Source organism: Pogoniulus pusillus, chromosome 27 (genome assembly GCF_015220805.1).
Source record: "Pogoniulus pusillus isolate bPogPus1 chromosome 27, bPogPus1.pri, whole genome shotgun sequence".
Classification (NCBI taxonomy): Eukaryota; Metazoa; Chordata; class Aves; order Piciformes; family Lybiidae; genus Pogoniulus; species Pogoniulus pusillus.
Genome location: NC_087290.1, coordinates 12,398,187 through 12,468,663, shown reverse-complemented (window position 1 = coordinate 12,468,663; position 70,477 = coordinate 12,398,187). Strand labels below are relative to the sequence as shown.

At 51.5% G+C, this 70,477-nt stretch overlaps 1 protein-coding gene across 1 annotated transcript; it reads left to right on the top strand.

Moving 5' to 3' along the window:
- Positions 1-34,534: 34,534 nt before the first annotated feature.
- On the top strand, positions 34,535-61,607 carry WSCD1 (WSC domain containing 1). Its single transcript, XM_064166709.1, has 9 exons — positions 34,535-35,588; positions 43,402-44,057; positions 48,803-48,917; positions 49,620-49,804; positions 52,881-53,002; positions 55,555-55,699; positions 56,865-57,029; positions 57,677-57,877; positions 59,892-61,607. Exons 2-9 carry the CDS (start codon positions 43,631-43,633, stop codon positions 60,242-60,244), a joined length of 1,713 nt encoding a protein of 570 aa, XP_064022779.1. The 5' UTR covers positions 34,535-35,588; positions 43,402-43,630; the 3' UTR covers positions 60,245-61,607.
- The last annotated feature ends 8,870 nt before the right edge of the window (positions 61,608-70,477 follow it).

Genomic DNA, 70,477 nt, shown 5'->3' with positions numbered 1-70,477 from the left:
AGCTTCAGTGTGCGGCATCAAGGCAGGAGCTGGTGCTGGAGCCGCTGGTGCAGCTCTCACAGGACCCCCAGCTGCTGGTGCTCACAAGGGTAAGAGCCCTTGGGGAGCCCCCCCCAGACCTCTCATGGATGAGGAGGGGCTGGCATGCTCCTGAGCTGCAGGTCACTTCAGCTGGGAGCACGGCAGTGGCTTTGCTGAGGGCTCTGTGCCCAGCTCAGCTGCTGCCTGAGCAGCAGTGGAGGTGACTGGAGCATACTGGTGCTGCCATGGCTGTGCAGGCTGGCACTTCTCCACTTGCTGGGAGCTGCCCTTGCCAGCAGAAAGCAAAAGGCAAAACCCACAGATGAAAGGATACCTCCCAGAGGAAGTGGATTTAATTCCCACTCCTGCTTTAATGCCAGTTCCAGAGTTTTAAGCCGTGAGATGAAATGGTTTTAAAAATGAAATAAACTGCTGTAAGTTTTCTCCTTCTCCAAACCAGACCTCACCAGCCCCAGCAGGGTTTGGAACTGAGCAGCAGCACTCAGCCAGAGCAGGTACCACAGCAAGTAACCACCTGAGGGTGGCAGTGGGCTTGGAGTGACTGCCCAGGACCTTGTGCCTGCAGTGACCAAACACAGATGGTGTGTTTGAGGGAAAAAGGGGATCAGACCCAGCAGCTGAGAGCTGCGAGCTCCAGGTGTGCCAAAGCCATGGAGACACTAAATGACAGCAAACAGGGAAACCTCCGGGGAGTGAAAAGGTAATTAAGCAGAGCTTAATGAGAGCTGCTCAGAGGGAGAACATCCCTGAGAAGGCTCTGTGGGAAAAAGGTTTCCAGGTTCTCACTCTATTGGGGCTTTGTATGTACTGTGGGACCACCTGTTTGACCTGGGAGATGACCCCGGGCACCTCTGCCAACATGAGTGCATGGTGTGAACAACACCCAAAGTCGTCTGAGATCACACCAGGACACAGCATTCTGCCTTCAGTGAAGAGCTGCACATAAAGCTGTGCACCTTCCTGATGGCCCCAGGGAGAGAAAAGAGCCTGACACAACTTCATGTGTCTGCAGTGGCAATAAATCAGTGAAAGCCACCAACACCTGCTGATCCAGAATCACAGACTCATAGAATCAGTCAGCGTTGGAAGGGACCACAAAGATCAGCCAGTTCCAACCCCACTGCCATGCCCAGGGACACCTCACACTAGAGCAGGCTGTCCACAGCCTCATCCAGCCTGGCCTTAAACACCTCCAGGGATGAGGCTTCCACCACCTCCCTGGGCAACCCCTTCCAGGCTCTCACCACCCTCATGCTGAAGAACTTCTTCCTAACATCCAGTCTGAATCTCTCCATTTCTGTCTTTGTTCCATTCCCCCCAGTCCTATCACTCCCTGACAGCTTGAAGAGTCCCTCCCCAGTTTTCTTGTAGCCCCCTTAAGATATTGAAAGATCACAATAAGGTCACCTTGGAGCCTTCCTCTCTCCAGACTGAACAGCCCCAACTGCCTCAGTCTCTCCTCACAGCATAGAACCATAGAATTACAGAATCAACCAGGTTGGAAGAGACCTCCAAGACCACCCAGTCCAACTCATCACCCAAGGTCCAGCATGGTGTGGTGAGCATGGGCAGGCTGCCCAGCAGTTAGAAGGGTTCCCATTCTGCAGCAGCAAAGCTCAGGTGGATGAGCAGAGCAGCAGGAAGAGAAGGGAGCAGCACCCCTGGGTCTGCATAAGTGAGTGGCCGCAGCCACGGTGCAGCCATATGTGAAAGGAGGAAGGAGCAGCCTGGGTCGCTGCTGGCAGCCAGGGCATTAGGTGAGCTAATTAAAGAGGCAAGAAGGAAATTACAGGCAGGGGAAAATGAGGTCTGGAAACTGAAAAACACATCCTGCTGACTGTGGCAGTCCTGCCAGGCACCACTCCACTGACGTGCTCAAGGCTTCATCCAGTCTGGCCTTCAATGCTTCCAGGCAGGGGACATCCACAGCCTCCCTGGGCAACCTGTCTCAGTGTCTCCCCACTCTCAAGAATTTCTTCTTCATCTCCAGTCTAAATCTCCCCTCCTTAAGGTTAAAGCCATTGCCCCTCATCCTATCACTACAAGCCCTTGTAAAACATCCTTATACACCCCTGCAGGATCACACAGGGCTAGAGGCAGAGCTGGTCCTGATGGGGAAAGCACAGTAAGGCAGAGAATCACTGGTCAGCCCCGGGGAACAAGGCAGGAGCAATCTGAGCATGTTCCTGAGTTGGGGATCTTATTTTTTTCCCTACTTCACATCCCCATGCAACTCCCCAGATGAGAACATAGAATCATAGAATGGTTTAGGTTGGAAGGGACCTCAAAGCTCATCCAGTTCCACCCCCCTGCCATAGGCAGGGACACCTCCCACTAGTACAGGTTCACTCAAGGCCTCATTCAACCTAGTCTTGAACACCTCGAGGGAGTAAGCATCCACAATGTCTCTGGGTAACCCTCACTGCAAAGCACAACCAGAGCCCAAGCCAACACACTGCTAACACCCACCCATGTGCAGGGCTCTGGGGGTTTTCCTTTTGTCTCCTCTATTTGCTGGTGTGTTTGGGAGGCAGCCTGTAAGGATGTTCTGGCCAGCTGGGAAATCCCAGAGGATATGTCCCTTCCTTTGTCTCGCTGGCAACCATAAGGAAAATGATACTGGACAACCTCTTTTCCTCTCTCCCTCTGCACAGGCTGGCTCCAGTCCCCCTTTCCCAACCTCTGCCTGCATGCCCTACCCAGAGAGAATCTGACCTGCTCTGAGCTCCTCAGGGTAATGCTTAGTGAGAAACCACCACAGTGGAAATATCTTGCATAGGCTTCCCTCTTTTAAATGTACTTAGCTGTTGGTATTTTTAATCACAGAGCTATTGAAATAAGTAATTTGCCTCTCTTCTCCTTAACAGCTCCTTTTTCACACGAGGTTTTCCTCCATTTTCAGCTGCTCTGGTTGCAGTCCAGTTTGCTCTGTGGGGATGAGGAGTTACTTAGCAACTGGAATTAAAGTTCGATTATTGTATTAATATTGATGCTATCGTTGCAGGAATCAGGATCCTGGTGGGAGGAATCATTCCCCTTGCTTTCAAATATTGATTTTGGGAAGATGCCAAAGCTCTAGCAGGTGGGGCCAAGCTCCTGCTGCCACAGCAGCTCCAGGAGCCCTGCCAGGGCAAGATGGGTACCTGAAACAGCCAAGGGAAGCCACAGAATCACAGAAACATGCAGGCTGGCAAAGCCCCTCAGGAGCACCGAGTCCAACCTAGAACCCTACTCTGCAAGATTCACCTTAAACCATCTCCCCAAGCACCACATCCAAACCACCCTTAAACACATCCAGGGTGGGTGACTCCACCACCTCATTCCAGTGCCTGACCACTCTCTCCATGAAGAACTTTTTCCTCATGTCCAATCCAAACCTCCCCAGCCTCAGCTTGAGGCCATTCCCCCTTGTTCTGGGCTAGAGTTTTAGTGCAGCCACTCTCAGCTCTGTGCAAGATTCATAGCAGCACCTGAAGGAGTTGATCTTCTCCTCGTGTAGCAGAATATTGGATGACAGAGACCTACCAAGCTGTCACCTGTGTACATCACTGCAGCTCACAGGGTAAAGGCTTCACCTTCCAACCTCATCAATGTTTTCACAGATAAATGTAGGTAATTAAGTCCCAGTTTGCTCTCTCTCCACCTTCCTGCTCCTTTGCTGTCACACACTCCAGTTAAAATGTTTCAGATCATTTTCTCTACCCTTACAACAGTTTCACAAACGGGTTCATTTAACTAAAATAGAAAAGAAAACTCCCAACCAACCAAGCTCCTTCTGTAGCAGCTTCCCACTGCTACTGAGCATTGCTAAGCTCTTTCGTGGAGCTTCCTGGGCTTCACTGAGACCAGTTCTGGAGACACAAGCTCCCAGCGTGTACCAGGCAATGAGAATGTGATTTTGGTGTTACTGCTGAGCTTCAGCCCAGGCAAATGGGCTGGGCTGGACTGTGGCCATGCCAGGCCACAGAATCACAGAATGCTAGAGCTTGGAAGGGACCTCCAGAGGTCATTGAGTGCAACTGCCCTGCCACAGCAGAGCCACCCAGCACAGGTCGCACAGGAGTGCATCCATGAGGGTTTGGAAAGTCTCCAGGGAAGCAGACTCCACAACATCTCTGAGCAGCCTGCTCCAGGGCTCCAGCACCTTCCCTATAAAGAAGTGTCTCCTTGTGTTGAAGTGGAACCTCCTGGGTTCCAGCTTGTGCCCACTATTCTTTCTCCTATCACTGGGCACCACCAAACAGAGCCTGGCATCTTCATCTTGACACCTGCCCCTCAGATATTGATAGGCATTGATCAGATCCCCCCTCAGCCTTGCCTTCTCCAGACTGAACACCCCAAGCCTCACAGCACCAGCAGCTTTTGTTCCAACTTAGTTTTAAATTCTACCAGAGAAGCTCTCTCCTTTTTAACCTAGCACACCTTGGCAGAAGAATTCTCTACTTCCTCACCTAAAACTCGTGTGTGTGTGTGTGTGTCCCCTTGCTCCTCACAGCAAGCTGGGTGAGTGCACCTCCTCTGGAGGCCTTTAGACATAAGAGCTGGATGGAATTCCTAGAGTAGGTCAGAAACAGCAAGGAGACACAAATGCAGAGCTCTGTGGAGGCTCAGAACACTCACCACATCAAACCCCCAGAATGGGTTATCCAAATAGCACCCTGTGAAGATGTCTGTAGGGGCTGTGTTTTGACACATCTTTAAGAGCATAAACTTCACTCTTGTTAACGTTTTGGGGTGGGTTTTTTTTTTGCTAAGACTTGTAATGAGGAAAGACAATTCTGATGTCCTGCCATTAACAAGTCTATTATAAAAAGGTCACCTTCCCCTAAGAGTGTTTTACTGCCAGGGGAGCAGAAGAGCTCTGAATGTGGAATGACTTTTATCTGATGCCTGCCCCATGCTCTTCTCCCAGAAAGAAAGCTTCAGATGTTGATCATTTACATGTGAGTGTTGAAGTGTGTGGCAGCAAAAAAACCCTCAAAACCAAACTGGTTCAGAGAAATTAATTATAAAGCAGCTACAGAAGAGGCATGAAAATTAACTTCTGATCTCAGAGGTGCTAAGAAGCACCACAGGACCAAATTGCCTCCAGGACGCTGCTCTGCATCCCTTAGCTGAGTGGAGATTCACCTTCCCCATCAGAGAATCACAGCATGGCAGGGCTTGGAAGGGGTCTCCAGAGATCATCCAGTCCAACTCCCTGCCAGAGCAGCATCACCCAGGGCAGGTCACACAGGAACACATCCAGGTGGGTTTGGAATGTCTCCAGAGAAGGAGACTCCACAGTCCCTCTGGGCTGCCTGCTCCAGGGCTCTGCCACCCTCGCAGTGACAAAGTTTTTCCTTCTGTTCCCATGGCACCTCCTCTGCTCCAGCTTGCACCCCCTGCCCCTTGTCCTGTCCTTGGCCACCCCTGGGCAGAGCCTGGCTGCGTCCTCCCCACACTGCTCTGCACATCTTCAGCACAGCAATGAGAGCAGCCCTCAGGCTCCTCTGCTCCCAGCTCAAAGCCCCAGCTCCCCCAGCCTGGCCTTACAGGAGATGTTCCACCGCCTGCAGCAGCTTGGGGGCACTGGGGCTGGACTCTCTCAAGCAGTTCCATGAAATCCCCTGGCAAGAACAGGTTTTTTATTTGCATTTTGGTTTGGTGCAGAAATTCCACCACTCACAGCTGGATGTCAGGAGGAAGTTCTTCACAGAGAGTGATTGGCACTGGAATGGGCTGCCCAGGGAGGTGGTGGAGTTGCTGTCCCTGGAGGTGTTCAAGAAAGGACTGGATGGGGCACTCAGTGCCAGGGTCTGGTTGACTGGATAGGGCTGGGTGCTAGGTTGGACTGCATGAGCTTGGAGGTCTCTTCTAACCTGCTTGAATCTAGGATTCTATTTAGCAGCACATAAATGCTTAGGAGGTGCACAGAGAGGATCTGTACTTATCTTAGTGACAACAGGGACTCAGATTAACAGCTCAGACCAACAACCCCAGGCAAAACCAGAGCTACCTGAAGGAAGCTACCTGAGGGGTGGTTGTGGCCAGGAGGAGGTTGCTCTCTTCTCTCAGGTGGCCAGCACCAGAACAAGAGGACACAGCCTCAGGCTGCACCAGGGGAAATTTAGGCTGGAGGTGAGGAGAAAGTTCTTCCCTGAGAGAGTCATTGGACACTGGAATGGGCTGCCCGGGGAGGTGGTGGAGTCGCCGTCCCTGAGGCTGTTCAAGGCAAGATTGGACGTGGCACTTGGTGCCATGGTCTGGCCTTGAGAATTGTGGTAAAGGGTTGGACTTGATGATCTGTGAGGTCTCTTCCAACCTTGATGATACTGTGATACTGTGAAACTGTCTCCAGCAGCCTACAGCCCAGGGACCACACAGCCAGGATCAGACCAACTGGAACAAAACTAGAAGTGGGTAGATTCAGATTGGATGTTTGGAAGAAGTTCTTCTCCATGAGGGTGGTGAGAGCCTGGAATAGGATGCTCAAGGAGGTGGTGGAAGCCTCATCCTGGGAAGCCTTTAAAACCAGGCTGGATGTGGCTCTGAGCAACCTGATCTAGTGTGAAGTGTCCCTGCCCATGGCAGGAGGGTTGGAGCTGGCTGATCCTTGAGGTCCCTTCCAGCCCTGACAATTCCATGACTGTGATCCCAGGACTGCAGCGGGACAAGCAAACCTGCCACACCACGGGCTGCCAGCACAGCACCACGGGGCTGGTGTCCTGGGGGACAGGAGCAGCTCTGCACAGCAGAGGCAGCTCAGCAGTGCTCCTCCTGCCCCTCGGCCAGAGCAGAGCAGCCCCTGGAAAGGCACATCCTGCGCTGGCGTCAGCCGCGAAGGTTTCCCCGGGAGAGCTGCGGGCTCCTAAAGAGCTGCACCGAGGCTTGTTTGTTGTTTTGAGTCATTAAATTACACCACACTTAATTACTCCCAATCTACCACCAGTGAAGGCTTTCCAAGCAAAGCTGCCTCTGTCAAGAAACCATTTTTGTATCTAACGACCTCCTCCCAAGAATGCTTTTGAAGGAGCAGTTAAACAGCACCAGGCTCCCTTTGCCGGGGGGGATGCTCACTGGGAAGCACCGAGAGAGGGAAAATCGGGGTTTTAAGGACAAAATGGTTTTCCAAGAGCACAAAGGCCTTGCCTTGCTGGGAAAAGCGTTTGTCTGGGGACCAGCCAGCTGCAGAATTTCATCAGTGCTGGGCCACTTCAGTCTGGAGAGGAGGAGGCTCTGAGCTGACCTTATTGTGGCCTTTCAGTATCTTAAGTGGGCTACAAGAAAGCTGGGGAGGGACTCTTTAGGCTGTCAGGCAGTGATAGGACTGGGAGGAATGGAACAAAGCTAGAAATGAGTAGATTCAGACTGGATGTTAGGAAGAAATTCTTCAGCATGAGGGTGGTGAGAGCCTGGAATGGGTTGCACCTCATCCCTGGAGGTGCTGGATGAGGCTCTGGACAGCCTGCTCTAGTGTGAGGTGTCCCTGGGCATGGTAGGGGAATGGAACTGGCTGATTCTTATGGTCCCTTCCAACCCTGACTGGTTCTGTGAGTCTGTGATTCTAACAGAGCCTGGTGCCAAGCTGCAGACTCATGGTGCCTGCCTCCACCTCCAAAGTCATGTCCTGAGTATTCAACAGACAGTGACATGGTTGCATCTGGGAGGCTTTGCCTCCTTTCCTCCCAGCACAGGGAAATATCAATGCACAATTGGTACTAGCTTAAGAACTTCTCCCCTGTACAGCTCTGTGTATTCCAGGAGGTCCCAAGCTGTGCCAAAGGCTCAGAGCCCAGCAGTGCCAGGTTATGGCATCTCCAAATAATCAGCTCTTTCAGGAAAGTTAAAAGCAGCATCCAGAAAGCAGCAGGTGTAGCTGCAGAAGGCTGTGCTTGGGTGAGCCTGAGCTTTCAGCACCACTCACCATGGGCTCCAAGCCCTCCTCACATGCCAGGGCAGCAGAGCACCAACAGAGATGCTTCTGGGGGGTGTGAGAGACTGAGAAAGGGGATGGAGGGAAATGAGGAGTCAGGCAGGACAGGCAGCAGTAGTGACCAAGCAATTTATCAAAGAGCTGGTGAGATCTGAGCTGGAAACAGGAGCTGGCTGAGTAAGGAAACCAGGGACAAAGGCAATTCACCTTGCAGTTACTGTGTGAGGATCTGAGAGCCTCCTGCAGCTCTTTCTGAGTCAGATTAGCTGAAGTTCAAATCTTGAGGTGCTTCCAAGCATGTCCTGTGTCATTTGCACCAATTACAGGGCTGCTGGCCAGCCTGCCCTCCAGTTTGGATCTTAATGTGAAACAGGAGGAGCCTTAATATCTCTGCTATCAGGAAATGGGTATTTAACCTAATTTTTCCAAATCCTAATTGCATCCTTATTCTTCCTAATACTGAGCTAATAAATGAGGCATTTCAGATTTCACCCTGGCATTTCAGCACAGCATAAAAAAAAAGCACAGAGAACAGATTAAGCAGCCAGGAGATGCATTGCTCTCTCCCAGCCCATGCCACACCAGTGCCACACTTCACAGATGGGTTCAGCAGGTGCTGCTGTGTGTGGGCAGGAGCAGCAGGGTGAGCTGATTAACCCAGGGAAACAACAGCACCTGGGGCTGCTGCTTCTGTGTCGCTGTCATAAGTCTGAGCTGCTTGCTGCTTTCCCCTTTCTGTCTCTTCAGAGGGAAGAAATCCAACAATTGTGCCCTTGTAGCCAAGAGGGCCAGTGGGATCCTGAGGTGCATTAAGAAGAGTGTGTCCAGCAGATCTAGGGAGGTTCTCCTCTCCCTCTGCTCTGTTCTGGTGAGACCTCATCTTGAGTACTGCATTCAGTTTTGGGTTCTCCAGTTTAAGAGGAACAGAGATTTGCTGGAGGAGGTCCAGTAGAAGACTACAAGGATGATTATGGGACTGGAGCACTGCCTGATGAGGAGAGGCTGAGGGGCCTGGGGCTGCTTAGTCTGGAGAGGAGAAGGCTGAGAGGGGACCTAATAAATGTTTATAACTATCTGAGGGCTGGGGGGCAGGAGCAGGGGACAGGCTCTGCTCCCTTGCTGCCTGGGATAGGACAAGGAGCAATGGATGGAAGCTGCAGCACAGGAGGTTCCAGCTCAACACAAGGGGGAACTTCTTTCCTGGAAGGGTCCCAGAGCACTGGCACAGGCTGCCCAGAGAGGTTGTGGAGTCTCCTTCTCTGGAGCCTTTCCAGGCCTGTCTGGATGTGTTCCTGTGTGCCCTGAGCTAGATTGTATGGTCCTGCTCTGGCAGGGGGGTTGGACTGGATGATCTCTTTGGGTCCCTTCCAACCCCTGACATCCTGTGAGCTTATGATCTTGTGAACTACATCTCCAGAGCAGAGCTCCCTGATGAGTGAAGTGCTGACATTCCAGGCCCTGAGCTGGGGGTGTTTATGCTGAACTATGCTCCCTCATGCCTCCATTAAAGAAGGAGCCACTGACAGATGAAAATGTTCATGGTTTCCATAAAGCTGCCTTCATTTTTCATCCTGTCCTGGATGAAACACTTTCTTACTGTCTTTGACATCAAAGAAATCATTTCTTTACGTGGTACCACCTGATCTGCTTTCCCTTCCCAACCTCCACTCCCTGAGAAAGCTGAGCACTAATTGGCATTCAGTGAACAAATTGCCATTACTTTTATTAATTATATCACACTGTTCAACACCCAAGATAAGGGAATTAGTGTTCTCTACACCAGGCAGAGCTGCCACTCCTCTCAGGAGAGAGAGGCTGAGAGAAAGAGGTAACCAAGCCCAGAAGTTGTGCTTCACCCCTGCAAGATGCCTTTTGTCAGCACTGCTGAGCTCTGAACTCATCCCACAGCCCTGGCATATGCCACATTCCTGCCAGGAGCAGTGAGCCACTTCCCCAGGCACTGCTCCTGCCCTGCCACCCTGCCATAGCAGCTGCCCCCCACCAGCTCCAGCTTGCTCTGCTGAGACCAGTGTCCCTCCAGGGTGTGAGTATGGCAGTGGCACAGAACGAAGCCATCAAGTGGCACTTGCTGGGTTCCCTTTGCCTTGGTTCTCCTCCTGTCTGTCAGGTAGGAGAAGGAGCTGTTTGCACAGCCCAGTTCCCAGCTGCAGGGTTCAGTTTCAAGTCCAGAGCTGAACAGGCTGCAGTGGTGTGAACTGTTACAATAACATTAAAAATTCAGCAGGATTCATTATCCTAAATTTAATCACTCCCTGGGAAACTCTGTCAGGCTCATTACATTGGTTCCCTTTTTGACATGGTTTAAGCTCCTCCAGAGAGCAGCTGTACAATAGCAATGATAATGATTAAATTGCTGCCTAAAGCTTCGCTGGACATCAAAAATAAGTAGACTTCCTTCACACTTCCAACCACTTTTTAAAGCAAACTATCATCATCCTAAAATATTAGAGCTTCTGACACGTCCTGCTGGAGTTAACCAAAGCCAAGCTCACAGAGAGAGAGAGCAGTGAGGGCTCTGCCAGCACAGGTCCTGAGGGGGCTGGGTCACATCAGTGATGGGAGGTCAGGCTGCAGAGACCAGCAAAACTTAGCCCTTTGACAAACACAGACTACCTGAAAGAAACTCACAGATGAAGGATTCTCAAACAGTCCAGGAGCTGAAGACAGGAGTGGTTTTCAGGCAGCCACACAGCAAAGCCCACTCCTGTTAGCACAGCCCCACTGCCTCAGAGCACCTGGCATCCCAAGTGCCACCTGGCACCCCAAGTGCCATGTCTCATGGGCATGGGCTCACTCAGTGCTCCAGAAGTGCCCAGCTCCTCTCACACTGTGAGCTCCTTCCATGGGACCAGAAATGCTGCAACCACTAAGGGGGCTTTGATCCTGCATTTCCTGGTCCTGGGGAGGAAGGAAACTGCAGGAGCTGACACAAACTGGTCCCAGAAGGACCTTCTCTGCTCTGTGAAACAACAGAAGGCTTTACAGAGCCCAGAATGTTCTCAGGAAGGCACAAAGTTGACATTTCACCCCAAAGCATTCCAATCCTCAGCCTGGAAAGCTGCAGTTTCTGCCACCACCAGGCTGCTGTCTTGCTGTGCTCTCTACCCACAGTCCCCATGGCCACCCAGCTCCACCACTCTGCTCTGCAGCAGGAGTGAGGCACACAGAGCTGGTCAGAGGGACCTGCTGAACCCAAGCAGGCACAGGAGGCTTGCTGAGCTTTCAGACCAGGGATGGCAGAACTCATTCAGGCTTTGCAAGTGCTGTGTGCTGAGGATGCCTGTGCTGAGGGCTGCCCTGCCAGGCAGTGCACAGCTGCTATGCATTTAAACAGTCTGCTTTGCAGCAGCGTGCCCGCTCCGGCTGCCTTTATGGCACTGCCACATCCTGCACGTGTGCAGCTCAAACCTCTTCCCACAAGAGTTCATAAATCCAGAGCCCAATTACTGCACACCCTGATCCCACTGCCTGGGCACCAGGTGGGAGCAGCCACCTCAGCAGGACTGCTCTGACCAGGCTCTCCCCGCAGGGACTCATGGCTGGGCACAGCAAAGGGCCAGCCCTCAGCTGGCTCCAGAGCCAAGGTGAAGGTGCAGCTTCCACTGCACAGCCAGCCTCTCAGACAGGTAAAGCCCATCAGCACCCCCAGCTTCAGTAAAGGAGCCTAAGGGCCCAGTTTTCTTCTAGTGAAAGCATCAGTAGGAAGATGTAGCTCACCTCTGTCCCTGCTCCACCTTCAGTGAGCACAGATCACCACCTGGGAGACTAAGGAATAAACTAAAAGGAGCTTTTCAGCCCTAGAGCAGGAACTCTGCAGCCACTTCAGCAAGCTTGGAGCCTTCTGGTCAGGACATAACACAGCCACATTGCCACCAGCCAACCCACCACACACAGCCCCTCTTTACCTGGTCTGGGTGATGGGGAGCCCCTTTCTAGCTACAGGATCACAGACTCACAGGATGTTGAGGGTTGGAAGGGACTCAGAGATCATTGAGTCCAACCCCCCTGCCACAGCAGGACCATACAATCTAGCTCAGGTCACACAGAACACATCCAGACAGGCCTTGAAAGGCTCCAGAGAAGGAGACTCCACAACCTCTCTGGGCAGCCTGTGCCAGTGCTCTGGGACCCTTCCAGGAAAGAAGTTCCCCCTTGTGTTGAGCTGGAACCTCCTGTGCTGCAGCTTCCATCCATTGCTCCTTGTCCTATCCCAGGGAGCAGTGAGCAGAGCCTGTCTCCCTCTTCTGCCCCCCAGCCCTCAGATAGTTATAAACATTTATTAGATCCCCTCTCAGTCTTCTCTTCTCCAGACTTCTTCCCACTGAGCTGGGAGAGCCTCGGCCATAGGACTTTGGAGGGGATTTCTGAGCCCTGGCACACAATTGCCTGGGCAGCCTCAGCAAAGTGTTTTCACAGCATTTAAAATGCAGCACCAGGGTCCTGCTCCAGATCAGGAGGAGCTTGGAGGACCTCAAAAACATCTGCATTTGCCAGCTGTACCAGTAGGCATTAAAAAAAAAAAGGCTTCCCTCTCCAAACATCCCTAATTTCTCATCTTAGCCCTTAAAGCATATCTAAAGAGATTTCCTCCTTCCAGCAAAGGGCCCCACTGAGCTCTGTAAGGTTTTTGTGTCCTCCGAGTTAAAACTCAGGGTGGAGCTTTCTGGAGGACAAACCCTGTGAGCTCACGCTCACTTTTTGGAGAGGAGGGGTTTAAAGAGAGCTATAAATAGGTGAATATCATCAGCTAAATTTGTCATTAATTCCAGCAGCTCCTTCACTCTAAGAGCAAGACCACTGGAAGAGCTTTGCTAGTTTCTGAGAGCTGTGGGTGTCCATTTACTTACTACAGTGTGTAAATCATGTCCTGGTTTTACTATGCAGCACAACAACTGGTGTAGAGAAAAAAGAGGAGGCTGAGAGGAGGCTTTAGTTTGAAAAAGAGGCTGAGGGGAGACCTCATTGCTGCCTACAGCTACCCGAAGGGACATTGTGGAGAGGCTGCTGCTGGGCTCTGCTCACAGGTAATTAGAGACAGAACAGAGCAGGATGGCCTCAAGCTGAGGCTGGGAAGGTTTAGGTTGGACATTAGGAAAAAGCTTTTCATGGAGAGAGTGGTCAGGGACTGGAATGAGCTGCCCAGGGAGGTGGTGGAGTCACCAGCCCTGGATGTATTTAAGGGTCATTTGGATGTGGAGCTTAGGGATATGGTTTAAGGTGAATCTTGTAAAGTAGGGTTCTAGGTTGGACTTGGTGACCCTAAGGGGCTTTGCCAGCCTGGATGTTTCTGTGGTTCTGAGACACTGCCCCTCAGAGCTGCAAAGAACCAGAAGGGCATTCCAGCTGAAATTCCTCTTCAGTGCTCAGGAGTTTTGTGTGAGCAGCAGCTAAACCTTGTGCTAATTTCTTCTTGACTCATCAGTATTTCCCCTGAGAATCAGTGAACTGCTCTTCAGCTGCCCTTGTAAGTCATGGGCAGAAGAGCAGAGAACCTCAGCTATGCATCTGGTCCATGCAGTGCACTTGGTCCTTTGAAGCAGGCTGAGTGCATCACTGAATAAACTGAAACTGAGCTGAAAAGTTACTTTGAATTCTTATTCCCAAGCACTGTGCTGCTTTAATTGGCTCCCCTGTGAGTACAGGGACAGTTGCCATGCTATGGGAAAGCTCTGCTTGGAATCCAGCAGTACAGAAAGCCTCCCGAGCCCAGGAACCCCACCCAAGTGCAGGATATCCTCTGAGAGGATATGGGAGAGCTGACAGCACCGGGCCAGGAGCTCCTCAGCCACCTGCCAGCCACACCAGGCTGAGGTTAGGAAGCCCTCAGAGCTCAAGCACTGAAATGAAGTTGTCTGGAAGGAAGAGCTGGACGAGCCAGGTGGCCAAGCCCCATTGCTGACTGCATTCCTCTTGGGTGCCCACCCAGCCTTAGAGAGGGCTGCATCCTGCACTCGGTGCTTTGCTCATCCAACCAGCTGCACTTAAGAAGAATTTGCCACCAAAGACTGAAATTTATCTAGATCAAAGCTCACAGACAGGACATAAACAGAGAACTCCCAGCGGAACCTCGGCTAATTGCAGCTGGAGCAAGAGCTGTAGGGAAGAGGAATGCTCCTGAATGATTTCCTTCCCTGCTGTCCTCTGCAGAGCTGCTCATCTATCTCTGCTCAGCTGCCACGGGGCTCCAGCACTGCTCACCCACAGCTAAGCTCACGAGTTTGAGGAACATCCCCAACGTGTGACCCACACCAGACCCTGCCACCTGGAGGCATTCCTGTGCTGAGTGCCCTGAGTCAGCCTGCTCTGGCAGGGGGGTTGGACTCGATGACCTCTGAAGGTCCCTTCCAACCTCCAATGTTCTGTGATTCTGTCATCTGGTGCTGATGTTCCTGTGTCCATGCCACGGGTGATGAACCAACCTGCACAGCCACACAGCAGTGACGCTGCTGCTGCTCCTGCTCCTGCAATCCCTGCCTCCAGGGCAGCTCCTTATTAGCAGGAATGTGTAACAGGGCTGCATAACTGCAACAGTGGCTCCAGGTGCCAGTGGAGGCCAGTGACAAGTGGAGTCCCTCAAGGATCAGGCCTGGGACCAGTCTTTGTTTAACATCTCTGTGGACGACAGGGACAGTGGCACACTCAGTTAGTTTGCCAAGGACAACAAACTGTGTGGTGTGGCTGACAGCTGGAGGGAAAGGATCCATCCAGAGGGAGCTCCTTGACAGGCTGGAGAGGTGTGCCCAAGCCAATCTCATGAGGTTAAACAAGACCAAGTGCAAGGTCCTGCACCTGGGTCGAGGCAATCCCTAGCACCAATATAGGCTGGGCAGTGACTGGCTGGAGAGCAGCCCTGAGGAGAGGGATTTGGGGGTGCTGGTGGGTGAGAAGCTCAATATGAGCTGTCAGAGTGCTCTGGCAGACCAGAGAGCAACCAGAGCCTGGGCTGCAGCAAGAGCAGTGTGGGCAGCAGGGCGAGGGAAGTGATCCTGCTCCTCTGCTCTGCACTGGTGAGACCCCACCTGGAATACTGCCTCCAGTTCTGGAGCCCTGGCTACAAGAGGGCTATGGATGTGCTGGAAGGTGTCCAGAGCAGGGCCACGAGGATGAGCAGAGGGCTGGAGCTGCTCTGCTGTGAGGAGAGACTAAGGGAGTTGGGACTGTTCATTCTGGAGGGGAGAAGGCTCTGAGATGACCTTATTGTGACCTTTCAGTATCTGAAGGGGGCTACAAGAAAACTGGGGAGTGACTCTTTAGGCTGTCAGGAAGTGATAGGACTGGAGGGAATGGAACAAAGCTAGAAATGGGGAGATTCAGACTGGATGTTAGGAAGAAGTTCTTCAGCATGAGGATGGTGAGACCCTGGAACAGGTTGCCCAGGCAGGTGGTAGAAGCCTCATCCCTGGAGGTGCTTAAGGCCAGGCTGGATGAGGCTCTGAACAGCCTGATCATGGCAGAGGGGGTTGGAACTGGCTGATCCTTGTGGTCCCTTCCAACCCCGACTGATTCTATGATTCTAGCACAACCTGAACTTCACCTGGCTCATTTACAGTTGCTCTGGTTTGGGTAACAGCTGCTGCTCCTCCCCTCAACCACAGGGTCAGAACTTGTGCTGCAGCTGCACAAAGGACCAGAAGGATCCTGGTCCTCAGCACCAAGATGTTCAGCGCATTTTTCTCTTTGTAAGGACAAAACACATCCCCAATCAGTGCTTCAAAAGAAGCCTGAGCCCTTGGTTCATCAACTCAAACAAATTGAAGGGCTTCTAAAGGAAAAATAAACCCTCTCAGAATGACACAATGCCCAGGGTTAAAAGTGAGGAGAGGGAGGAAAGAGGAGAAAGGAGACTGGGTAAGAATAAGGCAGCACAGAGCAGTCATGGCCTCAGTGGAGCTGCATCTGTCGGTGAAGAAGATACAGAAGGATGCTCAGGAGGGAAATGAAGACACAGGACAGTCAGATCCCAGAGCCCAACAAAATTCACTTCTTACTAAGAGATTCTCTTAGGAAATGGTTGAGCAGAAGCCATTTGCACTTTCACACCACAGTAATTTTTCATGGGGCAGACTTTCCACCTGCCTAAACACATTCTTGCTGCTCTAAGATGATCCTGTGGTACTTTCTGGGGTTAGCCCACTTTGATTCTTTATTCCCCATGCTCCTCAAACACAGAGAACAAAACCCTCTGAGTTTTAAAGGCCCCTGAACTCTGAAGTAATGTAGTCTCAAAGGAAAGGCTGCAGAGCTGCACCTTCCTTCCACCCAGCACTGTTCTGCAGGGGGTTGGCTGAATGCCTGCTCTGCTGTGCTCAGCACTTGCCCCTCACAACCTGACTTGGCTGCCCAGAGATGCCCACCCAGCCAGGCCCAGCCTGTGTGCTGGTTCTCAGAACTGGGTTTATTTGTCCCCAATCTTGGATGGAAATCAACCTTTTCTTCCTCCCTCCTTTTGGACAAAGACATCTATTTACTCCTAGCCATAGCCAAGCACTGCTCCCTCCTCCTGCTTGCAGGAGCTTAGTCTGAGGAGAGCCCATGCCAAGATGTCCTCCTGGATGCATTCACTCAGAGGCTGCAGTGGGATCCAGCAGAGCTCTGCTGCATGTATTGCACCTTGTGCTGGAGCTGAGTTTTCCAGCATCACTTGGAAGTCAGTGCAGAGAAAAAAATAATACATTTTAAAAAAGAGTCAAGTTCTCCTAAAGAAAGCAATAACTGAGCCAAATCAAGCTCCAAGCAAGCTCCATCAGGGCTGTTGCCACCCCCTATTCATCAGGAACAATGAGTGCAGGCATTGAGATTCCAGGCTGGTTTTATGAACAGAGTGCTGCCTTTTTAGTATGTCACATTTAGGCAAGAGAACAGATTCTGGCTGTAAAAAAGTACCCTTGGAACCTGCTTTTATAGTTCTTACTTGAAATATTTCTAAACAGCCCTCTCCTCACATGCATTTAAACAACTCCAGCCTCAGGAGTACAATAACCCCCAGCAAATATGCTGACTGCTCCAGAGCATAAATGTGAGTCCTACTTGCAGGTCCCAACTTAATGAGCTCACAGACAACAAAGCCCCCAGATGAAAGGGGGATCAAAGCTAATCCCCGTGGGCAATCCCACACTCACCTGCAGCCACCAACTTTTTCTCTACTGATTTTGAGGTTAGCATCCAGCACAGCACCCTGATGTGAAATGTGATTAGACAAGGAGCAATGGATGGAAGCTGCAGCACAGGAGGATCCACCTCAACACAAGGGGAACTTCTCTCCTGGAAGGGTCACAAAGCACTGGCACAGGCTGCCCAGAGAGGTTGTGGAGTCTCCTTCTCTGGAGCCTTTCCAGGCCTGTCTGGATGTGTTTCTGTGTGCCCTGAGCTAGATTGTATGGTCCTGCTGTGGCAGGGGGGGTTGGACTCGATGATGTCTTTGGGTCCCTTCCAACCCTCAACATCCTGTGAGCCTGTATCCTTCTGCCCTCAGACCTGCACTGATAGGGATCAGCCAGCCAGGGTCTGGAAGAGTTTTGGGGGGTAAACATCCCACTCTCCCCATACAGGACTGCAACAAAAGCAAATCCAAGCTCATCAATATTTAGCAAGTTCTCACACTCCATGACAGATTTGGGATGTAAAAGAATGTCAAAGACATTCCCTGTAATTTCCTTATGCAGCAAGAGCAGCCCCTTCCTAGGAGCAGCTCTGTGGCTCCATCCCCTACCTGCTTCCTGAGGATTAGTGTGGGGTTGGAGCTGCTCAGAGGGGAGAATGATACCCACATAGACATCTGCTGCCTGGAGACTCTTCAACCACCTTTCACACAGAACTAGAGTCAAACAGGTTGGAAAAGACCTCTGAGATCATCAAGTCCAACCTATCACCTAACCCTTCTGATTAACTAAGCCATGGCACTAAGTGCCTCATCCAGCCTCCTCTTAAACACCTCCAAGGATGGGGACTCCACCACCTCCTTGGGCAGCCCTTTCCAATGCCAATCACTCTTGCCGTGAAGAACTTCTTCCTAACATCCAGCCTAAACCTGCCCTGGCACAGCTTGAGCCTGTGTCCTCTTCTTCTGTTGCTGGTTGCCTGGCAGAAGAGATCAACCCCACCTGGCTACAACCTCCTTTCAGGCAGTTGTAGACAGCAATGAGGTCTGCCCTGAGCCTCCTCTTCTCCTCGGTCTCTGGGGTTGTTGGCATCTGCTGTGCAGCTGCCACCTATTCAGGGATACCTTAACCACTGCTCCAGGTATTTCCTTCAAAGAGTCCCCAGGACAGCAGAATCACAGCAACCTACAGCCCACAGCCTTGCTGTGCCCAGCAGGTTACACCACAGGCAAGCCCTGTTGGCATCCAGACCAGGCTGACTATGGGGAAGGGAAGCACCCAAGGCAGCAGCTGAGCTCTGGGCACCCAAAGCTCCCCAGAAGCAGGGTGCCTGCTCCCCTTGCCCACCCCCGCTCCAGAGCTGGGCATCTGCATCCCACACACCTCTCCTGTGAGAGCTCACAGCTTGGGAATTCACAGCTGGAGCTGCCAGGAAAGCTGTGCAGGGGACAGTGAGGGGCATAAAAAGCTCCCTTAGTGGATTTAATGCCCAGCCATAAAACGTTTCATCCATTCCAGAGGACACTATTTAAACAGATGCTATTAGTGGTTGTATTTCAAAAGTCAATGGGGCTAAATAAATCTAACATTTACTTTTACTAAAAATGTTATGAGGCCAAGCTCTATTTTTTTTTGTTCTCTTTAGGTGTTCAATTAAGCAAAAACCCCACATAGATCTGCTGCAGGATTTAAGACTGCCATGAACAGGAAAGCTTTTTTCTTGGTTTAAGCTTTCATCTCTTCATGGAAAGAACCAAATTGATGATTTTCAAATAATTTACATCCCAGAAGTAGTATTAAAAAAAAAAAAAAGTCCCAAATGGAGCTAAAAGCCTCGTAAATATCATCTGCTGCCACATTACATCAAATGCTCTGATGAACGAGCAGTGCCTAACAGGACCTGGAAGGTCTGAGTCCGGCGCCCTGCAGCCGCCGGCTCTCAGCGCTCTGCCGTCCTTGGCCGTTTCTGCTCTCCCATGAACAAAGTTTGAGCTTCTCCAGTTGCTTTTTGGTTGATTGCAGCTGTGCTTAAGTTTTGAGGAGCCTTACCCACCTGAGAAGCAACAGGAAAGATGTCATCAGCCCCGAATTTGGGGAAGGGGAGAAGAGGAGGCTCAGGGGTGACCTTATTGCTGTCTACAACTACCTGAGGGGTGGTTGTGGCCAGGAGGAGGTTGCTCTCTTCTCTCAGGTGGCCAGCACCAGAATGAGAGGACACAGCCTCAGGCTGTGCCAGGGGAAATTTAGGCTTGAGGTGAGGAGAAAGTTCTTCACTGAGAGAGTCATTGGACACTGGAATGGGCTGCCCAGGGAGGTGGTGGAGTCGCCGTCCCTGGAGCTGTTCAAGGCAGGATTGGACGTGGCACTTGGTGCCATGGTCTGGCCTTGGGCTCTGTGGTAAAGGGTTGGACTTGATGATCTGTGAGGTCTCTTCCAACCTTGGTGATACTGTGATACTGTGAATCCTGGCTGGGTTTGCAGGCTGGGTAGCCACCAGCCCACCGGGGAATGCAAATGGCTTTGATTTCTCTTTCAGCTGAGGGTGTGTAGGAGTGGGGAGGAGGCAGAGGGAGTTGGTGTTAGCTCTGCTGTTACAATGCTGGATTAAGGCAACCACCTGCCCGGCCCCTGCTTCCATCCCCGGTTTGCTTGTCAGAGCCCGCAGGCGTTTCACAGCCTCCTGTGGCCCATCTCACCGAAACGTGAAGGCACCCAAAGGCTCAGGCGGCTGCAGCCATCCAGAGCAGAGAAGCAGGAACTAAAAGCAAAGAGAGAGAACCAAACCCAGCCACAGACACTGGGCTGTGACCTCGCTGCTGGCAGAGGAGGTGAGCACAGCTCCAGCCTGTGATAGGCTCTGTTACCAATGCAAGATTTATTAGCGCCCATTGCTCTCCGGGTGGTTGCCACCAGCTCTGTTTTTCACACCCCCTTCATCATCCCAGCTTTTCAGTGTCTGCACACAGTGCCCACATTGCCCAGCTCATCCTGCCAGCTTTCTCCCCTGGCTCTCTGTGTCACTCTGCAAACAGCCAGTTCCTCTGCATGCCTTTCATCGCTAGGCTGAAAACAAGGCAGGCAATTTCCCTGCCTCGTTCTTCTTCAGCATCCTGAGCATCTCACTGCCTTGGCTGAGGGCATCAGCAAAACATGACTAATACAGGTTAAGGTTTTTCTTTCCACACCCAAGTGACCATGGTTAATATTTATGTGAGCAAAAGGTAGCTACTAAGCGTGCAGTAGGAGCAGATGTCCTGAACGCTGCTCTGGGAGAGACATTCATTGGTGTGGAAATGTGACTGGGTAGCAGTGCCAAGGGGACAGAGAGCTTCAGAGGGCTCCTTCTGTCCTGTCAAAACAAGTGAGGGGGCCTAAATGATGATGATGATTGTTATAAAGAAGAATAACCTTAGGGGTGGGAGAGGAGAAGGCTCCAAGGTGACCTTATTGTGGCCTTTAGTATCTTAAGGGGGCTACAAGAAAGCTGGGGAGGGATTTTTTAGGCTGTCAGGGAGTGATAGGACTGGGGGGAATGGAACAAAGCCAGAAATGGGTAATTTCAGACTGGGTATTGGGAAGAAGTTCTTCAGCATGAGGATGGTGAGAGCCTGGAACAGGTTGCTTAGGGAGGTGGTGGAAGCCTCATCCCTGGAGGTGTTTAAGGCCAGGCTGGATGAGGCTCTGGGCAGCCTGATCTAGTGTGAGGTGTCCCTGAGCATGACAGAGGGGTTGGAACTGGCTGATCCTTGTGATCCCTTCCAACCCTGATTCTATGATTCCATGGTACCACACAGGGATAAGTAAAGAACACTTCTGCCTCAAGAGTCATAGTCCAGCTGGGTCTGGTGGAGAACACAGAGGGTCAGTGTAGAAGGGGCTTGAGCTGAAGGAGACACAAGAGAACAGATATGGATGAAGAAAGATATACTTGGCAGGTTGTCTCCAAGGTGTTGAGCACAGTTTCTGGCATGGCTGGAGAGCAAGTGGGCAGTACCTCCTCCAGGCCTCTGCCCACCAAAGCATTAAAGCACAAGATGGTATCTGCTGGAAGGAGCTGTGCTGGGTGTTTTAAACACCCCCTTGTGAAAATCAGGATGAGTTCAGCGAGGAGATTGCAGTGGATGTCACTTCCCTCTGCCTCAGGGAAGGCTTCTGACAGAGGTTTATAAATGTGCTAGTGGTGCTTGTAAGGCAGCATTACCTTCTGAGAGAGTATTGATGCTGCTGGAATTATACCTGGCTTTAATTGTGTTATGGAACAGCTTTCTTGGTTCATGTATTGGCATTTTTTTGATGCATGGAGACTCTTTATAGATTTGTTCTTCACCACACAGTCCAAAGAAAAAAAAGAAGAAGAAAAAAAAAAAAGAAAGAAAGTATAAAAAGAAGGCAAGGAAAGTACCAAGGAAAAGCTTCTTCTCCTGCAATTTATCCTAGAAAATCTCTTCCCTCAGCCCACTTCACATCTTTGAGGTTTTCTGGCAGATTTCACAAGCAAACACATTAGCAGAGTGTCTCCTAAGAGGGAAGAGGGCAAGGAGTGGCTAGAAACAGCAGATTGTGGCCACCAACACTACATAAACCTGATGCACCAAGACTCATCCAGACAGCAAAGCCCCCAAAGGGAGGTCACCACCCTGCAGGACATTTCTCATATCTCATCCCTGAGATGGCCTCCAAAAAACCAAGACAACTCCAGGAACTAGATGCAGATCGCAGATGGTCCTAAGCCACAATGGATGTCCCTCAGGACCTGCCTTGGTGCTCACACTCAAAAGGGACAAAGCTATCTGTAAAGGGTTAACCTTCCTGGGGGTGGTCTGAACCTGACCCCTGGTGTAGTGGTTAGCCCACTCCCACTTCCTGTCTAGATCCCCTATAAAGACAGAGGAACTTTCTGCTTCTCTTTCTCTTTGCCCTCCCTGCCTGCCTGATGGCATCACCTTTGCTCCTGCCGCTCCTGTTTTTGCCACGTAGCCACCCTACCACAAGGTGGGACCCCCACCTCCTGAATTCTCCTCCAGCCATTGCCATCAGTCCAGTTGTATATACACAAATTGTACCTTGTTTCCCTTCCTTATACCTTTTTGCAACTCCCCTTACCTTAAATACCTTTTGTTTATTATAGAATCATAGAATCAATCAGGTTGGAAGAGACCTCCAAAATCATCCAGCCCCACCCATCCAACCTATCCATCCAGTCCAGCCCAGCCAAGCAAGAGCATCCAGTCCAGCCCTATCCAATCAACCAGACCATGGCACTAAGTGCCTCATCCAGGCTTTGCTTGAACACCTCCAGGGATGGCAACTCCACCACCTCCCTGGGCAGCCCATTGCAATGCCAATCACTTTCTCTGCCAACAACTTCCTCCTAACACCCAGCCTAGACCTCCCCTGGCACAACTTGAGACTGTGTCCCCTTGTTCTGTTGCTGGTTGCCTGGGAGAAGAGACCAACCCCACCTGGCTACAGCCTCCCTTCAGGTAGCTGTAGACAGCAATGAGCTCTGCCCTGAGCCTCTCCTCCAGGCTGCACACCCCTGTTGTTAAAGTTATTGTTAAAGTTTCTCTTTTAATTTCCAAATTGAAGCAAGATTATTCTTGGGGTGTTTTATCCCTTTTCACTCTATGCATCTAATTCCTTTCTTTCCAAAGGGGGAAAGAGGGGAAGGCATCCTATTAATGTATTGTTCTGTTAGGCTCTTTTGGGCTGTGGGAAGCTTCAGCTAGAAGTGATACACCACCCGAAATCAGCCTTATCTCCGCTTCCAGCAGTGCACATCCCTAGCTCCAGTGCCACACCGAGCTTGGCACTCAGCTGGTTGTGTTTGCTTTGACATTTGAGGCGAGGACATGGCCAAGAGTGTCCCCTGCACTGTCAGCCGGTCCTTCTGCAGCTGGGTGGGACAGGGGTGGGGAAATAAAAGTGCCAGTGCACACCGAGGGCTGGTAAGACACTGCCTGTTCCATTTTTAAGCAGATGGAGCTGGCACAGATTGAATGCAGCTCTTCAGATGCACTTTAGCATGATTCAGATGGCTGTAGCATGACAGGTGCAGCTGACCTCGGAGCCCAAGAGGTAGGTTGTTTAAAACACAAGAGAGGACCCAGCATTTCTTGCCAGAGCTGCTGCCTGGCAGTGATCTGGGCACTGCTGGGAAGGGGCTGATGCTCAGATGTGCAGCACAGACACTGGGACTGCTGCCACTTGATATGGCTGGCAAAGTGCATGGTCCTGTACACAGGGCATGACCTTGGGCTCTTCCACCAGCCTCTTCAGCCCACCAGTCACCTAGTGTGGTATAGAATCATAGAATCATAGAATCAATCAGTCAGGGTTGGAAGGGACCACAAGGATCATCCAGTTCCAACCCCCTCTGCCATGCCCAGGGACACCTCACACTAGAGCAGGCTGTCCACAGCCTCATCCAGCCTGGCCTTAAACACCTCCAGGGATGAGGCTTCCAACACCTCCCTGGGTAACCTGTTCCAGGGTCTCACCATCCTTATGCTGAATAACTTCTTCCCAACATCCAGTCTGAATCTACCCATTTCTAGCTTTGTTCCATTCCCCCCAGTTTTATCACTGTCTCTCCCAGCTCCCTCATAGCCCCCTTAAGATACTGAAAGGCCACAATAAGGTCACCTGGAAGCCTTCCCCTCTCCAGACTGTATGAAGAACCTGCCCTGGTTCCACCCCTGCATGGGCTTAGTCCTGCTGTATGCAAGTAGGGGTGAGACAGAACTGCCTGTGTGTCCCACACTGCAACTGCATGGCTACACCTTCACACCAAGCACTGCTGCAGCCTGCAGGCCATCAGCATGCTCACAGCCTGCTTTGGCTCTCTCTGGATTTGGCCAAGACAACCAGACCCTCTTCTGCCAGCAGCACAGGAAGGTTCTTTGCTGATGCTTTCCTCAGCTGCTGCCCTGTGACATCCTGTTCTGAACAGAAGGCTGGGCTGGAATTCAAAACAACAGCAGCAGCAGCGTTTGATGTTTTCAGAGGTAAGGAGAGAGCCATTTGGAGAGCCAAGGAACATTACAGCTGGTGGAACCATCATTAAAGCCTGAAAAACCTGCCTTGCATCAGCACACCAAGCAGAGGCCCTCACTGCTCTGATGAAGGTTCCTATTTCATCACACCACTGAACTCTGATTATTTTGCAGAGCCACTTCTCCATCCCCAGCAATTTAATGGGTGTGAGAACTTGCACCCTTGTGGGTACAATTCTGAAGGTTTCTAATTGCTAATCAAGGGACCAGGATAGAGTGATCAGCTTCTGCTATTTATTACCAGTGTTGTAAATGTAATTATGTGAAAGATGTCCTGATATTGATGCCACATAAAAACTTAAGACTGGATAGAAATTAATTAGTGACAACATTTCTGTTCTGTGGCTGTGGGAATAGCTGCAATGTGAGTGACATACGGTGGCTGCTCTGCTCCCACCACCATCAAAGCACTTGCACCGCCCAGGTGCTACACGGGCAGGGACACAAGGATTAAAGCCGAGCCCACTGACCCTGCTGCCCTTGGTCAGTGAGGCAGTGGCTCACACAGAGGTGCCCGTTAGGATGAAGGGGAGCAGATGGCAACAGTTCAGTTCGTGTCCTAAAGGGGCAGCCAGCAAACCCCAGCGAGAGCTGCGAACAGCCCCTGAGTGCTCCTTCGGCATCAGTCCCACCTCCCACCAACTCATCCTCCCTCAAGAGGGACGATGCAAAAGCCTCAGAAGAGGCAAAGTCGCTGAGCAGCAGAGGCAGGCCGAGCAGAGAGGCTGTGGGAAGCTCTTTGCAGTTCCCTTCCGCTCGGGCTGGAATTCAGAAACGAGAGCGGCTGGACCCCAAGGAGAGGAGGATGAAAGAGCTTCGCTCGCGGGCACGGGACACTGCTCCCCTTTGTGGGACCAGATGTGAGGACAGAGAGTGGAGAAGAAAAGCGAGGCTGGGGCTGAAAGAGGCTTTTTTTCCCCCCTCTTTCTATCTTTCTTTCTTTTTTTTTTCCAAAGCAAGAACCAAAGGGAAATGCCCCTGAAAGAACAACTGTGCCTTGTTAGTTTGGGAAGCTGGCTGCAAAAGGGGACGTTTTTGAAACGTGGCTGCAGTTACCAAGCAACAGCTGAGCCCCTGCTCTGCTGCTGCCAGCACCTTCAGTTCGGGGAGGGGGCAGACCCCGCAGCTCTCCCCCAGCACTGGGAAGGCCCCGGGCAGAGCAGGCTGAGGCTGTAGGGTGCTGCGCAGGAAGCAGCCACTGCTCAGTCCCTGCTCCAGACACAAGCCCGAGTGATTGGGATGGAAAAGAAATGGATGCACTACACTGAGAGGGTCTGATGAAGAAGAGAGGGAGAGGAAAGCCTGCAATAAACCCAGCAGCTGCAGCAGAAGAGCTTCAGTTTTATGTGGGTGTAACCTTGAGCGTTATTTAATGTATGTTACTAAAACTAAGGGAAGCAAAACTCCAAAGTGGAGAGTCCTCATGCACACCCAAGTGTTTAGCAGGATTTTGTACAGCTCAGGCATCTAACAATAGAAGAAGAAAACAAATCCTCCCAGGACCCACCGTTGCAAGGCTGGCTCTGGGAGCAGATGAAAGCCCACAGCTCTGGCTGGGTCCAGAGCTTCTTAGCATTTTATCCCTGTAACTCCAGACAAGGATATCATTGCACTTACCTAATCCACAAGCTGTTTTGTTACCTCCATTACTGTTCTAAATGAGAATTAGGCACAACATGTGCTTAATTTAGGCTATGAGTTGAGCTGGCAAAGCTCTAAGCTCATACCCAAGCTGTACAAAGAGCTGAGGGGTTTTATTTCCACTCATTTGGGTGAAGAGAACTGGCCCCAAATCTTCACAGCCTTGCATGGCTCCAGACATCTTCCCTCATTGTGTCCCCAAATGCTCTGAGCTGTCTGGAGCTGAGCTCTGGGTTTAAACACCTCGGCTTGAAACATTAGCAAAAGACAGAGATTAAATGTTGGACCAGACAGCTGAGGGTGCCAAGACTAGACCTGCCCATCTCCATCTGCTCTGCTCACCACGTGAAAGATCAGGACTGGGGACACAAAGCAATTGGCCACACCACCCAGCATCCTGTCACTGCTGCCCACTCCTCACACAGGCTTTGGAGGCGCAGCTAAGTGATTTGTGGCTAGAACAGAAAGGTTTGGCTGTGCTCCTCCATCTCGTGCTGTTAGCTGTCACTAATGGGACTGTTGTTATTTCTCACCCAAATATGTCTCACTCTCTTTGCATGCCACCAGCAACTGTGCAAACAGCTTTTAAAGTCTTGAAACTCACTTTTGTGCACTGCTGAGCAGCTGCTTGCTCAGATGCTACATGAGAAATGAACTGAGCACCTCCAGCTCTTTATTTTTCCTCTCACTCCTCTCCCTGTGTTGCTCTGGGACCTTGCCTTTGTCACTGGCACAGGTTGCCCAGGGAGGTTGTGGATGCTTCCTCTCTGGAGGTGTTCAAGGCCAGGCTGGATGAGGCCTTGAGTGACCTGTTCTAGTGGGAGGTGTCCCTGCCCATGGCAGGAGGTTGGAACTGGATGAGCTTTGAGGTCTCTTCCAATCTAAACCATTCTGTGATTCTTTGATCTCTGGCTCTGGATTCACTTCTGAGGGTTTGCCATGTTTGCTGTTTGTGATGCACCTGGGAGGGGGCAGCTTTTGCCATGGAAAACTGAACTGGCCAACTTGCCATGACTCAACTATTCCTCCTTTCAAAGCTGGGAAAGGTGGTGGGTGAGTGCTAACTGCCAGGCCAGCCAGCAGAGTTCTGCAAGGGATCCTCAGTCATGTGAACCTCCTCAGGGTGATCACTGTTGTGCTGCCTGTCCAGAGCTCACTGATTGTTGCTGTCAGCTCCTGGTGAGGGGTGGTTGAGCCAGCATTGGACACAACCCCCCCCACCTAACCTTCTGACAACTTCACTTTTCTCCACAGAATCTGCCAGGGAGGCTGCAGAGGTTTGAGAGTCACTGCTGCTCTTTTATGGAACAGGCAGACATTGAAGACCTTCAGTGTTTATGGCTCAGGTGACTTTCCATCCCCTCAGGTTTATTATGGTCCACTAAAACTAAAGGAGAAAACGTTGCTTGCACTCATCAAAAGGCCAAGCCTTCGAGCAGGAAACAAAAGCAGACTTAGCTGGCTGAGCCTTTAGCTGGTGTTGCTTTGGGATTGATGCAGTGCAAGGCTTTGCCATCCACATTATTTTTTTCACACAGTCTGGATGAGCAGCTCCAGTACAACACCCCTTGAAATCCAACTCCAGGGCTGAACGTGGGGCAGGCAATATCTCAGGAGCTTGGTGTGGATACATGAACCACAGCATACCAAGCTAAGACAGCAGTGACTGTGACAGCAAGATGCTGGTGAAGCTGCAGGTGTATTGCCCTTTATTCTGCTCAGCAAACAGCTGCATTTAAAAGATAATACCAGTCCAGACCATCAAAAGGCACCGCTCAGAGAAACACCACTACTTTAAGCTAAGCATCTTTGCTGAGGCTGGAAACCACTCGAACAGGAAGGACAAAGATATGAAGCTGCTTTGGCCAAGGAGTGTCCATTTCCCCTGAGCTCAGCACAAAGGGATCCCACAGCCAGACACACAAAAGCAGGAAGGAACACACAGCTGAGGTGCACCTGAAGGCACTCGAGCGGCAGGAAGCACTTGTGCCACACGGGGTGGCTGCAGACACACAGCCTTCTCCTGCTCCTGTGCCCCCACACAACTCTGTGTTTACCCACTCGTGGCCAGCATGCCCAAGGAGCCCAGCCCCACGCTCTGCCATCGCTGCTTGGCTCTGTTCCTCATGCCAGGGCATGGCCAGCACCCACTGGCACACGGGGCACTGGTGGGTCCTGCCAGGCTCGGGCATGGCCCTGATGGAGGCACCCCACAGAGCAAAGGGGGAGTGCACCCCCAGCTCCCCTGACACGTGCCCAGCACAGGAGGTTCAAGTTCTACTGAGGCAAAGGAAGGTGAGCACCAGGGGCCAACAGCAACACGTGGGCAGAACAGAGAGGACTACAGGAGCATGCTGAACAGATTCTGAGGCCCCATAGAGTGCAGAGCATTTATTCCAGCTCCCTGCAGAACACAGACCCTGAGATGCCCGCTGATTGCAGCACAGTTGTGTCTCGTGGCTGTGCTGCTCCAGACACCTCCTGCCATGACCAAGGCCATCACCCCTCAAACCACAATCGAGTCCTCTCAAGGGCTGCAGACACTCCACATGCTTCTGCACACACGCTGCAATATGCTCAACACATCCTCACCCATAGCTGCTGCTCTCTATTTGGGGCTGAATTTCTGAGTGGGGCCTTTTTAGCAGCCATTCAGAAACAATTCCTCTGCCTCCCCATCATCTCCTAACAGGCAGGTCAAATGCTACCCTCAAACGACTTGTTTTTGCAGGAAGTTGCAAGCACAAAGAGCAGCAGAGATCAGCAAAATATTTTTACTGCAAAAGTAACACTAAATTCTCCCCCAGAACTTCTGCTCCTGTGCCTGTCTGCTCGGTGCCTGCAGCCAATTCCCTCGAGTCCTCTCCTGGCTGCCTTCTCCCTCATGAACAGCACAGAAAAGCCAAGCCATCATCTGAGTTTGGGTTTTATGTCTCACCAGTTGCATCCCTTTTCCCAGGGCTGCTAACCACACCACCAGCACCTTCCCGTGGAGCAGAATGTGCAGCTGCCATCTGTGCAGTTGGCACTGCTTCAAAAAATATTGAAATATCTGTGGGACTTCTGAAAGTGTAAATGAAACATGACAAAAACCATACCACAACACAATGTATGCCTGCAGTAAGGGAACAGCAACCAGTTCACCGCGTTGGAGAGGGGTGGGGAGGGGGAAAAAGCCCTGCACAAGTGCTGCAAGGATGCTCTTCTCCCACTGCTTTGCCTGGATTCCCTCCATGACCACTTCAGAGCCAGCCTGTGCACGAGGGACCTGCTTTCCACAAACCTTTCCCATTATGGTAAGCCCCTGTGCTAGTGCCAGGTGATGGCTGCTGAAGCAGTAAGGAACTGCACAGCCCAATTCCAGGCGGTGGAAAGAATCAACCTCCACTTTAAATTACTTGGAAGCTTCCTCTCACCACTTTACCTGCTGCCACCTTAAAGGTAAGAAACAAAATCTTAACAAAACTTGACCTTTGGGCTAGCAAAACCCATCCTATTTTCCTCCTCCCTTTTCACAGCTTACTTCAGTCTTTAATAACTGGGAGTTGAGAGTAGGAACAGCTGTGGTCACAGCAATCCTCACTGATGCACCTCTCAAATCCCTCCTGAATTTGGAAATCAATTTGGCTTTCCTTTATTACATCTCTTATATTGTTGAATGTGATTTCACCTCTGCTTGCACTCTAGGAACGTGTTCAAGCTTCTCATCTATGCTGCCCTTTTTGTTCATCCCCCTTCTCAGCAGCTGCTTTTGCAAACTCTTATTACTGGTGACAGCACCTGGCCCCTCAGACCCCAAAAAGTGTCAAAGGGTATCAACTGCTTCCAAAACTACAGCCCATCTTAGCAGCAGGGGTAATGAGAAAGCAGCTGGAGGTCCCAGACCCTGATGGGCTGATCTGTGCTGCACCTTCACAGAATCATAGAATGGTTTGGGGTGGAAGGGACCTCCAAAGGTCATCCCACCCAGTCCAACCCCCCTGCAGGAATCAGGGACATCCTTCATTAGATCAGGTTGCCCAGAGCCCTGTTAAGTCTGACCTTGAATGTCTCTAGGGACGTGGCCTCAACTACCACTTCCTACCACTTTGAACGACACTCCACTGCTGTCCGAATCAGAATGGAGCAGGCTCAGCTCAGTCTCGTGCTAAAGCAGGCAGTATTGCTCTGCAGATTAGCATCACTTTAGTATCTGTCTTTTATTTTCACAGCTAAAACACATTCTGAGAGCCTCAGATTCCTCACTGGCCTACAGCCTTCCACAGATGCTCTGTGCATGACGTTGGACAAGTTGGGTGCTCTGAAATCATAGAATCATAGAATGGTTTAGATTGGAAGGGACCTCAAAGTCATCCAGTTCCCACCCTCCACCATAGGCAGGGACACCTTCCAGTAGAACAGGTTGCTCAAGGCCTCATCCAGCCTGGTCCTGAACACCTTCCTGTGCCAGTGTCTCACCACTCTCACTGGAAAGAACTTCTTCCTAACATCCAGTTGCAATCTCCCCTCTGCCAGTCTAAACCCATTACTCCTCGACCTGTCAGTAGTCCCTCCCCAGCCTTCCTGTAGCCCCCTTCAGGTACTGGAAGGCCACTACAAGGTCTCCTCTCTGCAGTTCTGGGCCTCTCCATTCAAGAGAGACGTTGAGGTACTGGAATGTGTCCAGGGAAGGATGACAAAGCTGGTGAGGGGCCTGGAGCACAGCCCTGTGAGGAGAGGCTGAGGGAGCTGGGGGTGTGCAGCCTGCAGAAGAGGAGGCTCAGGGCAGACCTCACTGCTGTCTACAGCTACCTGAAGGGAGGATGTAGCCAGGTGAGGTTGGTCTCTTCTGCCAGGCAACCAGCAACAGAACAAGGGGACACAGCCTCAAGTTGTGCCAGGGCAGGTTCAGGCTGGATGTTAGAAGGAAGTTGTTGGCAGAGAGAGTGATTGGCATTGGAATGGGCTGCCCAGGGAGGTGGTGGAGGCACCATCCCTGGAAGTGTTGAAGAAAAGACTGTCTGGTTGATTGACTAGGGCTGGGGGCTAGGTTGGACTGGATGAGCTCAGAAGTCTCTTCCAACCTGGCTGATTCTATGATTCTATTCTATTCTTCCTCAAAGCCTTCTCTTCCCCAGGCTGTAGAGCCCCAATTCTTGTAGCTTATCCTCAGAGCAGAGCTGCTGCAGCCCTCTGAGCATCTTCGTGGCCTCCTCTGAACTCTTTCCAACACTTCCATGCCCTTCTTGTGTTGGGGGCTCCAGAACTGCACACAGTATTCCAGGTGGGGTCTCACAAGAGCAAAGGGGCAGAATCCCCTCCCTTGCCCTGCTGGCCACGCTTCTCTTGAATCATCTTAGGCATTTACCAGCAGCTGTTGCATTAGACCTGAGAGTTTCCCCCACGCTGGGGATGCTGTGCAGCCAGGCGCCCTGAGCGCTGCCAGCCGCTGCACTGAACAGCTGTTTGGCTCAGTCCTTTCATGAATGAACTGAAAACTGGGAGGTAGCATCTCCTGGAATGCCTAATCCCTGAGGATTTAGGATTATTAAATAAAAAGGACAAGAAAACTATTTGCTATATTACATTCATTTCTGAAACCATCCAGCCTTTCAGATGTTTCTTCTCGAAGCCATGCCAACCTCAGCTGTCGCTTTCCTGAGCTCTCCTCTTACAATTGAGCCTATTTTCTGAAGTGACTGAAAGTTGGAGTCATTTAGCACAAGAACTGCTCCCACAACAGGATTCTGAAAGTAATGGCACTCATTTCACAATCTCTGGGCAACAACCAAGAAGAACCATTAAGCAGAGAACGAAAACTGCTTAGGGCTACAGAATGCCTCCAGCTGCCACTCATTCCATCAGATGCTGCTTTAACACCACCATGATGCCCACGTGCTTTGTTCTGCTCCTATTCTCTTGGTGCTAGTAGGTATCATTTTGCCATGTTTGCATCTTGCTCAGCTTTGTACCTATTTCCCTGTTCCCTGCTCACTCTTACACTACTTTTGCCAAGTAAACCACCAGCTCACCCTTTGAATTTACAGTCTGAACCATCTCCCTTTTAATTTAACAGGAGCTGCAACAGGTACCGACAGGAGGCTTGTCAAGGGACAACTCTTGTAGGCAACAGGATGGCCAGATGAGAAAATAGTGTGAGTAAAACAAGAGTAATGTCCTGTAGGTCTGAGTCTGAAATCATGAGAAACGACCTCACACATCCTTCTTCCCAACCCACACCACTCCTGTCTCTCCCCATGCAGCACATCGTATTTCCTCCTCCTCCCCCAGCAGCCCTGTCCAAGGGGGTGGCACAGGGGCTAATGCAGATGGATGCTGAAGGCTCATTACTCACAACCATCTCTCAGCCCTCCAGAGCTCATCGCCCAGAGCCATGGCTTGGCTTCACCATGCTCAAGCCTGTGTTAGCACTTTGAACACAGAACAGATATTCCTCTTCAAGGACTTTAAATTGCAACTGGGAACAAACATCCCCTCAAGTCAGGCTGGATTGAACAGAGGTCATCACCTCAGAGGCAGAGTGCATGCCACAAGGTCAACCTCTGCTCCTTGTGAGGGAGAGAAACATTCTCCAGGGAGTGGGGGAAAAAAATGTGTTATTAAGCAGATGGGAAATTAGGGAATGGAGAGATTATGGCCATCACAGCCTGTAACCCCGTGGCAGCAGGAGTCTTGCCTGTGGCTACAGTAAGCTCTGCAAACTCCCATGTGGAACTCGTACCACAAGACCCAGGACACAGCTGACATCGAAGGGAGCTCAGCACAGCAAGGATGGTGCTAGGTAAAACTGGCAGCCTGGGCACTGCCTGAATGCAGAAACCAAGGCAGGGCAAGCCCCTGCAGGGCAGTGGCTGTTTCCAGGTGAAACCCATGAAAGCAGATCGTGCATCACCCGTTTAGTTTGAGGAAGAGGAGGCTGAGAGGAGACCTCATTGCTGTTTACAACTACCTGAAGGGACATTGTGGAGAGGCTGCTGCTGGGCTCTTCTCACAGGTAATTTGAGACAGAACAAGGGGGAATGGCCTCAAGCTGAGACTGGGGAGGTTTAGACTGGATAGTAGGAAGAAGTTTTTCATGGAGAGTGGTCAGGGACTGGAATGAGCTGCACAGGAAGGTAGTGGAGTCACCCACCCTGGATGCGTTTAAGGGTCCTTTGGATGTGGAGCTTGGGAATATAGTTTAAGCAGAATCATGTTGAGTAGGGTTCTAGGTTGGGCTTGGTGATCCTGATGGGTTTTGCCAACCTGGATGTTTCTGTGAGTCTGTGATCAAGGTGCCAGCACACCCCCGGCTGCACTTGCTGTGCTCTGTGAGTCTGCCAGTGCCTTCAGAAGCTGCCCAGCAGCTGCAAAGCTGAGTTCATGGGCACCCTCCCAGCCCAGCTGCCCTATGGCACTGCCCCAGCTCCTCGTGGAGCTGTCACCTGTCAGACCACTTCTGGAGCCATGGACGAGTCCATTGCTGCCACAGTGCCGTGCAGGGAGCTCTATCTTCATGGCTTCTTGCCAAGCTATCAGTGTCTTGGGCACGCACTGCAGGGCAAACCCCAAGTTTGGGGCACTTGGGGACATTCTGGGACATTCTCAGCATCACTTTCCCCCTGATCATGCTGCTCATTTCTACCACTGCTTCATCTGGGCCCATGGCTGTAATTCTATTGATTTAGGGCCCGACCCAGCACAACATTAAAAGATGTCATTACATTAAACATTTGATTAATTTCATTTCAGTAAGATTAAATGAACTCCTGAGTTTTGCAGCCTTAAAGCTGTGTGCACTCACAAGGGCTGGGTGGGCTGCAGTCTAGCAGGGACACAGCTTCCTAGGATGCAAACACAACCCTGAGATCAGTGTTAGACAGTTTGGATGTTGCCCTGCTGGGGCTCAGGGTTCTCTGCTAATCATAAGCCATGGAACTGCTGTGCAATTGCAGCCCTGCCAATACATTAAGTCCCAGAAAACATTTGTTAAGAGCAACACCATTTTAGCTGTTAATTTCACCTCTTACTAAGGATCTTCAGGATTATGTCAGTGCTGCAACTCTTTGCATTTCCTTCCTGGATCCCTGTATAGGAAAACTATTTGCAGCTACTGCAAAACTGTTGATAGGAGGATCTTCTGCCAGCAACTGTAATTTCTTTCCTCCTAGACAAAGACAGGTGTATCTTGTGGCTGAATGGCTTTGCACTTGTCATTATGGTGGTGAAATCCATCCCTTAGTGTTGGCACCAGGTAAAGATTGAACATTTCCAGCACCACTATGCTACTGTTTTGCAAGGTGCTGACAAGTCACATTAGTTTGTGGCTCTTGTCTTGGTGGTCTCCGGCTTGTCTGCATGTACATCTCTAACACTGGTCTGCCTCACGACTAGGGGAATGTGAAATTCACCAGCAGGTCTTGCAGAGGTCTGAAACGGACCAACAGGTCTTATTTAAACTAAGTGGAGAAGGGAAGGCCACATGTAACTCAGGCCCTTGTTAGCATCGCCTGGGGGGTTCCTCTGGATGAAGAGCCCCATGCACGCAGCACTACAGAGCCCCCGGAGAGCTGGCCAGAATCAGAGTCCTGTGCATCAGGAGAGAAACAGTAAGTCCCCATCTGGCATCCGAATTCCTTCTTTCCTCTCAGACCCAAAAAAAACCCGAGTGTTGCTTCCTGACAGCCAGGCAGGGGCTGGCTCTGATACTGCTGATCCCCCCCTCCTCAGCCCAGGAGGCAAACCAGAGTCCCCATAACTGTATCTGATTTTGTCTCCAAGAGATCAGTGTTCTCAGGCATCATGTAAAGACGGAAAGGCAATGGGGGTGCCTCAAAACCACAGGGAGCTACCGGCGGGCAGCTTGCTGCCATTTAAATGCAGATGCTAAGGCATAATAAAGAGTCGTTACAAACAGGTCAATCTCCGCACGAAGCAGCAGCAGCAGAAAGCAGTCCGTGGCTGCAGCGAAGCAGCAAAGCAGCGCAGAGGAGAGCAGAGCAGCACAGGGAGAGCAGAGCAGGACCGAGGAAAGCAGAGAGCAGAGGAAAGCAGAGCAGCACAGCATGAGGACACCGAGCAAACCGTCTTTCAGCTCTGGCATTTATACATAATTTACTTCTCTCCACCTGTGCCCAGAATAACAAATTGCTACCCGAAATCTCCGAGCTGGTGGCGGGAGGCTGCGGGAGTCTCGGTCTCCCGGGCCCCCCTGGCCCTTGGGAAGGCTTCGCGCATCCTGAGCAGCTCCCGAGAACTCTGCCCCCCCCCCAGTGGGAAGCGGCTCGGCCGTAGCGCCCCGGGAGCAGCCGCTCTGCTGGTCGCACCGGGGCCTCCCGCCCGCCGCCGCTCCGCCCCCAGCCGGGGCCGCGCCGTGCATCGGGGCGAGCGCAGCGATCGAGAAGCGGCGGCGGAGCTCTCTCGCCCGGCAGTCAGGAACGGACCGGCTCCGCTGCACCAAGCGGAGCCTCACGGAACGCGAGTGTGCGCCCGGGCCGGGCATTCGGCAGCGTCGGGGCTCCCGGCGGCCATGGAGCGAGGCCCCCCCGGCAGCCCCCGCACGGCGCAGGACCCCCGCGCCCCGCCGCGCTGAGCCGCGGGCACCGGGGAGCCGGGAGCGTGTGCGGGGCCGGGCAGCGCTGCCCAGAGCGGCGGCAGGGACGATCCCGGCGGGACTGGGGCTGTGCGCTGGAGCCGGGAGGCAGCAGGAGGATCAGCGGGAAGGGCAAGGAGCGGATTTACCGCCGCCGGAGATGCGCTGCAGCCGCTGCCGCGCCGCGCTGGACTGGCTGGGGCTGTGCCTGGCTGCAGCGGGAGCTCCTCGGCCGTGACGGAACGGTGAGTTTGCTCCCCTTTGCTCGCACCACCCGCCGCTGCAGGCTGCTCGTCAGCCGGCTCCCACAGCATCGCCAGACAACTTTTAGCGGCGGCTGGGGCTGGGCATCGCCGCAGCCCGAGCGGGGCCGGATTCACTGCGCGCACCCCCGGCAGCCAGGCTCCGGCAGCTCGGCCGCGGAGCTTCCCCTGGCTAGGGTCTACTCGGGAGGTACCTTTCGGCGAGGCTCCCAACCCCAAACACCGCATTCGGAGAGTCGCAGGGACGAGGCGGGGGTGTGTGTATCACAACCTGGGCAGGCAGGGTGCCCGCTGCCCTGCGCAGCCCCCGAGGTGCATCCTGCTGGATAAACACGGCTGGGTGCTGCAGAAATGGGGGTGCTGAGGGTCTGTGACAGCCGTGCTTAAAATACTTGTGATTTAGATACGGATCTGCGCGGCATTTTAATCCCAGTAGATCTCCTAACACGCAGGAAGGGACCCCTGGCTGCCGTGGGCTGAGGCAGAAATCAATACCTGGTACATTTTTTTACAACAGTCTCTTGCAAAACTTCAGCCTCTGGCCACAGAACCATGCTGGGCTTTTTAGGAATTGCAGATAAGGCATCATTTGCTGGGTGGTTGAGTTCTTAATATCAAAGGGATCTCTACATTATGCACAAATGGTCTGTTATCGATCAAAATACTTTCTAGGCTCAAGGATGCAGTTTGCTGATAGGTCTCAGCGTGTCAGGGAATGGTGAGAGCAGACTGCAGGTTATCTTTCGAGCACCCTTTCCTGTCTGAACAAAATGCAGGCACATCTCCATGTGTAGAAAATGCAGGTAGGAGCACATGTCTCCATCCATAGGGGCATAGTCCTGATCATGCTAATGTGGAGTTAATGAGAGAGATGCCCTGTCACCACGGTGTGCTTCCTCACACACCATCACTGAACACTTCCCAAGTCAGCACTCTGTCTCACAAAACCTTCCTGGACCAGCTGCTTCCTGCAGACTCCTCTGCATCCCCTCACCACAGGCTGCTGCCTTCACCAACAGAGTTATTACCTACCTGTGCTGCAAAATTGGCCTCCAAAAAAAGCTAGCGAAAGAGCTGCTGTGACCAAATTGGCACAAGTTGGCAGTGACTCTCCAGCCTCAGGCTGCAGCTCTGTTTTCTGCCAATCCCTTTCACTTCCAAAGCTGAGTTACCCATCAGCTGTCAACCTCCTCAGACTGCACACAGTGGATATCACCTCTATTTCTACCCTGGGTATTTGCAACTTGATCTGACTTGTTCATGGACTAGAGAGTTCTTCTCCATCTTTCTGCTATCCATGGATTTTTTTTTCTGCTATATTTATCACAGTTCCCAACTTTAACCCAGCATCAGCATCAAAGATAACTCTGCGGTCTGATTACATCTGGTAGCAGGCACCCTTGTACCAGGCAGTGGTAAACTTGCTGGAAAGCTCTCAGGCTGCAGTGTGTGGAGGATTTGTGGTGCTTCTGCCCCAGCTCTGGTGTGTTGGCAGAGCTCTTCTTGTGCTGGAAGAGACACTCAGAGCAGCGCTGTGGTAGGGAGGAGTTGCTCACGGGGAGGAAGGTGCAGAGAGTCGGCACAGACCCACCCTCTAGCAAGCAAAACTTTGCAAGTTAGAAGTGCTTCTGAAAGCTCAGACATTAGGGCCAGGTCTCCTGCTAGGGGAGCTGGAGCTTCAGTGGCCAGGAAGGGCTGCAGATCCCTTCACTTAGGTGCCCTCACTACTGAAAACCCCTAGATAATAAGCTTCACTTTGATGAGAAAGAGGTGGGAGAGTTAACTTTCTAGAAATACTTAAAAGCTAAATTATTCTCAAAATCAAACAACTGGAAGTGACTTAGGAAGAGATGAGGAAGAAACCTGCCAGGCCCTGAGGCAGAGGGTGTTTCTCCCTCTCCATCTGAAGTTAAATGCTCTGCAAAGGTCAGGTTGGGGATTCTAAATGGACCTCATTTGAACATTGCAGTGTAATGGCCAGAAAGGTCAACCATGGCATTGGTTACCATCAGGTTATAGCTCACTGACCTGATCCCTCAGGTATGTGTTTAAGCTGGTGAAGGAAATGAACATCACAGCAACTTTTGTTCCCAAAATTCCTTTCTTTTCCGTGAAAGTTGTTGGGATTTTCCTTTTCCTTTGCATCAATTCCTACATTCCATTAAATTAGAGAATTCCATGTGACACTTTCTTGAGGAGCCAGGAAAAGTCACAACGGACCTGAGGCAAAATCTATTACCAGTGTCTTGATCTGAGTGGGTTTTAGTAAGGCAGCAGAGTGCCAAGACATTTCTTTCTGATCTACAGAGCATGTGCTGCTTTCCAGTCAAATGGGATCCACTTTCCTTATTTCTGGGATAATGTAGAATTTCTCTGACAATTCCACTGGAAGTGTGAGGGGACACAGCTCACCTTTGTCATCTTTCCAACCCCCTTTCTCAAAACTCCAGAGAGGGCTCTACCCATGCCTGGCTGTGAGAAGCACTTGCTCTTGGCCATCTCAGGACCGACCCTGGCAGATAGCTCTGGGTTACTCAGGATGCTTTTAGCTATCACAATGAAAGGGAACTGCAAATATTTGACAGGATCCCACTATCAAATGTGCAGCTTCTCAAGAATTTTAGTATGTTCATTCACACAGTGTGATGCTGGCTTTGACTTTCCAAACAGCCTCAAGAAAATGGCCAGCGTGTATCCAAAAGAAAGGCTGCAAGCCAAGTCCTTCAGCTAGGTCCTGACTGACATTTGTCCTCAGGGCTGACAAAAGAGAGGAGGAACATGGAAGAGGGATGGATTTTTCTAAAAATAGTGTTTGTGAGTCCAGTTCCCTTCAGTTTACAACAGAGAACAGCCTTGCTTCCATGCCAGGAACTCTGAATTTGCAAAACCCTGCTGGTCTTTAGGCAAGATCAGCTACTGATGAGCTGCAGCCATCACTGCGGTGCTGTCCTGAGGTTCTGCACTGAGCAACCTATGAAGGCACAGCCCTCAACTGAGAACTCTTCACCTGCAAGCCAGGGGCTGATCTTTGCTGCCTTCAGCCTTTCCCAGCTTTCATAGCACCACTGAAAGTATTCAGTCTTCCCCTGGAACTCTCCAGCTGCTCCTCAGCTAGAAGTGTTAATTGCCAAGAAGTCTGCAATTGTTCCGTGTCTCTTTACAACTCTACTGCTGCAGCTGCCTCCTCTGACATCTTCTGCCACACTTTGTGAGACCAAGGCACTGGCTTGCTCTTTCTTGTAGCAAAAAGTTCCCTGAATCCTGACAGAGCCTGAAGGAGCAAATAACTGCCTGCACCAGTGCTCAGGAGGATTCCCTAGTGCTGGGATAGTGGTCTGGAAACTTGGCTACAGCCAGCAAATCCACTGGCGATCAAGTGATGCCAGAGTTAGAGGGATACTGCTGTTAAGATGTTGGCTTCCCAGAGACAGTGAGAAGTGAAGTGAATGCAACCCAGTGCTAATTATTTCCCTTTTTTCCCTTTTTTTTTTTTGGTTGCAGTGTTAACCTTTCCCTCATTCTCTTCACTTGGAGGTCTTCTCTTGCTGTTAGCAGTCCTCACTGCCCATCTCAAACTCCTTTCAATTATCATTTTATCATTTTACTAACTCATCTCTCAATTAATATGGTCCTAAAACCCCCCTTTGGCTGTGAGAAGTGATAAATAGGAACAGAATCATAGAATCATAGAATCAACCAGGTTGGAAGAGACCTCCAGGCTCATCCAGTCCAACCTATCCCCCAGCCCCATCCAGTCAACCAGACCATGGCACTAAGTGCCTCATCCAGTCTTTTCTTGAAGACCTCCAGGGACGGTGCCTCCACCACCTCCCTGGGCAGCCCATTCCAATGCCAATCACTCTCTCTGTGAAGAACTTCCTCCTAACATCCAGCCTAGACCTACCCCGGCACAACTGGAGACTGTGTCCCTTTATTCTTTCTTGACTTTCCTTCCACTTCATTCATTTCAAGTGAAAAGGACAAAAGATACATTTACCACCCCTGGATATTAGTTCACATCCTCCTTTCTCCTTCCTTTTTAACATCATCACCAGAAGTGATGCACTTCTATTCTTTTAGGCATACTTTGATGATACTGCAATAAGCAGTTTAAGGAATAATCAACTGATTTTTGTGGGCTTTTTTGTTTTTGCCTTTTTTTTTTTCCCTAATGGCAGCAGCACTCTGCTATTTCTCCCCCCACTAAAAAGCAACATTTAATTCTTGAGTTGCAGATCTGCAGCAGTTGCTGTGGGCGGAGAGGCTGCTTATTTATTTGGTTGGGTTTTACTACAATGTACTGTCATGGCAACTGCACTGAGGGTGAATGCATCTGGAGGTAATTTATATCTGTCATATTGACTGCAGTAAAACTGCCTGGTACTGTTCAAACTTTTCCAGTCGTTGGGCACAGGCAAAGTTACCCTTTAGGGACCCAGAGGCAGCTTCTCCCCGGTAAACAGCTCAAGACAGATCTCAAAGGGGTTTTGATGTTTGGATGCAGAGCCTGCTGCATACTTAACTGGGGTTGGGTACCTTGGCCAGTTTCCCTCTGCACAGCAGGGTTTTCATCCTGCCAGCACAGGAGGCAGCACCTTTCACCCTGCACAGGCATTGTTTGGGCAGGTAGTGTCCAGACCTGACCCTCCTAGCACCAGGAGGTATTACCATACTCTACCTGGACCTCCTCATGGAGGTGATGCACTTCAAGCTACTGCATTTTGCAACACTGCAACCACAAAGAAACCAACTGAGATCTGCTCAAACACGCAGTGGCACTGGGAGGGTCACTGATGTAGTTTCAGGCATAACACCCAACCTCTGCTCCACAGCTTTGCTGTCTTACTCCAGTCCAGCTGTGGCTCTCAGCATTGCTGGTGAATGACACCAGAAGGCTCCTGCTGCTGCAGGCAAGTGACCTGGACATACTGGAGAGCTTTGGCTCAAAGCATCTCTTAACATTGTGAGTCCATCACTTTGTGAACACACCCAAATGGCTGTGAAGCCCTGAGTTACAGCTGGGTAAAGATGACTGCAAGTCTGATCAAGTGTCCTAGTCTCATCTTGCTGGTAGAGGGGGAAACACCTTAAACTTTTGACTGACTGCAGCCATCATCATCTCACCAACCAGGCACTGCAGGAGCATTTTGGAGGGGGCATCTCTCTGCCTCACAGGGGACAACTCAAGCAGTGTGCTTAGGCATCACCACTGAGGCGTGTGGCTGCCTCCTCGCCCACCAAGCCTCACTGCCCGCTTAGCACCTCGAATAGCTGCACCCCCCCTCCATCTTTCTTCCAGGCTGCACTCATTTGGGAGAGGCTGAGATTGCCAGTAGCCCCGTGGTGGAACAGCTGGTGAATCAGACAGTACCTGTGTGACAGACTCTATTCCTCCAGATAAATCAGTGCAGTAACAACCTGCAGTATCTAATTATGACTAATTCACTGTTCATCTGCCGAGCTACTCCTGACCCTTTTACTGTAATTCCTGAGCACTCACAACGTTGATCAGAGATTTTCAATAATTTAACTTTAGGGGTCAGCTCTTCAGCTGGTGTAAATCAATGGGTTTGCTTTGGCTTTGGAGCTGAGCAGAAGGGAGCTGTGTTGCCTTCTGCAGTGGAGAAAGTCTCCTTTAGTTACTGCAGCATGCCAAAGCCTCGCACCCTTGGCACCTACTTGCTCCCCCAGGTTCTTGGAGAATGTTCAGTTGGGCACCCAGAATATCTGTGAGTATTACTCAGTCCTCTACAATTGAAAGCAGCAGACATGAGCTTTAAGCAAAAAAATACTTGAAAGCACCTAAATCAGGTCCTCAAGACTACCCAGCTTATCTGAGATGGTGAAACACTGGCACAGGTTGCCCAGGGAGCTTGTGGATTCTCCCTCCCTGGAGGTGTTTAAGACTATGCTGGCTGAAGCCTTGAGTGACCTGTTCTAGTGAGAGGAGTCCCTGCCTATGGCAGGGGGTTGGAACTGGATGAGTTTTGAGGTCCCTTCCAACCTAAACCATTCTATGATTCTATGATCAGAAGACAGAGACCCCTTGCCTTTTGCCAGGCTCATTTGGCAATTGAAGCTGCAAGGTCACACAAAAGGAGTTCAGACTCAAATGGCAAAGACCCAGCTGGACTTTAATGTGGGTTTAGCCTAGTTTTTGAGCTTTAGTTTTGATTGAACAGATTGCCCAGGGAAGTGGTTGAGCATGGAGTTATTCAAGGTGAGGCTCCAACAGGGCTCTGTCAAGGGCATCCTCGACAGTTGAGGATGTCTCTGCTGACTGTAGGATGGGGGCTGGACTGGATGGCCTTTGGAGGTCCTTTCCAGCCCAAAACATTCTATGGTTCAATGATTGTTGCTTCAGGTAGAAAGAAGTTGCAGAACTAAATGAAAAGGAGACTTAATTGGTAGTATCTGTTTAAGAGAGAGGCATCGGTGAATATCCACAGAGCTACATCAGACACTTCAGGCAGAAATGCAAGGCTTGGATGTTTCTCTGCCAGGACTGTGGATTTCAAGAGTGTGCCCCAATTGCAAGCTAAGCCAGAGCCATAATATTTTCTTTTCTGGAAAGCTCTGCATCTTTTCTCCACACTTGTCTGGCTCCACAGAGAAGTGATTGACTGGGAAAACAGGAACTTATGGGGAGATGCCAGCTTTTATTTGCTGCAGGAGGTTAAAGGTTCCCTAGTGCACAAAGAAGCTTTTCTTGCCCATACAATCCCATCATGGTATACATCAGCACAGCTGAGCTCTGCAAAGCTCAGAAGTGGGCAAGAGGAAACTTGGCATTAGCTTCTGCCAAACCTTCACTAGTTTTTGTCCATGCATATCCACACCTCAGTCTTTGGCAACAAAAATCTACTAAACCAAACAGCAAGGTCCCTGGACTCCTTTAAAGCACTGTGCATAGCACCTCTGTCGGCTCAGAATCCCAAACACCCTCCCAGCACAAAGCCTGACTTGATTGCACTGCAAAGAGATTAACGATTATTAGCTACTGTGAGCCGATGCAGCTTCCCTCGTCCCCACACACTCGCTCTGCTGTTTCCTTCTGATCTGCATTCGTAGCTTAGCTACTGTTTGGCTGAAAGGAAGGAATTTGGTAATACCTTCCCCAGAAGATGCCTGCACTGTGGCTGCCTGTTCCAGCCTCTGGCAAAGGGTGGAGATGTTGGCTGTTGACAGAAGAATCACAGAAATGTTCAGGTTGGCGAAGCCTCTCAGGATTGCCAAGTCCAACTTAGAACCCTACTCTACAAGGTTCACCTTAAGCCATATCCCCAAGCACCACATTCAAATGACCATTAAACACATCCAGGGTGGGTGACTCCACCACCTGCCTGGGCAGCCCCAGGCCATAAGCAGGCCTTCTTTCGAGGTGTAAGTTTGTAATCTTCTGCCTGTGACAATGCTGTACTGCTCCACACTCGTCCTGCTCCCAGTAGTGGGCAGAAACTTACTGAGCAGATCTGTAGCTCACAACTTTTCTCCTGAGCATCCCAAGAGAAATAACCTCACCAGAAAGGTATTTCTTGTGTGTTCCAAGTTAAACAAAAGGGGAAAAAAAAAAGGGGAGGGGGGGGTGTGATAAAAAGCAAGGCTGAAGATCTGAAACTGGCTTCTGCTTAATCAATCGTTCCCGTGGGATTAGAGTTTCTAAAGGGCATCGCTAGAAACAACAGATGGAGAAATGCTCAGTGGCAGAAGCTGAAGGGGTGGGGGTGGGAGGGTCACCCGGATGATGGCTATGTTCTCTTTGGCTGTGAGCCAACCTCCCCCCTTGGTGTTCCAGGTTTCAGCATCGCTGTTGGGCAGCTCGGCAGAGCACGACGATGGCATCGCCACGGGTGTGCGTGGAGCCCTGTGGCCAGCTGGACGCCTGAGGCCAGCGGCAGCACCACACCAGCTCCTCCCTCTGCCACCGCCAGCCAGCCAGAAGGCACCAAAGTGATGGGCTGAACTTATGGGAGGAGATCCAAGGGCCCGTCGGGAGGAGTGAGGGGCCCGGGTTCGGCAAGGGCATGGCCAAAGCTTTCTTCAGGCTACAGAAGTTTCTCCGTCGGACCCAGTTCCTGCTCTTCTTCCTCACGGCAGCTTACCTGATGGCTGGCAGCCTGCTGCTGCTGCAGCGGACGCGCCTGGTGATGCAGCAGGGCTCACGGGGGACCTCCGCTAGCCAGGCCCTGCCGGTGCTGGATGGGACGCCCGGGGCTGGGATGGGAGACCCCAGGACACTGCAGAACCCCCGGCAAGGTGCCAGGCTGCTGGTGGGCACGGACACGCTGCAGGAGCCAGCCCTGGAGCAGTGGCACAGCCCACGCTGGCTTGTGTCCCGCAACCTGGAGCTCAGGCAGCTGAGGAGAAGGTGGTTGCACAGGTTCATCAGCGACCAGGAGCCCATGCAGACTGTGGGCTTCAAAGCAATGAAGCACACTGCTGAGCACAAAGGTAAGGGACACAACCCTGCCCTGCTTCAACCCTCTTCTTGCATGTCCACACCGGCCAAAGCCCAGTCCTGACGTGCCTGAGCTGTGCCTTCTCCACAGAGCTGTTGCTGTTGATTAAGTGGAAGCCCAGGCAGTGAAATACCTTTCCCTAATTTGAATTATTTTCCCCTCAAGCAGGCAGAGATGATCCCTGATTAATTGATTTTCTTTCTCAGAGCAGAGAACGCTTTCAATGTGGGGATTATTAAATTAACTACCCAAAACCACAGCACAGCTAAGGTCCAGGAGTGCCTCTTGGCTGCTAAAGTTTTCTGTACTAAATTCTGCTCTCGCAAACACATTTGCTGGCCCTGCCCTGCCCTCTGTGACCACTGTCCTTAATCATAGAATCATAGAATCAACCAGGTTGGAAGAGACCTCCAAGGTCATCCAGTCCAACCTAGCACCCAGCCCTATCCAATCAACTAGACCATGGCACTAAGTGCCTCAGCCAGGCTTTGCTTGAAGACCCCCAGGGACGGTGCCTCCACCACCTCCCTGGGCAGCCCATTCCAATGCCAATCACTCTCTCTGTGAAGAACTTCTTCCTAATATCCAGCCTATACCTCCCCTGGCACAACTTGAGACTGTGTCTCCTTGTTCTATTGCTGGTTGCCTGGGAGAAGAGGCCACCCCCCACCTGGCTACATCCTCCCTTCAGGTAGTTGTAGACAGTAATAAGATCACCCCTGAGCCTCCTTTTCTCCAGGCTAAACAACCCCAGCTCCCTCAGCCTCTCCTCATTGGATTTGTACTCCAGGCCCCTCACCAGCTTTGTTGCCCTTCTCTGGACATGTTCCAGCACCTCAACATCTCTCTTGAATTGAGGGGCCCAGAACTGGACACAGTACTCAAGGTGTGGTCTGACCAGTGCTGAGTACAGGGGAAGAATAACCTCCCTTGTCCTGCTGGCCACACTGTTCCTGATGCAGGCCAGGATGCCATTGGCTCTCTTGGCCACCTGGGCACACTGCTGGCTCATCTTCAGCTTACTATCTATCAGTACCCCCAGGTCCCTTTCCTCCTGGCTGCTCTCCAGCCACTCAGTCCCCAGCCAGGAGACAAGGTGTGGGCCACTCAATCCTCCTGGATCAAAGACAAGCCCCCTTGAGAAGCCCAACAGAGGAAGCAGCAGGATTCAAGCTAAGTGAGTGACTGTGCTCTGAGGGCTGCAGCATCAAACCATGGGCTTGCAGTCTTTGATCCATTGCCTCTTAGAAGAGTTGTTCTTTGAGCTGTTGCAGTGGCAGTGGATCAGGGCTGGGATCTGCCTGACTAGACACCACATTACTAAGCTGCTCTTCAGTTTGTTGAATAAATTTACCCAAACAAAGGGGCACCTTCTGCAAAAAAAAAACACAAAATGGGTTCCAGCTCGTGCCTCCTACTGAGTGAATTGTCAGAACTGGGAACAAGAGGGTGATAGGTGCTGTGTGGAAGATGAGTCACACAGCATGACTCAGGCAAGCCCTAACTGCTGGAGTTACCTGAAGCAGCAAGCTGGAGCTTCCAAGAGTGCTCCAGGGGCACTTAGTAACATCCTGTCAATAGCAGGTTTCGGTGGCTGCAACCTGCAGATGTCTTCCAGAGAGCCCCACACTGCATTTCATGGCACGCCCCTGGCACACAGCCTGGGTGCTCAGAACCTACGGACAAGCATGAAAGGGGAGGTTGCAGCTACTGCATCCTGCACACCAGTGGCCCAGCCTGGTGTAGGGGAGCAGAAAGCTCTGGGGAGAAGTCCTGTTGCCATTCCTATCACTGTCCCCACTGGGAAGGGCTGGACACAGACACTGCCGGCTCCCTGCGGGCACAAGACACACCTTCACCTGCAGCAAATGTGCCTTCTGCTGCCTTTGCTCACCACTTACTTTGTTAAGCTCTTGATGCACAGCAGCAGAACAGAATCACACAGGCTACCGGGTCTGTACCTGTCCCTCAGAAAATCAGTATTTGATACTGACAAAGCTCTGCTGCTTCGTTCAGCAGACACCCTGGGCTCAGCTGCTGATGTGACAAGGAGGGGCCCAGGTGAAGTGCTGCCTGGGGAGATGCGAGGGGGCCACAAGGGAGGGAGAGCAATGAGATCACAGAATAGAATCATAGAAAGGTATAGGGGTTGGAAGAGACCTCTGAAGATCATCCAGTCCAAGCCCTCCTGCTAAAGCAGGGGCACCCACAGCAGCTTGCCCAGGATCACAACGGCCAGAGAAGGAGACTGCACAACCTCTCTGGGCAGCCTGCTCCAGGCCTCCAGCACCCTCACAGCAAACACTTTTCTCCTCCTGCTCATGTGGAACCTCCTGGGTTCTTGTTTGTACCTGCTGCTCCTTGTCCTGTCACTGGGCATCACTGAAAAGAGTCTGGCCCCATCTTCACAACCTCCACCCTACAGATACTTAAATGCATTTATAAGATCCCCTCTCAGGCTGCTCTTCTCCAGGTGCTAAAGTAGGGCACATGATGGATGCCCTGTTGAGTTGTACCTCCACACTGCAGCACTGGGGGTTTGGGTGGGTGATTCTGTGACCCTGTGTGATCCTGTGGTACTCATAGGAGGACCCCAATGAGATGTTGCTGCAGGGCTGGCAGCAGTGTGGGAGGGATGGTGGGAGCAGGGTGACACTGGTGTGCCAGCTGGGCTGCTCCTTCCTCCCAGCTCAGCCCCTCTGGCCCCACATGCTGAGTTTACTGCTGCTACTGGTTCGAATCAAAGTACCCCCAGAGCCACACAGATGATGAAGGGAATGGAACACCTCTCATGAGGAGAGCCTGAGTGAGCTGGGGCCGTGCTGTTTGGAGAGGAGAAGACTGAGAGGTGACCTCAGCAGTGTTCATAAATATGTGCAGGGTGAGTGCCAGGAGGCTGGAGCCAGGCACTGCTGGGTGATGCCCAGTGACAGGACAAGGGGCACTGGGTGGAAGCTGAGGCATAGGAAGTTTCACTGAAACATGAGGTGAATTTTTTAACCTGTGAGGGTGACAGAACCCTGGAGCAGGCTGCCCAGGGGGGTTGTGGAGTCTCCCTCTCTGGAGATATTCAAAGCCTGCCTGGATGTGTTCCTGTGTGATCTGGTCTAGGAGATCCTGCTCTGGCAGGGGGGTTGGGCTGGATGAGCTTTGGAGGTCCCTTCCAGCCCCTGACATTCTATGATTCTGTACCCTTATGGAAAGCCCCCAGCAGGATCCAGACCATCCTTACTGCAGGCATGGGATTCCCTTCTCCTAGCAGCATGCTGGGGTGGGGGCATTCACAGCTTGGGAATCTTCTAATTGCATGTTTGCAAATGACCAATGTGCAGGGCTTGAGATCTGCTGTTGTGTTTGGAACATTTAAGGGTTTGATTTGTTACCCTGCCTCCAAAAAAACCTCTCTTCAAGCAGCCTCCAGTTCCTTTTTGCTTAGGGATGATTTTCTTGTTAATACAATGCTTTATGTTTTCATTTTTCATTATATTCTCTTCCTGTCCGCAGCTCGTTATTTAATTTCCTTGTGTTATCACCTCAGTGCTGCTCCTCCAAAATCAAATTTCCTTTCTTCCTTTGTGTTTTAATGATAAAATGTACTCATATAGACTCAACTGCTGCATAGCAGCGGGGGCTCCACATCAGCCTTCCAAACATATTAGAAAAATGGGCTGGTTTTTTATAGCATTTTGTTCATGACAACAACAACAACAAAAAAAAAGGAGGCTTAAGACAGGATGAAGCCTAAGAGAAATATTTATCTTTCATATGCTAAGCAAAGCATATTTTGAGAGAGTCATCTGCACTGGAGAGAGAGATCAATGTGATAGCTGGAGAGTGCTGCCTAGTTATGACTGAAGTTATCATTTCATTATAGCTTTAACAGAGCTCCTCATACCCACAGGAGATTGATTGTGTAAAACATTTCTCTTGCACCAGGTCATTAGCAGCTAGAGAGTTTCAAGAGAACTTGGGGGAAATCCAAGCAGATTTCTCAGTGTTTATTCCGTAGAATCATAGAATCAACCAGGTTGGAAGAGACCTCCAAGCTCATCCAGTCCAACCTAGCACCCAGCCCTAGCCAATCAACCAGACCATGGCACTAAGTGCCCCAGCCAGGCTTTTCTTGAACACCTCCAGGGACAGCAACACCACCACCTCCCTGGGCAGCCCATTCCAATGCCAATCACTCTCTCTACCAACAACTTCCTCCTAACATCCAGCCTAGACCTCCCCTGGCACAACTTGAGGCTGTGTCCCCTTGTTCTGTTGCTGGTTGCCTGGGAGAAGAGACCAACCCCACCTGGCTACAGACTCCCTTCAGACTGAACACCCCCAGCTCCCTCAGCCTCTTCTCATGAGGCTTGTGCTCCATGTGAAAGGCTATCTCCTCCTCCTCCTCCTCATCAACCTCAGAAACCTTCTAAGCTTTGCCACCAAAGAGATGGAGCCAAGCAGGGGGCTCTGGGGTGGCTGTAGGCTCTGCAAGGCAGGAGTGCTTCCAGGAACCCAGCAAAGGGCTGAGGCTGATTTTCCTTCTGGTCACTTCTACTGGACATGTGAGCTTGGCCCTTCATCAGCACCTACAGACAGGTCTGCAGAGCAGCAGGGCCCTGGGGTCCTGGCAGGTTCTGGCAGAGCTAGTCCAGCCCTGCTTGCAGCATGAGGCATTGGACAGCTGCTAGATGGTTTCCCCTCTCCCTGTCTCCGTTGCCTAACCCTGGTTTCATGTGCACACAGGCACCTATGTGGGATGCTTCAGCGATGACTCGAGGGAGAGGACGCTGAAGGGAGCTGTGTTCTATGACTTAAGGAAAATGACAGTGTCCCACTGTCAGGAAGCTTGTGCTGAGAGGTGAGTGGCACTTCTTCCACTGCATCAGGTGGAATGGAATTAGAGCTGGGCAGAGCAGGCACAGGTTAAGCACAGAGCATCTGTGAAAGCAGAGATTGTCTGGTACCTTCAGGCATGGCACAGCTCTGCTGCCTCACTTCAAGTCCTGTTTCAGTGCTGCCTGTTCTCCCAGTGATAGCTCTGATCTGCTCTATCTGACCTGTTGCACTGATCACAAATTACTCTTCTGTTAGATATTTGTCAGCTGTTGCCCTCTAGCCCAAGTCTTCGGTCGCAGGAGGCACTGGCAGCCTGTGGTGCCTGCTGGAGCTGGCATGGTGGCAGGGAGCCAGCCCCTGCTACCTACCATTCCAGCAATGGCTTAGCCTTGGCTGGGGCATTTGGAAATGACCTGACTGGACCCAAAATGCCCAATTAACAGAACCTCTGGGAGGGCATTTTCTTGTGTCACTCTAAACCTGCCTATACAGTCCTGATCCAGACCCAGAGGGGTAGCTCTGGGCACCACCTGCATGGGCACAGCCATCTCTGCTGTGGCACTGGGCAGGCAGGGGCCCAACTCTGCTCCCATGGGAAAGGCACAAGCCTGTCCTGGAGGAGGCCACGCTGGTCTCCAGCGCTGGCTGCTCTGGAGCCGTGCTGGGTGTAGCTGGGGGACGGGCAGGGCAGCCATGCCAACGGTGCCCGGCTTTGCTCCCGCAGGGCCTATGCCTTGGCAGGGCTGGCGTACGGCGCAGAGTGCTACTGCGGGAACCAGCTGCCAGCCAGCGCCGCCAAGCCCGAGGAGTGCAACAGCGAGTGCAAGGGGGAGAAGGGCTCCGTCTGCGGAGGGGTCAACAGGCTCTCTGTCTACAGGGTGGAGGAGCTGCGGGCAGCGGCCAGGCGACGTAAGTGGGCATGCGAGCGGGGAGAGGTGGCTGCTGCGCCCTGTGCCCCGCGGGGAGCTGCCATGGCTGCCTGCGCTGTCCCCGCTGCCGCCGTCACCGCGGGTGGGAGCAGCGAAGGACAGAGGTGCCCGTGGGGCACAGTGTCCATTCGCTGCTGGTCTGCTCCCTGGCTCCCTCCCCGAAATAGCAGCGCCGGTCAGCGCCCGGGAGCGGCGAGCCGTGCCTGGCATGGCTGCCCGGGGGCCGCCACGTGGGCAGAGCCGAGCACAGCGCAGTGTCTGCAGCAGCAGAGATCCAGCCGCAGGTCTGCTCCCTTTTGCTCCCGCTGCAGAGGGACAACCCTGCCTGTTCAAGAAACAACCCTGAGAGTGGGTGCAGAAACGCCCTTGTAGTGATGCCACCAGCAGTGACCCTAAACAAAGCCAGCCCTAGGTGACTGCAGCAGGAGAGCCAGCAGAGAGCAGAGAGGGACACACACCAAGCTCTTTCCTAAGTGCCAGAAGTTAGGCTGCAGAGTTCTGCTCCTCCAAGGACTCCCAGTGGCAGCTGGGATTTTTCTTTCATCTGTCGATGACAACTCTGCTGCTGCTTGTCCTTCAATTAGCTACCATGGGAGAGAAACCTCTGGGCCAACACAAAGCACAGAAAGCAGCTAAACAGCTGAGCAGCCTTTACTTTTGGCAGGCTCACCAGACCTTACAGATGTTATTTGCTGAGAAGCAGCACCAGGACCTTAGGCTGTGCCAGTATTGATGGTACTTCATTTCTTCTTACAGACAAGTCAAGGTTTGTACAAAAATCCACCTACCTACATATAAATTATATATCAAAGGTACACAGACCTAAATTGCTAGTGTCAGGCTGACAGGCACGTTGGCAGCTTTCCCAGGGCATGCATCACTGTTTAAGTCTTCAGCATAAAATCTATATCCATATTGCACAGAGAAAGGCTGCACTTGCTTTTTTTTTTTTTCCTGGAGTATTAGTGAATTAGTCATCAAATTAATCCAGCCTGGAGCTAGATTTGTGTTTTGTTTGCTCTTTGTGATACCTGATATTTGACTGTTTGAAGAATCCCACTGCCACAAGCTGGCTGAGGGACCAACAGAAGCATTAATCACGAGGAACAAGAGTATTGGAAAGTAACTCTGGATCTGCAGCAGCATCTGTGACTTACTCTGTGTGCTACAGAGAGCAGAGCAGATCCAGTGGCATCTCCATGCGAATCTTCTCAGAGCAGATCCAGGGGCATCTCCATGTGCATCTTCCCAGAGCAGATCGAGGGGCATCTCCATTTGAACCTTCCCAGGGCAAATCCAGTGGCATATCCATTTGAACTTTCCCAGGGCAGATCCAGGAGCATCTCCATGTAAACCTTCCCAGAGCAGATCCAGGGCCATCTCCATTTTAACCTTCCCAGAGCAGATCCAGTGGCATATCCATTTGAACCTTCTCAGAGCAGATCCAGTGGCATCTCCATTTGAAGCTTCCCAGGGCAGATCCAGGGGCATATCCATTTGAAGCTTCCCAGGGCAAATCCAGTGGCATCTCCATTTGAACCTTCTCAGAGCAGATCCAGTGGCATATTCATCTGAACCTTCCCAGGGCAGATCCAGGGGCATATCCATTTGAACTTTCCCAGGGCAGATCCAGGAGCATCTCCATTTAAACCTTCCCAGAGCAGATCCAGGGGCATCTCCATGTGCATCTTCCCAGAGCAGATCCAGGGGCATCTCCATTTGAACCTTCCCAGCCATGGGTTTGCCAGCTACCCTCTCCACCCCTCACCTCCCCCTTTCCAGCCTCGCTCCCTGGGCACCATGAGCTGCTCCTCCTTAGACTGATGGTGGCTGAGGATGGAGAACCTGGGCCTTTCTGCCAGGGAATTTATGCAGAACCAAACTTTTCCTTTCAGACTGCCCTGCTTCTCTGCTGGCATCCAACATATTTCCCACAGCAGTTCTGGGGAGTGGCTGAAGGCAGCCAGTGGCTGTGAAGCAGGGCTGGGAAGATGCAGCTTCGTTCCCCAATCCACCTTTCTCTCTGCTGGTCATGCTAATCGAATCCTGTCAGCAGAGAGTTAGCACAGAGAGATGAAGTGAAGGAATTTTCCACTTTCCTAGAGCCCACAAAATCCTGAGGCTCACAGAAGTGTCCTACAAGGCAGACTTTGTCCTCTCCTGACCAGCCACACAAGGTTCTTCTCTTCCTTGCCATTCCCAGCTCATTGTACAATGCCAACACACAGCCCAGCCTGGGGCACTGAGGTCCATGGGGGCTTTGGGGCTGCCATTGGTTCTGGCAGGGGACATTTCTCTCTTAAGCAGGAGGGAAAATTGTACTGCTGCTGGGAACGAGGATTTGGGCCAAATCCTGACTTCAGTCACAGTGATGCAAACACCAGAGCAATTCTGGCAAGCTCGGTGGTGTTCATAGAGGAGCAGGTGAGATCAGAGGCTGCTGCCAAGGACTTGAAGGAAGCTCTCTTCTTCCTGAGCAGCTCACAAAAGCCTGGGTTGGATTTTGAAGGCTGCAGCAAAGTCCCTCGGCCTGAAAAGAAAGCAAGTGGGAAGAGGAGAGGGGCAGCTCAGCGAGCCAGTAGCCGGGCAGGAGGACAAGTCCCTGGGGTGGTTTTTTGGGACTCCTTTGAATTGCTTTGCTTTTCTGGTGCAGATCATGGGCAGCTTTGTAGATTTTTATCAGGGCTTTGAAGTCTTTCAGAGGAAAGCATCTCTTCGGGAGGAAGCTGCCACTCGCAGACAATAGCAATGCCCTCCACTGGTGGAATTTAATTGAAAGCCTTTGCTGCAGCCCTGCTTTCAGTGGTCACACAAAGCTACAGGCCTGCGCTGCTTTCAATACCACGGGATTTTGCAACACATCTTTCTAGTGGGTATCCTGGTTTCTGTCATTCCATTTCTCTTCTTTCTACAGCGTTTGCAAGAGAAAATTAATTTTATTCCTTTCGGATTTTATTTTTTTTTTTAGCTTCTCAGCCTAATATTGTTCTTTGTGAAAGAGGCAGGATACTATGGACATTGTTTTCTCAGAAGAAACCTCTTTCCTATCCCTGCAGGGAGGAATGTTATCTATCGAGGGTGTTTTAGAGCTCCAGAGAATTTAACAGACACCTTCCCAGCCTCTTTGCTACAGCCCAATTTGACGGTGGAGATGTGCTCTGAATTTTGCTCCAAGAAAGTAAGAACAGTTCTCCTTTCACATCTTTTCTTCTTCTGTTTTTTTTTTTCTCCCTTATTTTAAATTTTAATCTCCTGAGGGAACAGCAGAGAGGAGTCCTCAGAGCTCTGAACTTGTAAATGAGGTTCTAAAGGCCAAAACTCAGAGTAAGTGCCCAGAGATGCATCGGTCCCAGTGTCCAGCACCAGGCAGAAGCAGGGAGCAGTGGTTCCCTGGGCAGAAGCAGGGAGCAGTGGTTCCTTGGGCAGAAGCAGGGAGCAGTGGTTCCCTGGGCAGAAGCAGGGAGCAGTGGTTCCTTGGGCAGAAGCAGGGAGCAGTGGTTCCTTGGGCAGAAGCAGGGAGCAGTGGTTCCTTAGGCAGAAGCAAGGAGCAGTGGTTCCTTGGGCAGAAGCAGGGAGCAGTGGTTCCTTGGGCAGAAGCAGGGAGCAGTGGTTCCTTAGGCAGAAGCAGGGAGCAGTGGTTCCTTGGGCAGAAGCAAGGAGCAGTGGTTCCTTGGGCAGAAGCAGGGAGCAGTGGTTCCTTGGGCAGAAGCAAGGAGCAGTGGTTCCTTGGGCAGAAGCAAGGAGCAGTGGTTCCTTGGGCAGAAGCAGGGAGCAGTGGTTCCTTGGGCAGAAGCAGGGAGCAGTGGTTCCTTGGGCAGAAGCAGGGAGCAGTGGTTCCTTGGGCAGAAGCAAGGAGCAGTGGTTCCTTAGGGCTCCTCCTCCCAAGCTAGAGAAGAGTAGATTTAGGTTGGAAGAACTTAGTAAATTGTTCTTCACCGTGGTGGTGGAAGCCTCATCCCTGGAAGTTTTTAAGGCCAGGCTAGATGTGGCTCTGGGCAACCTGATCTAGTGTGAAGTGTTCTGCCTGTGGCAGAGAGGTTGGAACTGGATGATCCTTGAGGTACCTTCTAGCCCTGGGCAACCTGATCTAGTGTGAGGTGTCCCTGCCTGTGGCAGCGAGGTTGGAACTGGATGATCCTTGAGGTCTCTTCCAGCCCTGAGAGTTCTGTGAGTCTGTGATTCTTCACAGAACTCCAAGCCTTCCAGAAAAGCCTGCAGGTGCCACTTGCCACGAGGCACCAGGCACATTTTGATTCTAGTCTGTGTTTGAGGGCCAGGATGCTGATTTATTTCTCAAACAGAGAAAGGCTGCTTTGGTGTAAAAGAAAAATTTCTGTTTGCAGGCAGAAACAGAACCTTTCTGCCCTTGGATCACATCTGTAAATAGTTTCTGACAATGTCATCTCTCATTCACTAAGCAAATGTTGGCTGTTTGGGCACAGATGGCACATGTGTTGGATTTGACTCCTTATCAGAGGATGAACACGTGGGGAAGAGTGAGAGATAAGCTGCTCAGCAGTCCTGTCAGGTGCTCCCAGACTCCAAAAGACTTTTAAAAGGCAAAAAGTGTTGAGATGGAATCGGTGGAACTGGATGTTCTGTGCTCAAAGAGCCCCCAAGTGTCCCTCAGCTGTTCTGTGGCCACACATCATAGAGCAGTCTGGGTTGGAAAAGACCTCCAAAGGTCATCCAGTCCAATCTCCTGCACTCAGCAGGGACATCCTCCACTAGATCAGGCTACTCAGAGCCCTGTCCAGCCTCACCTTGAATATCTGCAGGGATGGGACCTCAACCACTTCCCTGGGCAACCTGTCACAGTGTTCCAACAGCCTCTTGGTGCAGAACTTATTCCTAACATCCAATTTAAATCTCCTCTTCACTAGTTTGAAGCCACTGCCCTCATCCTGTCACTACAGGCCCTGCACACCAGCAGGGCACACCCCAGTGCCACTAAGAGAGCCAGGGGACTGTGAAGCCAAGTAACAGCCACCTGGTAGCCCAGTCCTGGGCACAGAAGCCCTGCTGCCTCAGGGGCAGCCCTCTGACTGCCATCCTCCCTCTGGAGGGGTGTGCCAGAATGCCTTGGCATCACATTCCTAAAGAGCTTCTCCAGCAATGTCCAGAGCAGCTCTTGGGCCCTCTCTCAGGTCTGTGTTGCAGACCTTGAGGAAGTCAGGCTAGCAGACAGCCTTCTGCCATGGCTTGACTTCTTTCTCTCTATTTTTAAGCATGGTCTTGCAGCAGCTAGTGGGTGTAAATTTCCTTCTTGGCTTAAATTCTTCACATTTAAGGGCAAGTTTCCCTCACACAACCTCTGGTAAAATCATCTGCATAAGGCAAACCTCTTAACAGCTTCCCCCTCAGTTTGGGGGAAGATGAGTGGAAGTTGAACAGATGCTCCAGTTCCAAATGCTCATTCTGGGGGTAAATAAGGACGGGTTTTCCAGGTGGAATCATCTACTAAGTGCTGCAGGAATAGCCTAAAATTATGAGCAAAGAAAAAACCCAGAGTGCTGTGAATTCTGCAGCTTTCCAAGACCTGGTCTGGAGCCCAGCTGTCAGGAACCTGCTGTGCAGAGAGAGGCAGCAGCAGCGTCAGAAGCAGGAGCTGAGGCGCAGCTCTGCTCTTGCCAGCAGCCGGGCGCAGATCGATTTCTGCCTGCACAGCAGCACCCCTGGGCAGCTGCTGCTGCGCCATCCGTTTGCTCATCTATTTTCTCTCCTCCATAGGAGTTCCCCTTGGCAGTCATCCCAGGGCAGGAGTGCTACTGTGGGTACCCCACCGGGCGCTTCCCATTGCGCCACGGCGCTGATGGGCAGCTCTGCAGCGCCGGCCAGGCTGGGTACTGCCAGGTCTATCAGACGCCGGTGCAAGGTATGGTCCCAGCCTCGCTGGTGAGTGGGCACCTTCCCCTTCTCTCCTTAAGCAGCACAACCTCCCTGCCCCAGAAATGCAATCACTGTGCAGGCGGAACAGGGCTCATCCCAAGCCATGCAGCACCCTGGGGGCCCCACACTCTGGTTCCAGTTCCGCTCCTTAAACACACACCTGGTGCCCGTGCCACACAGCCACCAAGGCAGCTCTGCAGGCTCCAGTTTTGCTCTGCCCATCTTCCTCTAAACCAGTTACCTATCTGCATGTTTCACAGCCAGAAAACAAAGCCGGGAGGAAGGCTCCAATGCTGCAAACCACTGAAGGGGCAGCAGCAACCTGATCCACAGTGGTGCACACTTAGCTCAGGGAGACTTCTCACAGGCTTCCAATCCAACAACCTTGTTGCTTCTTGGAATTGCTGCTTTAACTCAACACCCCTTTTACACCCCCTCTCCATCTCCCAATTCAGAGGTGGACTGCAGACCCTAGCATATGAAAAGCTCCTGCAAGAAGCTTTGCTTTCATCAAGTTGCAACTACTTCCCACACCTGTGTAGATCAGTAGTAGCAGAAGACAACCTGCCTTGAACTGTGCTGGAACTTTCCAGCCATGGCTTCATTCTGAGGCTGCTTTGAAGAATGAGGAGAGTAATTCCCTAATTTATTTCCTGGCTTCTTGTTGAGTCATCACAGAGGCTCGGCACTGGTTCTCATCCTATCCTTGCTGGCACACTAGGAAATAAGGTTAGGATTTGGGGATGGGAAGCAGATGTCTCAGCCACATGGGAGAGGAATGCAGTGTGGGCTGGTGGCTGTCTGGCCCCCGAGAGAGGAGCAGCAGCACAGAGGTGTAGCTGAAGCTTAGATGAAGGGATCCTACAGGAAGGCTAGAAACAGGACAAAGGGGAATGGTTTGAAGCTGAGGCAGAGCAGGGTTAGACTGGAGCTAAGGAAGAAGTTCTTCAGTATGAGGGTGGTGAGACTCTGGAACAGGCTGCCCAGGGAGGCTGTGGCTACCTCCTCCCTGGAGGTGTCTAAAGCCAGGATGGATGAGGCTGTGAGCAGCTGAGTCTAGTTGAGAGGTGTCCCTGGGCATGGTGGGGAGGTTGGAGCAGATGAGCTCTGAGGTCCCTTCCAGACCATTCTGTGATTCCTTACCCTCACAGACACTCGCTGCACAGACAGGAAGTTCTTGGCCACCAAATCCAAAGTCTTCGTTGCTCTGTCGAGCTTCCCTGGGGCTGGCAACACGTGGGCACGGCACCTGATCGAGCATGCCACCGGGTACTACACAGGCAGCTACTACTTCGACGGAGCCCTCTACAACAAAGGTACCCTGCCCAGAGTCCACCCAAGGTCCAAAGCCTTACTCACTCATTCTGGTGTCTGCTTGGAGCCAGCACAGCCTGTCCCTGTGGGTGTGTTTGGCAGGATCTGAACACGGCCTCACCTGGCACAGACAGGGCAGGGCCCCTGCTCCAGCACCACGCTGAGCCTGGCAGCTGCTCTCATGGGCTACGGCCAGGCTGCCATCTGCACAATGTGCCCATCGCTTGCACTGGTGCTGCTGGGCATGTGCACAGCTCCCAGCCAAGAAGCTGGTCCAGACCAGTTGATGAAAAGCAGTCAACTAAACCCTGAGGGTGAGATCCTTCAGTCACACAAGGACTGAACTTTGCAGTGTTCCTGATCACTCGGAGGGCTCAGCACCCACCAAGCACTGGCCCTGTGAGAAGCTGCCCTTTTGCAGTGAGGTGCTGAGAAAGCTATTGCCAGGGGAGGAAAGCCAGGCTGCCAGGGGAAGAAAGCCAGGCTGCCAGAGGAGGAAAGCCAGGCTGCCAGTGCATGCCCCACACCCTGGCCCCACCACTGGTGTGACTTGGGACTTCCACAGCAGCTCTGCAGCACTGTGGGGAGTGACCCATGCCAGGCACAGGCGTACGAGTGACCAAGCCAACAACCCTGTCTTGTACACCAGGCTTTAAAGGGGAGAAGGACCACTGGAGGAGCAGGAGGACCATCTGTGTGAAGACCCACGAGAGTGGCAGGACAGAGATCGAGATGTTTGACTCTGCCATCCTGCTGATCAGGAACCCTTACAAGTCGCTGGTGGCCGAGTTCAACCGGAAATACGCCGGGCACCTGGGCTACGCCACCGACCGCGCCTGGCACAGCAAAGGTGAGGCTGTGCCCCAGGGCTGCCCCTGCAGGCTTCAAACCCTGCCTTCACGGCATGTCAGGAGCAGGCCTGAGTGTGGCCGTGCAGCGACAGGAGTCCCACTGCAGCAGAGAGCAGTTCCAAAAGCACTCAGACGCACTCAGGTCCCTACATCCACCCCCACGGAAAGGAGAGCAGCAGTGCAGTGGTGCTGTGGGCACAGGCATGCAGCAGCACTGCTGCCATGGTGCAGCTGGCAGGGCAAGCACCTCCAGGCATGACACCCATCCACCAGGCTGTGTGAGGTGGAGAAAATTTGTCCCTGCAGTAGGCAATAGGCACAAGAAACACAGTGTAAGATGTGGAGGGGTCAGTGGAGCACAGCCTGCTCTGAAGGAGGTTTTACAACACTGCACAGGTGCTACTGCACTGCAGATAAAGAAAGGCAATGGCAGTAAGGGGCTTGGGACTCAGTGCTCCTTGAACACACACAGAGACCTCAGAAGGTGCCTGCCCCACACTGTGCATGCCCTTGGCCAGCTGGATGAGGCAGCTGCGACCTCCCCACTGCAGCAGAGCAGAGGCTCTTGCATTTCTCCCTGTGCACGTTGTAGGAGTTACAGCTGTGCTTTGGCAAAGCACACAGCACAGGGCTGGAGGGGAGGCCTCCTCTATCACAGCATATTTCTTTCCCAATTTCATGTATCATCTTCCATCAGTCACAACTCAAGACCTATTCATCAAAAAACAGACCAAGTAGCCCTTAGAAAAGAGAGAAATTCTGGAGGGAAATGGCTTTCCTGTGCTGCAAATGACAAATTGTTATGTTGAAGCCACAAATTCTCTTTGCCCAGCCCAAAAGCTTTAGCTGGGACTAAGGACATCCAATCATCACAGACAGCAAGCAGGGATGGAGAGGTCATCAATGCCCAAGGTAAAGGTGGGAAAACAATTCAGTAAGTTTTGCCCCTGTGATCCTGGCAGATGACTTTGCATCCCTCCCAGCTGACAGAAATGGGAGATGAAGAATTGTCCACACTAATCTTATTTCTTTGGGAACTGCTTGAAGGGAAGAAGCCAGGGAGTTGCAGTCAGTGAGCTGGAGTCTAGTTGGAGGTCTGTGACTAGTGGGATCCCACAGGGGTCAGTACTGGGACCAATGACCTGGATAAGGGCACGGAGTGCACTACCAGCAAGTTTGCTGATGACACCAAGCTGGGTGCTGTGACTGCCACAGACTTGCACAGGCTGAGAGGTGGCAGGGAAAAATTGAATGAAATTCAGCAAGGGCAAGTGTAGAGTCTGGCACCTGGGAAAGAACAACCCCAGGGATAGGTTGGGGACTGACCTGTTGGAAGGCAACAAAGGGGAGAAGGATTTGGGGATCCTGGTTGGTGGGAGGTTGCCCATGAGCCAGCAGTGTGCACTCATAGCCAGGAGGGGCAGTGCCATTCTGGGGTGTATTAGAAGGGCTGTGGTTAATAGGTCAAGAGAGGTTCTCCTGCCTCTCGACTCTACCCTGGTGAGGCCAGATCTGGAGTGCTGTGTCCAGTTCTGGGCCCCGCAGTTCAAGAGGGACATAGAACTGCTTGAGAGAGTCCAGCACAGAGCCACAAAGATGCTGTTATGAGGAAAGCCTGAGGGAGCTGGGGCTGTGCTGCTTGGAGAAGAGACCGAGAGGTGACCTCATCAGTGGTTATCAATATGTAGATGTGAGTGCCAGGAGGCTGGAGCCAGGCTCTGCTGGGTGATGCCCAGTGACAGGACAAGGGGCACTGGATGAAAGCTGAGGCACAGAAAGTTTCATGTAAACATGAGGAGGAATTTTTTCCCTGTGAGGGTGACAGAGCACTGGAGCAGGCTGCCCAGGGGGGTTGTGGAGTCTCCTTCTCTGGAGATATTCAAGAACTGTCTGGATGCATTCCAGTGTGATCTGCTCTGGGTGATCCTGCTCTGGCAGGGGGGTTGGGCTGGATGAGCTTTGGAGGTCCCTGCCAGCCCCTGACATTCCATGGCTCTGTGATTCTGCCTGCAGAGTGGCCTGACTTTGTCAACAGCTACGCCTCGTGGTGGGCATCCCACGTCCTGGACTGGCTGAAGTATGGCAAGCGCCTGCTGGTTGTGCACTACGAGGAGCTGAAGCAGAGCCTCATCCCCAAGCTGAAGGAGATGGTGGAGTTCCTGAACATGACAGTGACTGAGGACAGGCTGCTCTGCGTGGAGAACAACAGGGATGGGAACTTCAAGCGGTCTGGTGCTAAGCAAAAGGATTTTGAGCCATTCACCCAGGAAATGAAAGATCTCATCGACAGATACATCCTGACAGTGGATGAAGCCCTGAGGGAAAGAAACTTCACAGGGCTGCCCAGAGAGTATGTGCCAAGATGATAGCCTGGCAGCACTCTGCTCTGTTTAAAAATAAAATCTTTTCTAGAAAAAAAAACCCAAAAAACCCAGAAAAAAATAGACCAGAGCTTTAGAGCTGCTCGAGCTAAGATGCTTGTGGAGGCTGCTGAGCAGTGCAAATTCCCTCCACTCCTGGGTGTTCTTCAGGGCACTAAGTGCTCCAGGAGACAAGCAATGAAGGATGGAAATTGGGTTATAAAGCAAGGCAAAAAAGCTGTTGGTGTCTACTTGCCTGTGCCACTCCCTGCCTGGAGCCTCCCAGGGAGCATCTCTGCCTCTGCAGCAGGCACCCACTCTGCCTTCTACCCCTGCTGCCACCACAGACCTGCCTGGGCTACTGGGACTCTGTTATAATGGATGTACCCAGAGGGAGGGGGAAAAGTCTTGGCCCTTTTCATTGGAGCAGGGCAGAAATTCAGCTGCTTGCTGCTTCATACAGCCCAGGAGCTCCCTTCCGCTGACTTTGCTGCTCCAGGCACCTGCCACAGCGGTCCCAGAGGGGCAGGGAGAGAAAAGCACCACTGGGCAAGGGCAGTCAGGATGCCGGGCAGAAAAGTGCTCCAGGACCAACCCCAGGTGTTCCTGCAGGATGAGCACGACCACATGAGCTCTGTAGGGAGGTGGGAGCACAGCAGCAGCCCCCCACAGTGAGGTGCTTGGCTGGGGTCCCATAGAGTGAAAACACAAATCCCTGCGTGGCACCAGGACCAAACAGACCCAAGAGCTGGCTCCAGAAAGGTGGGAGAGGAGGGACTGCCATCCAAGCTGTGCTCAGCACAGGTTTCTGTGACTTCCTCTCCATACCAGGAGAGCCATGGTTGGTCACACTGGGGCCAAATGTCACCACGCTCGGTGCACTTGGTGCTAGAAGCAGCTATGGCCAGGCAGCAGTGACGTGAGCCTGGACAAGGGGCAACAGAGATGATGCCCAGCACAGGCAGGATGTCACCTGTCATCCATGCAGGAAGGCTGGCAGTCCAGTCTGAAAAGTGTTAAGCTGCTCTCCAGAGCCAGCCCTAGCAGCAGTGTGGTTTGTTTCTCACTGTGGTTCCTGTGGTTTGTTCCATCCCATGCTGGGCTCTTGTCTGTGGTGGCAGCACAGTGTGGGATGGCCTCGTGGTCCCTGCCTGTGGGCAGGAGCTGCTAGAGCAGGTCTGAGGTGGTTAAACCACACGACCTAAGGGGCTGCCCTGCTGCAAGATGCTTTTGTTGGTGTGAAATAAAGAATTCCTCAAAGAATTGGTTGAACCCCCTGGTTTAAATAAAAGAAGTTTGTGTAAAGGGAGCAGGACTCCCTCTGCCTGTGTATCATTGGTGCTGTAAAAAATACAGGACACAGAGCACACTTTGGCCTCAGTCTCTCCCTCTTTGTGCTCCACAGGATCACAGGATGTTAGGGGTTAGAAGGAACCCAACCCCCAGCTCCATGTGTGGCTTCTCCTTGTGCTTAGGACATTCTTCTTGTGCTTAGGACCCTAGGGCTGGCACAAGCCTCACTGGGGGTCCTCATTCCCCATTCCAGTCCCCAACAGCAAAGGCCCCATGGGTCATAAGGAGGTGGCACAGGATGGGGATTGTCTGAGCTGGCTCACAGGGGAAGCTGAGATCTTTTGGTTACGCAGGTGGCACAGCCTGAAGAACAGCAACTGAGTCAGGATGCCGCAAGCACAGATCAAGCCAGGTGGGAAGAACATTACCAATGAACTGGCTCCAAACAGCAGGAATGGCCACACTGCCAACCCAACACACACACTGCATGGTGCCTCCCCAGCAGTAGGCTGTGGTGAGGGGTGTCCCACAGCAGCAGCTTACTGCAGAGGCTTAGCTTTTGTTATTTCTGCCCCATTTTAATGGAACAGGAAGGGAGGGTGTGGGGTGTGAAGAAACCACTGAAATAAAGCCCCAATCAATTTCCCTGCAAGGCAGGTTCTCCTGCACTCGATGAGCCCTGTGCTTAGCACACTGAGCTTTAATTAAGCAGGATGTTTGAGTGAGAAAAAAGGAAAGCAAGAAAAGGCAGCTCTCATGCCATTAAGAGCCACGTTGGTGTGCACTCCACGTACATTCCCCTTCGTTTGTATTCAATAGCAGCATATTAGCAGCAGAACCATGCACGCAATTCCCTCAAGCTTCCCTTTTGCTTCAGGAAGTTAAGGCTATGATGAGTCATAAGCAGGCAACCAGAACAAAGCAGAGATGCTACGTCTGAGAAAGAAGGAGAGCTGAACACTTGAGTTCTTCCAAGTGAGCAACTGTCACAATAAACAAGTTGGAAGCAAGATTCTCTGATCAATTGCAGTCACACTTCGGGCTGCTGCACTCCGCAGCCTGGGCAAGCTGCATTTTGTCACCCAGTAGTAGTTTGGTTACTTCAGGCTGCTTTGGAGGTTGTGGATGCCTCTTCCCTGGGGAAGTTCCAGGCCAGGATGGATGAGCAGCCAAGTCTAGTTGAGAGGTGTCCATGCCCACGGCTGGGAGGTTGCAGAAGATAATTTCTGAGATCCTGTCTATGATTTTCTGAATGGAACAAAGCTAGAAATGGGTAGATTCAGGCTGGATATTAGGAAGAAGTTCTTCAGCATGAGAGTGGTGAGACCCTGGAACAAGTTGCCCAGGGAGGGTGGTCAAAGCCCCATCCTTTGAGGGCCAGACTGGATGAGACTGTAGACAGCCTGATCTAGTGTGAGGTGGCCCATGGCAGGGGGGCTGGAACTGGATGATCCCTGTGGTCCCTTCCAACCTTGACTGATTCTATGATTTATATGTCTGTGATTTATACACTGAGCAACATTCCCCAGGTGCCCCAGTAAGTAACAGCCTGGAGGCTCAAGGTAACCCCATCAAAGCTCACAGGATCACAGGATGTTAGGGGCTGGAAGGGACCTCCATAGCTCATCGAGCCCAACTGCCCCAGCCAGAGCAGGACCAGAGAATCTAGCACAGGTCACACACGAACACATCCAGACAGGGCTGGAAGGGCTCCAGAGAAGATGACAGTGGGCCTGTTCCCTGCAGACCAGGCCTGCTAGGAAGCTGCCATGCACACATTTTACAGACACCCTCTAATGGCACAAACCCAAAGCCAAGTTTGTCCAGGCCTGGCCTGAAGACAGGGACAGCAAATCCCTCTGCCCTGCCGAAGACGAGGTCCAGAGCACAGAGGCTGGGTTGGTATCTCGGTTAGAGACCCACCTTTAGAGAGGGCAGGAGAAAAATGAAAACCAAAAAGGTCAATCTGCCTAGGAAGAGGGGCCAGGACAAGACAGAAAATGGTTTGCTGCCTGGAGCCCAGTGCACAAGGAAGCCTTCAGAGCAGTGCTGGAAAGGGGAAAGCATCAGCGCCAGCCTCTGCCTGCAGCTCAGCCATTCTGCACCACTTTACTCATTTCCCATTAAACCCAGTGCTACTAAAACCTCTTATTCACTGCTAAGACCAAGCTACTACTCCACTACAGCAACATTAACCTCCATAAAATAATTAAAGGATGGATTATCAGCATGAGACCTTAGGTGTCACCTCCCCGGAACCTAATGTGCCTTTCAAAGGCCTCAGCTCTAATGAGATGTTCAAATATGGACAGCTGAGTTACACTGTTCTCACTGCTGACATTTATGCAGCCAGAAGGATCCAACTTCTCAACTCCTACATTACTAATCACTTACTTTTGACCCTGGGTAGCTGCAAGTAATCTTTAAGGAAGCTATCCCTTTTAATCTCCTTTTTATATTAGCATTTAATTACTCCAAGAAAATTCCAGATGTACAAATGATAATGGGCTGTAAATCAGCTCTTCCCCTTTGAACCACAGTGTCTCCCAGGAAGGCATTTTTTAGCCTTCTTCATACTCAGAGCAGCAAACACATCTCTCTCTCAGCATCTGCTCTTGTTCCTTACAGCTTCTATTTACCTTCAATTAATGGGTCTTGGGTCAGGAGTCTTTCCTACTGCAGTACTCAGCCTTATCAGCCACACACCACGGTCCAGATCCAATCTGCAGGCCTCCCAAGTGTCACCAGAACATTGTTTTCCATACAAAAGTCCAAGGAAATGCAGGACATCATTTCTGCAGCCAGGGCAAGGCCATTGCTGTGGCTGTGTGGGTTTGACCAAGCTGTCTGTAGAAGCAGCAGAGAGGAGAGTGGCTGCTCTTGGTCATGTGCAATGGCATCAAGCACTCCAATAACTAAGATACAACTAAAGGGCATTATTAAACCACAATGCTTCATGCAATGATGGGCCCCAAGCTTTTCAATTAAACCAGTTCTAATTAATGCTATCTCATGTCATCAAGCAGTCTCCCCCTGCTCCTTTGACACAGACCTATCTGTCTTCCCAATTTTGGGGCCTGCTCATCCCCTCCCTGCTCAGGGCAGGACAGTCTGCAGCCACCAACCTGGCTCCTGTCTACCTTGAGGACACCAGGTGGGATTTTTCTGAGGTTCAATGCCCACCAAAGCCCTGGTAAGAGCTCCTTCAGGTCCTGTCCTAAGACAGGGAATAACACCTGGGCTGTGTCCTGCTGCTTTCAGGCAGTACCAACTGTGAAGCACTGAGGTTTGCAGAGAGGAGATGCTGGACAACTGCAAGCTCTTGCAATTGTTGGAAAGGAGAATACTTTCCTAGTGCAAACCACAGTGGAGATGTTTTGGGGTCAGTGCTGCACCAGTGGGACGGGGCAGAAGAGGGACTGCATGGCTGGAGCAGTTCCTGCAGACACAGAATCATAGATTCATAGAATCAGTCAGGGCTGGGAGAGACCACAAGGACCATCCAGGTCCAACCCCCCTGCCACGGGCAGGGACACCTCACACTAGATCAGGCTGTCCAGAGCCTCATCCAGCCTGACCTTAAGCACCTCCAGGGATGAGGCTTCCACCACCTCCCTGGGCAACCCATTCCAGGCTCTCACCACCCTCATGCTGAAGAAATTCTTCCTAACACCCAGTCTGAATCTACCCATTTCTGGCTTTGTTCCATTCCTCCCCAGTCCTATCACTCCCTGACAGCCTAAAAAGTCCCTCCCCAGCTTTCTTGTAGCCCACTTGACATATTAAAAGGTCACAATAAGGTCACCTTGGCGCCTTCCTCTCTCCAGACTGAACAGCCCCAACTCCCTCAGTCTCTCCTCACAGCAGAGCAGCTCCAGCCCTCTGATCATCCTTATGGCCCTTTTATGGACACCTTCCAGCACATCCATAGCCCTCTTGCAGTAGTGGCTCCAGAACTGGATGCAATACTCCAGGTGGAGTCTCAGTATGACCCTCATATGCATGGGGTGGATTACAGCAGCAGCAGCCATAAAGCCACTGCAGAGGCAGAACCAAACCACCACAGCCTTTGGCGCTTTAAGATCTGTCAAAAGTCTGCATGAACTTGGAATGCTCCTGAAATAAAGCACTTAGCAGTGCTCTGGCAAAATTATCCAGCTCATTTCCTGGGAGAAAATTCATGTCACAATGGATCAAAAACACAGATAGGGAACTGGTTTAAAAGAAACACCTTGCTGATGACAAGAACATTGCTTTGACGAGTAGGGTTATAAAGGAGCGGTCTGAAGTGAAACTGCATCCTTCATGAAGCATCAAATATGCTGGAAAATAAACCAAATCTTCCATGCTGCCTTACCCTATTAAAATGATGTCCTGGAAAATTGTCCAATGCATGCAAGCACTGCACAGAGCATCACTGGCGTGGCTGTGTGGTCAGCTGGCCCCGTGGCCTATGCCAGGGGAACAGAGGCTTGGCCCCACCTTGAGTCATAGGATCATAGAATGAGTTAGGTTGGAAGGGACCTCAAAGCTCAGCCAGTTCCAACCCTCTGCTATAAGCAGGGACACCTTGCACTAGAACAGGTCACTCAAGGCTTCATCTAACCTGATCCTGAACACCTCCAGGGAGGTTGTGGATCACAGAATCACAGAACATGACCTTCCATCTTCTCCAAGATGGAAAGCCCCAACTGTTACAGCCTGTCACAGGCTCACAGGATGTCAGGCATTAGAAGGGACCCGAAGAGATCGTTGAGTCCAACCCCCCTGCCACAGCAGGACCATACAATCTAGCTCAGGTCACACAGGAACACATCCAGACAGGCCTTCAAAGTCTCCAAAGAAGGAGACTCCACAGCCTCTCTGTCCTCATAGCAGAGGTGCTTCAGCCCTCTGAGCATCTTCCTGGACCTACCAAGCAGCCTGGGGGTGTACAGGGCCAGGACCCCCACCCACGCTTGGGTAGCAGCTCACTGAGCAGCCACCAGCAGGCAAGGAAGGGTTCTGGCTGCATTTCAGCAGTCTGGTGCCAAAGGATGATATTTTTTTTTGCTCAGACCACGAGGAACATTTGTTTCCCTCCCAAACTTCATTTCTTTTGCAGTCACTCATTGAAATAAATTCCACCGTGCTTGCTTTTTGCCTCTCCTCATTCCAGCAGAGACTAAATTAAGCTTTGAAGTTTAGTGAGAAAGCCCAATGGCATCCGACTTCAAGGCTGCTTCCCGAATCCTGGGGCATTAAAGAAAGGGGGAGGGCCAAGAGAGAAGAAACCACTCTGCTCCTTTATTGTTTTCTACAGCTTGATCCCGAAATGACTGACTTTGCAAAGAACCTCAGTGCCTATCTCCATGCATTATTCATCTGCACTAAACCCTGTAAATACAGCTTTCAAAGGTTAAAATGAAACTCCTTCCCTACACAGGTTGCAATTATTTAATGTTTTGACACGGCGACTCACCTCATTCATATTAAACAGCAGATGGGGGAAGGAAAGTGACCCAAAATGCACGTGCACTTTCCTCCTCAGTGTGGAACATCCATGCCTTGCTCACAGAGCTGGCAGGCTACGAACTACCTGTCTACAGCTACCTGAGGGGTGGTTGTGGCCAGGAGGAGGTTGCTCTCTTCTCTCAGGTGGCCAGCACCAGAATGAGAGGACACAGCCTCAGGCTGCACCAGGGGAAATTTAGGCTGGAGGTGAGGAGAAAGTTCTTCACTGAGAGAGTCATTGGACACTGGAATGGGCTGCCCGGGGAGGTGGTGGAGTCACCGTCCCTGGAGCTGTTCAAGGCAGGACTGGACGTGGCACTTGGTGCCATGGTCTAGCCTTGAGCTCTGTGGTAAAGGGTTGGACTTGATGATCTGTGAGGTCTCTTCCAACCCTGATGATACTGTGATACTGTGAACGTGCAGTGAGGTTCTCCAAAAAGGAAGGAGGAGTTTAAGCATTTTAATGCTGCATTAGAAGGTGTAGCTGCCAGCTCGCCGCTGCCTAAGTGGTGCAGGCTGTCAAACCCTCTCCTTGCAAGGGTTTTCCTGGCACAGTGGCAGCATTAGGGGAGCAAATGGTGGCATCAGGTCTGTTTTCAGGAGTAATAATGGCAATTTAGCCCGAATTAGGAGAGGAATTAAGAGTTTGGATTTGATTACCACAAGACAAATAGGATGCACCTGGAGTACACCTAGCACACGGGAGCCTGGGCTGATTCGGTGATGTGTTTTGCACTGCAGAACTTGGGCACTGCTCCACTGCACAGGGAGACCTGGAGGTGCTCTGGAGTTTAGGCAAAATAGCAGTCTCAAGGAGTAGAGCAGCTGATGGAGTGCTGGGCTTGGGTTTGCTTGCTTGGTTGTATTATTATTATTACTGTTGTTGTTACTACTACTACTATTATTATTACAATTAGAATCACAGAATCATAGAATCAGTCAGAGTTGGAAGGGACCACAAGGATCATCCCAGTCCAACCCCCCTGCCATGCCCAGGGACACCTCACCCTAGAGCAGGCTGTCCACAGCCTCATGCAGTCTGGCCTTAAACACCTCCAGGCATGAGGCTTCCACCACCTCCCTGGGCAACCCCTTCCAGGCTCTCATCACCCTCATGCTGAAGAACTTCTTCCTAACATCCAGTCTGAATCAACCCATTTCTAGCTTTGTTCCATCCCCCCAGTCCTATCACTACCTGATGTTCTATTATTATTTAAAGGGGGGGGGGGAAGTCAAAGATGTCATGGAAACTAAAATAAAGTGTGGAATCTAAAAGAAATTGCAGCTCAGATGCAACAAATTGAAAAGTGAAAACCTCATCAGGGTAAATCAGTCCCTCCACACCTCCAGACACCAACAAGAAGCTATTTCTAACCCCAAAACCCCTCAGCAAAGCAAATTCCATGCTCCTTGGGCAGTCTCCAAGATGCCTTTTCATGACCAGATTTCCTCAGTGAAGGCTGAAGCAGGCCAGAGCTTGGTGTGTGCATTCATTGCTTCCACCATTCCTTCAGCGAGGAGAGAGGCAAGAGAACTTCTGCCTTTGACAACTCCTTCCCTGCTGTGAGCAGGATTAATCCTAATTGCCAGGGACAGCAATCCTGTTAGGCTCCCCAGCCCAGCACAGAAGATTCCCTGGGGCTCCAGCTTATGATCTGGTGCTTTGTTTAGTCTGTCTTCAGTTTTGTGTTGGTGCCCATAACTGGCACCTGAGCACCTCTCAGTTAATCACATGGCTAAGAAAGATCAACAAATTTCACTGACTCCCCAAGTTCTCCCACTCAGGTGGCTCAAGCACACAGGGCAGTGGCAGGGAATCAGCTATAAGATGCTGACAGAAGCATCCTGCATCCTCTTCCTGCTCTGTCCAAAATCACCTATGGGACACTGTCAAGTGCCCCAAGCTAAGAAAACAGACTTGGGGGGGGGGAGTATATTTTGAATAAATGGAGCTGACACAGCAGCACTCACTGGAAAAGATTCCAGTTCAAACACATCAGCTTTAGAGTCCCAGTTTGTACTCCAGCAGCACGGAGATTGATGCTCAGTGTAAATATAGCCAGGTTGGGAATTGCTGAGGCATTAGCATATATGCAAAATAGATTTAATCAGACCTGTGCAGAGCAGAACTTGCAACACAAGTTCTTTCCACAGCATATCATAGAAACCCAGAGCCCTGTTTGCACTTAACCAGCTCCCAGAAACAAAGCAGACATGCATCAAGTGTTGAGGGACAGAAAATACATAGCAGCAGTCAGCTCCTGCAGCCCAGAAGGAAAATGGTGTCCTGGGCTGCAGTGAGAGCAGTGTGGGCAGCAGGGCAAGAGAGACTCTGCTCTGCCAAGAACCCCACGCCAAATCCTGCCTCCAGTCCTGATGCCCTCACCATGAGAAGGGCACAGAGTTGCTGGAGTGAGACCAGAGGAGGCCACAAAGATGATCCAAGGGCTGGAGCAGCTCTGCTGTGAAGACAGGCTGAGGGAACTGGGGGTGTGCAGCCTGGAGAGGAGAAGACTCTGGGGGGACCTTAGAGCTGCCTGAAGAGATCCTACAGGAAGGCTGCAGAGAGACTTTTCCTGAGGGTGTCTAGAGACAGGCCAAGAGAGATGGTTTGAAGCTGAGGCAGAGCAGGGTTAGACTGGAGCTGTGGAAGAAGTTCTTCAGTATTTGGGTGGTGAGACTCTGGAACAGACTGCCCAGGGAGGCTGCAGCTGCCTCCTCCTTGGGGGTGTTCAAGGGCAGGCTGGATGAGCAGCTGAGTCTAGTTGAGAGATGTCTCTGCCCGTGGTGGGGAGCTCGGAGCAGATGAGCTCTGAGGTCCCATCCAACCTAAGCCATTCTGTGATTCTATAAAATCCTGGCCACTCCTCCCAGTTTTCTCTGTAGCAGAAGCACAGGAAAACATTAAAGAGAAGAGGATGAAAAATGAGAATGGTTCTTATTTAATCTAAGAATTAATTAAAATAAAGATTTGCTGTCAGTCGTGAGCATCAGACACCCAAACACAACATTATTCTAATAAGGGCTTATTACATTCTTTTTTCTGCTAGAATGCAATATTGATTGGAACTCCTCGGGATGGAACAAATTGAATATTTGAGGAAATTTAACAACTGTTTGCTCACAAATGCAGGCACTTATTGTTTCATTTGAAACCAGTCTGCAAACAACCTCTGGCTGCCGGCAGAGGGCCCAGGGCAGGGCAGGGCTAAGTGGTCAGACTTGGGATCGGTTAACCCCAGGGCATCTTTTCTCTGTGCAGATGTTGGGCTTGGTTCAGCCTCTCCCCAGAAAGGCCACAGGATGACAGAAACATGCAGAAGCAATGACAGTGTCCAGAGATCCATCACCCTACCTTTGTGGGTGTTGAATCCACTGCACTGTAAGGGTCACAGAGCACTGGCATGGGCTCCCCAGGGAAGTTGTGGAGTCTCCTTCTCTGGAGACTTTCCA

Coding starts and splice junctions, on each gene's coding strand:
- WSCD1 (XM_064166709.1), top strand. CDS start 43,631: ATGGCCAAAGCTTTCTTCAGGCTACAGAAGTTTCTCCGTCGGACCCAG. Junction 53,003..55,554: donor CTGAATTTTGCTCCAAGAAA/GTAAGAACAGTT, acceptor TCTCCTCCATAG/GAGTTCCCCTTGGCAGTCAT. Junction 57,878..59,891: donor CCGCGCCTGGCACAGCAAAG/GTGAGGCTGTGC, acceptor TTCTGCCTGCAG/AGTGGCCTGACTTTGTCAAC.